The 72,089-nt window shown below is 42.5% G+C and overlaps 1 protein-coding gene and 3 pseudogenes across 2 annotated transcripts; all 4 read right to left on the reverse strand.

Annotated features, from left to right (window-relative positions):
• Nucleotides 1-9,904: 9,904 nt before the first annotated feature.
• On the reverse strand, nt 9,905-24,291 carry zpld1a (zona pellucida-like domain containing 1a). Of its 2 annotated transcripts, none has more exons than XM_085287912.1 (11): nt 24,043-24,291; nt 23,453-23,566; nt 22,924-23,045; nt 22,484-22,665; nt 21,861-21,933; nt 21,322-21,419; nt 14,640-14,720; nt 14,364-14,535; nt 12,940-13,042; nt 12,635-12,664; nt 9,905-10,703 (listed from the first exon to the last, which is right to left on the reverse strand). In XM_085287912.1, the coding sequence occupies exons 2-11, from the start codon at nt 23,556-23,558 to the stop codon at nt 10,528-10,530; spliced, it is 1,143 nt and encodes a 380-aa protein (XP_085144038.1). In that variant the 5' UTR covers nt 23,559-23,566; nt 24,043-24,291; the 3' UTR covers nt 9,905-10,527. The 2 variants fall into 2 exon arrangements, with proteins under 2 accessions (XP_085144038.1, XP_085144037.1); XM_085287911.1 differs by having other exon boundaries at nt 22,924-23,144.
• A 2,567-nt stretch (nt 24,292-26,858) lies between these two features.
• On the reverse strand, nt 26,859-26,977 carry LOC146565308 (5S ribosomal RNA; annotated as a pseudogene).
• Nucleotides 26,978-37,496: 10,519 nt separating this feature from the next.
• On the reverse strand, nt 37,497-37,615 carry LOC146565309 (5S ribosomal RNA; annotated as a pseudogene).
• A 21,138-nt stretch (nt 37,616-58,753) lies between these two features.
• On the reverse strand, nt 58,754-59,883 carry LOC146565310 (uncharacterized; annotated as a pseudogene).
• Nucleotides 59,884-72,089: the final 12,206 nt, after the last annotated feature.

The raw sequence follows: 72,089 nt of genomic DNA on the forward strand, positions 1-72,089 counted from the left end.
CAAAGGCGTGAGCTAGAGAAACTGAAGGCTGAAAAGGATTTAAAGGCTGCACGAGCTAGATTAAGGACCTATGACACTGAGATAAAGAGTGAAATCAGTGCCTCTGATGTTGACTATAGAAACACTGCTCAGAAAGCCTCAGTAAAGTCCCTGACAACAATGTAGTGTCTACCTCACTTCCACAAACAGATGTCCTCTACTTAGCACAAGCAGTACTGGATAGTGTTGCATTGAACAGACTGCCAGTGCCAGAGCCCTCCACGTTCACAGGTGACCCAATACAATTCATAGAGTGGAAAGCTTCCTTTACTGCTCTCATTGATAAAAGGAACATCTCACCTGCTGACAAACTGCACTACTTAAAGAAATACATAGGAGGTCCAGTTCGACAAACGCTTGATGGCATCTTCTATAGAAACGACAGTGAAGCATACAGAGATGCATGGGAGCGTCTCAACCACAGGTATGGACATCCATTTGTGGTACAGAGGGCTTTCAGAGAAAGACTGGCAAAATGGCCAAAGATCCAAACAAATGACTCCACAGGATTCAGGGCATTTGCTGATTTCATTCAAACATGTCACGAGGCCATGCCCCACATTGAAGGCTTAAGCATTCTCAACGATTGTGAGGAGAACCAAAAACTCGTTCAAAAGTTACCAAACTGGGTAGCTGCAAGGTGGAATCATCAGGCCACTCAGTTTATGAAAGAAAGTGGGAAGTTTCCAGGTTTAAAGGACTTTGCCAAGTTGATGTCTTCTGAAGCAGAGATCATGTGCAACCCGATTACATCATTTCAGGCTCTCCACTCTGGTAAGGGCTGCCAAAAGGACAAAAGGCCCACCTCTAGTGTTCTCCATATCCAGGCGATAACTGAGACTGAAAATAAAGGTCCAAATGTTAAGGCCCCATGCATGTTCTGTCAAAACAACGGACATAAACTTCACAGTTGTCCACAGTTCAATGGAATATTGCTTGAGGAACGAAGGAAATATATAAAGGAGAAAAAACTCTGTTATGGTTGTCTCAAACCCGGACACAGCGCAAAGAACTGTAATTACAGACTTGTATGTGAAGTGTGTAAGAAAAAACATCCTACCTGTCTGCACGACTTCAACTATAACAATGATAAATCAGCCTCAAACCAGCCACAAACTCAGATCAGCACAGAACAGGCTGCAACCACCCTGTCTCTGAATGCAGAAGCCAGTGAACAGTGCGTGAGCACCTCCATGATTGTACCAGTATGGGTTTCTTCAGAGCAACATCCAGGTACAGTGGGGCAAAAAAGTATTTAGTCAGCCACCAATTGCGCAAGTTCCCCCACTTAAAATGATGACAGAGGTCAGTAATTTGCACCAGAGGTACACTTCAACTGTGAGAGACAAAATGTGAAAAAAAAATCCATGAATCCACATGGTAGGATTTGTAAAGAATTTATTCGTAAATTAGGGTGGAAAATAAGTATTTGGTCACCTCAAACAAGGAAAATCTCTGGCTCTCACAGACCTGTAACGTCTTCTGTAAGAAGCTTTTCTGTCCCCCACTCGTTACCTGTATGAATGGCACCTGTTTGAACTCATCATCTGTATAAAAGACACCTGTCCACAGCCTCAAACAGTCAGACTCCAAACTCTGCCATGGCCAAGACCAAAGAGCTTTCGAAGGACACCAGGAAAAGTATTGTAGACCTGCACCAGACTGGGAAGAGTGAATCTACAATAGGCAAGCAGCTTGGTGTGAAAAAATCAACTGTGGGAGCAATCATCAGAAAATGGAAGACACTGATAAATTCCCTCGATCTGGGGCTCCACGCAAGATCTCATCCCGTGGGGTCAAAATGATCATGAGAACGGTGAGCAAAGATCCCAGAACCACACGGGGGGACCTGGTGAATGACCTGCAGAGAGCTGGGACCAAAGTAACAAAGGTCACCATCAGTAACACACTACAACGGCAGGGAATCAAATCCCGCAGTGCCAGACGTATTCCGCTGCTGAAGCCAGTGCATGTCCAGGCCCGTCTGAAGTTTGCCAGAGAGCACATGGATGATACAGCAGAGGATTGGGAGAATGTCATGTGGTCAGATGAAACCAAAGTAGAACTTTTTGGTATAAACTCAACTCGTCGTGTTTGGAGGAAGAAGAATACTGAGTTGCATCCCAAGAACACCATACCTACTGTGAAGCATGGGGTGGAAACATCATCATGAGAGCGGTTAACTGGTATACATTCTTTAGTGTAAGCAGGAGGGAGTTCAATCATTTCTGAGGAGTTATAGCCTCTTACCTTGAGACCTGAGATGCGTTCGCTTGGCACAACAACATCCTTACCAAGCAGTGTAGTGAGCTTCAACCTTATTGGGGTAGCCCTAGCTTGGAGGTTATTAGACACATCTTGGTCAATGAACACGGTGTCACTTTGCGTGTCTAGGAGGGCATAAACAAGCCTTTCTGTACTGTACCTCCACCTGCAGACATCGACATGAACATACCACTTGGAGACCCAGAGGTTAAGAAGGTACAGGCACTGAACACGCTCAAAACAGAGAAAAAAGGTTTATCAGACAAGTTAACAAAGTTTTCCTCATGGTACAAAGCCACCCAAGCCATAGCTCGACTCATTCGCTGTGCCAAGGGAGACAAAACAACAGGCCACAGTACAGTACAAGAAAGACAAAATGCACAATGTGTTATTCTAAGGGACACACAAGTAAGTGAATATGCAGAGGAGATAAGGTTGCTAAAGAACGGGAAACCACTTCCACACAAAAATAAACTGTTTCAAATGGACACCTTTCTTGATACTGATGGACTCCTTAAGGTGGGAGGAAGACTTAAAGATGCTTCATTCTCCTCCATACTGAAACACCCAGTGATAGTTCCAAAAGGTCACCATGTCACTCAACTAATAATAGATCATTTCCACAGTAAGGTGCAGCACCAAGGGAAAGGTTTTACAATCAATGAGATCAGAGTGAATGGATTTTGGATTCCAGGCATCAACAAGGCCGTAGCAAATTTTATACACCACTGTGTGAAGTGTCGCAAACTCAGAAGAGGCACAGAGGAACAAAAGATGTCTGATCTCCCAACGCAGTGCTTAGATCCATCTCCACCATTTACATTCTGTGGAATGGACTGTTTTGGTCCTTTTCTAACCAAACAAGCTCGCAAAGAGCACAAGCATTATGGACTTCTTTTTACATGCCTTTGCTGCAGAGCAGTGCACATAGAAATGTTGGACAACATGACTACAGACGCCTTTATCAATGCGCTCTGCTGTTTTATAGCCATAAGAGGAGCAGTCAGTGAGATTAGATACGATCAAGGAAGCAACTTTGTCGGAGCCAAAAATGAACTACAAGAAGCTTTAAAACAAGTGGACTCCAACCGCATTACCACATTTCTTGCAGAGAAGCAGTGTGACTTCAAAATGCACACTCCTCATTCAAGTCATACAGGAGGTGTATGGGAAAGACAAATCAGGACAGTTCGAAACATTCTGCGCTCCACAGTTTCACTTTCATCTGGCAGAATGGATGACGCATCGTTAAGGACATTCTTTTATGAGGCAATGGCGACTGTCAACAGCAGGCCTCTAACGGTGGACAACCTAAGTGACCCAAGCAGCCCAGAGCCCTTGACGCCAAATCACCTGCTTACTATGAAATCAAAGATACCCCTGCCCCCTCCAGGCACATTCATCAAAGAGGATATTTACGCACGTAAAAGGTGGCGGCAGGTGCAGTACTTATCAGAACAGTTTTGGTCACGTTGGAAAAGGGAGTATCTATCCAACATCGCAACAAGACAGAAATGGCACACTCCAAGGAGAAACTTGAAAGTTGGAGATGTTGTCATGGAGAAGATGGATGATCTACCCCGCAATGAATGGAGATTAGCACGTGTAATGGACACAGTAACTGACAAAGACGGACTTGTAAGTAAGGATTTGCTTCGGAGAAAGGAAGACTGAGAAGGGACAATGTTCAAGTAAACGTTCTATAGTGGAACGCCCAGTGCAGAAACTGGTTTTGCTATTAGAGACTGTTTAACTGCAGTGTTTTGTAAACTTATGAGTGGCTATTATATTGTTGGAGTGAATGCTTTTATTTTGAAAGTCACAGATCGACAAGGTGCCGTAAATCAAGTGGCGTAAACCATATGGCAGAAGCGCGAGTTTTAATGCACAGAGAGAAGGTGTGCTCTATGGTTAATGGACGGGAATGGGAAAAAGAACGGCTATTAAGGTGCAACAGCAGTTTCTTAGCACCTGGTTGATGAGGGAACAAGGTTTGTAACAAAGTTTGTCCTGTAGATATGTATTTTGTTGTTTTACGGAGCATATAGCTGCTGACCGCTACTAAGCATAAAGGCTAAGTTTTCACCCACTAGAGGGCGCTAATGTACCTCGTCATGTTTAGGCAGCGATGCAACGATTTCCCTGTTATATGCAATAATTTACAAGTTTTAGTGTTATTTGTTATGTAAGGTAAGGAGAATTAATTTGTGATTAATGAATAAGTCAAAAGGTTAAAGGTAACACACTGTTTGATTTACTAATAGTCTTTTATTCTGTATGTTGTAGCTCTTACGGTGTGTTCACATACACGGCTGTTTAATAAAAGGATTGTGAACCATCAGTTTGAGAGACCATCTTTTCAACCGGGGATGCTACAGCCGGGGACTGGTGAGTGTCAGCACCACAGTCCAGGATGAGACAAGGAACATCCACGAATACATCACAAAGATGGACCCAACTGACAGCGTGCTCAGTGAATACCTCAGGCAGCAGAAACCCAAGAAAGTGGAGGAAGGCAAGGAACCATCATGGAAGGACAGGCCCCTGCATAGTTGGTACCACCGGCAGATAGAGGAGGTGGCTGATATCCAGAAATCCTACCAGTGGCTGGACAAAGCTGGACTGAAAGACAGCACGGAAGCACTAATCATGGCAGCACAGGAACAAGCTCTGAGCACAAGATCCATTGAGGCTGGGGTCTATCACACCAGGCAAGACCCCAGGTGCAGGCTGTGTAAAGATGCTCCAGAGACACATAACAGCAGGGTGTAAGATGCTAGCAGGCAAGGCATACATAGAACGCCATAAACAAGTGGCCGGCATAGTGTACAGGAACATCTGTGCCGAGTATAACCTGGAAGTCCCGGGGTCAAAATGGGAGATGCCCCCAAGGATGATGGAGAATGACCGAGCTAAGATCCTGTGGGACTTCCAGATACAGACGGACAAAATGGTGGTGGCTAACCAACCGGACATAGTGGTGGTAGACAAACAGAAGAAGACGGCCATAGTGATCGATGTAGCGGTTCCGAATGACAGCAACATCAGGAAGAAGGAACACGAGAAGCTCAAGAAATACCAAGGGCTCAGAGAAGAGCTTGAGAAGATGTGGAGGGTGAAGGTAATGGTGGTCCCCGTGGTAATCGGAGCACTAGGTGCGGTGACTCCCAAGCTAGGCGAGTGGCTCCAGCAGATCCCGGGAACAACAGCGGAGATCTCTGTCCAGAAGAGCGCAGTCCTAGGAACAGCTAAGGTACTGCGCAGGACCCTCAAGCTCCCAGGACTCTGGTAGAGGACCCGAGCTTGAAGGATTGACCGCCCACAGGGGACGAGTGGGGAATTTAAAAAAAAAAAAAAAAATTTCTTACTCTAACCTCACTGTAGTTCTCACACATATTTTTGGTGATATTTTGGAAAATAAATGAAAAACTAGAAAGTACAGTAACAAAAATGTGTTTGTTTTGTAGGCACGTTTGTGCTGGTCGATTTGGCATGACAGCGGTGTCTGCAGGGCAAACGGTTTGGGAGAAAACCAGCCTAAAGGAAGGAGAGTCACAGCAGAAAAGAGAAAGACCGGTCTCTTTTACGTGGTCTTGGTCTTGTCTTGGTCTTGGATCCCTTGGTCTTGTCTTGGTCTCGCTGTCTCCGCCTTGCTGTCTCAGATCGACATAGTGGTCGGGAGATTTGGACTCAACAGTATACATGACACAGAACGTAATGTTTGATAATGTGTCATGCAAAAGCATCAGCTCTAAGAGCCGTGCTTAGAGAGTGCTTTGTAGTGAATCAGAAGAGTCGACTCCCATTGAACGAGAGCCGGTTCCTCACTTAATTTCCTTTCACTGGTCAGCTCTCACACAGTGGCTCAGCTATGCTCCAATCCCTCCATATTGTGGCCAATCACATGTGAGGATATAGGATAAAATCATTATGTGACAAACAGAGAGGGTGAGAGACGCGACAGTCAAGTGGAGCGTGCGTCTGTCCTCTCAGTAAGTGAGTGAGACAGTAGACAGCGGTGAGGAGGGCTGTGTGAGTGCATCGCAAAAACACATAAATATGTCTGACACCCGTAAATGAAGCAGCATCTGGCTGCAGTTTAGAGACTTTTTGTCTCGGTCTTGGTCTCGTCTCGACTTTTAGAGCATCCTCACACAGAACATGACATCGTGGTTTGGGAACAGCTGTGTGAAGGACCAAAAAGCTCTCCAGAGAGTGATCCGTACAGCAGAACGCTGCTGCAGGATTGCTCTCCCCCCGCTTCAGGACACCTACACCAGGAGATGCCGGACTAGAGCAGCGCAGATACTGAAGGACCCTTCCCATCCTGGCAACAAACTGTTCCAACTTCTGCAATCTGGTAGAAGGTTCCGCATCATCCGGGCAAGGACAGAGAGACTCAAGAGGAGCTTCTATCCCCAAGCCATCCAGGCCCTAAACACACACACACCCGCCCTCTCACATCATCTATAATTGACTGAGACAGGACTCTCTTCCAGACACTCTAAACCCAGGCACAATGTACATTTCAAATTCCTTTAATTTTAAATATGTTTATATTGTCTATTCTGTAAAATAGTCAGATTTCTATTCTTATTAATGTACAGAATTCACCTGCTTGCTGCTACTACTGCACATTCACTCAATGTATATACTACATATATATAATGTTCTTCCTCTACCCCCCTCCCCCCACCCCCACCCCCGGAGCCAACTAGACCCGGAGGCGGGACCAATGGGGAAGCTTGTGCAGCACTCCACCTTTGATAGATAAAACCGTCCTATTCCAGAAAGGAGGTCTAGCTAACATCTCTGAGTTTGTTAAAATTGAGACGGTGGAAACTCAGGTTTCTTGTTTCAGAAAGAGAGTTCACTTCAACTCTTAGTGAGTTACCAGGATAACAGACTCCATTTGGTTGTCAATACATAAGGACAGCGATTACATCACAGATTTATTATCAGCTCAGAATAAAATCTAAAAGACTCCATCTGATGTTGTCCCTTTGTACCGAAAATATTTACTGTATGTTACACATTGATCAATTGTTTATCTTATTATAATAAGTTACACTGACCTAAAAATGTCTGTCACAATTGGATCTTGGAGATGATGACTTTAAGAGTCTAACATTAAACAAAAACTAATGTTTTAAATGCAGCCTGCAGACAATCTGTGTTCCCAAAATTTCACTTTGAAATGTGTTCACAGATTTAGGTACAGTATTTGAATTTTAGAGTCTGAGCTTTGAGATATTTTTCACTGAAAATCATTGAAATCAGTCTGGGTGGTTCAAACCAGAACCAGATCAACTTGACGAAATCATAGGGTCTGTAACAGATCAATAAACTGTGTCTGGATCCAAAGTGGATCTTATTTTAAATCACAGATTTAGACCGCATCAATCCCAGATCAATTAGACTCCAGCCATTCCTCAGCTGATCACATCTGGATCTATTCATAGAAGGTTTTTTTTTAATGTTTATGATCTGTATTCCTATTTAAAATGTCTTGAAATATCTTGAAATCTTGAAATATCCAACTATACCATAAATTGAAATGCTCTGCTCTTTACCCGTTGCCATGGTGAATCCTAGTATCGGTTTTCCATGGAGAATGACTTTCTTTCACTCCTCATGCTCTAGCTTAAATCAGCTTGAACACACTCTGAGTTTGCTGTTCTAGAACAGCAGATCAGAGTATGTTCAAATAACTCAGGCTACGTCCACACGTACACGGGTATTTTTGAAAACGGAGATTTTCCGTTTTCGTTTTAAAAAAGAATCCCGTCCACACGTAAAGGCAGAAATGAAGGAAAACGCTGCTAGGAACATGCCAAAGCAACAGGTGGCGATATATTGCTAACCGTGCAGAAATGTTGGCCAATCAGAAGTCTAGAAGCCTCTGTGGGAAAAAGTAAACAAAGCTGGGGCATAGAAGCAGAACCCAGTCATATGTGTGGAGGGACAGTAACTGTGTGTGTATATGTAAGCATTTAAACACTGCAGAGAGTACAATTAACAGTAACAGTATTGTAGAAAATCATTTCACCAAAACAATAACGTGGCGCACAGTGTGACGTCAAAAAATGCGCACACCTTTGACGCTGCATTTTCTCCGTTTTTCTCGTCCACACGCAAAATGCAAAAATTGAGTTTTCAAAAATATCCACCCTGGCCGGAGTTTTTAAAAATCTCCGTTTTCAGTGACCAAAAATGCCGTTTACGTGTGGACGAAAGGTGCAAATGCATAGAAAAATCTGCGTTTTCAAAAATACCCGGGTACATGTGGACGTAACCTCAGAGTTGTCAATCTCACAGTTTATCAACTTAGAGTTTGCTTTCAAACTCAGAGTTTGATGAACATGCTTTCTGGAATAGCCCCCTACTATTAATGTAATAGGCATTATGAAAAGAAATACTGTGACCCTGAATTGGGTCACAGTTGGGATAGATCCTATCCCAGCTGTTATGGGGTGAAATTTAAGATACACCCTCAAAGGTCACCAGTATTTCACAGGCCTAAGGCCATGTCCACACTAATACGTTTTCGTTTGAAAACGCATATTTTTCTCTCTGTTTTGTCCTTCCGTGCACACTGAGATGGCTTCTTTGGTCAAGGAAAACTGATCTTTTTGAAATTGTAGATGAATTTAAAAACACTGTTTTCACACTGCAGTGTGGATTGCGAAAACGGAGGCTTTTGAAAACGATGACGCATTTTAGTCATATGATGCAGTCATGTAACCAATCAACTAAGATGGTGTATGGCATTGTACAGCAGTTTTGTTTTTCCCCCATTTTTCATAGCGCTATTAAAGATTAATATAAGTTTGTACATGCTCCACATTTTCACGTTTTTCTTCAAAGAAGACGGAATGTTAATTTCGGCATATTTGTTGTGGTACGTCTCCCAGTTTATATTCACGCTTGCTTTTCCAACTTTGTACTCTTGTGTTACTCGCAGCAACAATTCCACCTCATTGTTAGTCCATTTAAAAAACTTGGTGTTTTTCCTCGACATTTTGCCATGATGTTTCAAAGAGCTGGAAAGTAAATAAATGCAAGACGGAAATGACGCAGATCGAATCGTCCTACGTTTCATGGATGCACAGTACAGGAACATAAGCGTTTAAATAAAATTATCCATATATACAAAACAAAATGTTTTAATGAATTCTATTCTGTTATATTAGCTTTAGGTTTTCTATAAAAATTAAAAGAAACAGTAAAATGATAAATGATCCCAGAGGAAGTTAAGCCCCTCCATGAAGCAAAGAGGTCTTTGAGGTTATTAAGGACTATGATAAGGAATCAAACTGATTTTACATCAGGTTTGTATATTAGTAATGCAGAAATTTACATTTGCTTGCTCACCCCCAATCTCCACCTCACCTGATGTTCATGTGTCTGTGTGTGTTGGATAGTAGTGTTGTATGATCTGACCAAGCAGTGCATGTATGCGTGCATGAATGGATAAATGTGGATTGTAGTGTAAAAATACAAGCTATATCAATGCTAGTCATTTATCAATTCTTGTAATCCCACAGTAGTGTTTAAGAGGCAATGTATAGTTTATGTTTAGAAATATGCAAATGGGTATGTTTTAATAACAAGTCAAGGTGCAGTATTAGCAACATAGACGTTTGAAGACAATTTGTACATTTCGTGAACAAATCAAGTTGCATTTTAACCACATATCAGGAAAAGTTATACATAAGGTAGCACATGTACAAAATATCCTTAACAATCAAGTTTATTGCTAACACAGTAACTAAAAATATTTAAATCAAGCGATGGAAATACATATTTAGGGGAAAAAAACCTCCTAATAAATGATTAAGTAAATCTATCTCTCTAATATCTATCATTTCTCTCAGGAAATGCTATGTTTATTATACACTATATAATGCACTGCAAGCCATATAATTGATCCCGTACCCTGCAATGAAAACTGTATAGCTGAGGTATTGCAGTAAGTTTTTAGTATCCCCACTAATGGGTTAAAGCTGCATGAAAAATATGCAGGCTGAGGCTTAGCTTTTTGTGCGATAGGAACACAAAACCCAGTTTTACTTAACTCCTGCACTAATACTCATTGTACAGACCTGGTAACAGGTATTTTTTTTCAACAGTTAAATTCTTTGATGCCCACATGCACAGACAGCGTGTGTTCTGCATTCTTGGTTAGCATTGAACTGATGAGAAATGTGTGAGTTCAGGTACTCAGTTGAAGGTTAGGTTTCGGACTCCTGACAGGGTGCCGACTGGAGCGCTCTTGCCTTTCAGAAGGGTGAGGGACATGATGAAGAAGCATAGGCACATGACACCCAGAATGATCATGCCTGAGATGAGTGCGATGGTCATTGTATTTGTGTGAAACACTGGAGCTTTAAGATGGGCTAAGCAGCACAAACACAAAGAAACATTCCAAAATGTAAAAATGTCTTTCACATTCTCAATGCTTTTTCTTAAGTTCATGCAAAATGCCAAATAGCAGTGAGTGTTAAAACACTAATACCTTTTTTGCCATTCCAATGAGAAATGACACAACTTTTAATGTCAGATTGAGACATCCCGGCTCAGTATTTGATTTTCAATAACAACTAAAGCAATATACTGGCTGAACAATAAAATGAATCCTGAGGAATATAGTATGCGCAGGCATTGCATAGCCATATAGACTGACTTCTAACAGACCAAAATTTTTGAACATTGATGATCATTGCCGGCCGTAACTCACATAGTGTGTCATATATTGCTGCATATATTGCTATGTTCCTGTCTAGATTATTGTGGAATCATCCAGTTAAGGAAATCCCAAAGCTTGATTCTGTTCATCTGGACATAGTATTTTCAGTTGGGGAAACATTTCATCACTCATCCAGACTTCTTCAGTCTCAGCTGGCTGCAGGTTTCACCAGCTCATAATGCATTTGTAGCATTGTAAAATGGTAAAAGATGTACCATACAATGCTGTGATTCCAAACATGCTGGAAATCTTCTAATGGTACTCATGGCCAGCGATCAAGGGTCATGACTACGGATGGGTATTGATAAGATTTTCACGATTCCGATTCCATTTTCGATTCTGTTTAACGATTTGATTCTTTATCGATTCTCTTATTGATTCTTTTTTAGAAAGGAGAACACTAAGGTCGAATAGCTTAGAACTTTGTTTTATAGCTTCTCTTTGAACGAGATAGAAATTTAGGAGTAACATGGCCTTACAAACCCAACAGTGAGATCTTAAGAGATCCAGCCTATGGCTCTTCCATGGGGTATCACAGGGTCCCCAGGAAAAAAAATTGTAAATGTAAAATAATAAAATAAATATTCTTCTGTAGCAATAACAAAGTATAACATCAATTATTCTGTAGCAATTACACAAGAATATCCAGTAATGTTCCTGCCTACAATTAAACACATTCACTTACCATCTGCTGTGGCAAATGGGTGCAAGCCTTTTACCACAAACTTAGTCACTGCATGGTGACATTCGTCTATCCTGGCCTGAAAGGAGACGTTACCAGTAGACTGCAGCGAGAACTGCCAGCATCTGAGCCAGCCAGACTCTGTCTGTCTCTCTCATCATGATCACCTAAATGCAGCGCACAGTAATGGCAGGTTTTGTAATAAGGCAGATCGCACTAACATAATATGCACTGTTAGTTGATTATTTACCTGCCGCATTAACGGGAGAGGACGTGCAAACGTTACCGCTGCTGCTGGGTTGGATTTCACGAGTCCGGAGCGGAATTAAAAACACGACATTCATTTAAGGTCATCGTGTGTTTTGTGAGCAAATGCTTTTGCATATTCGTAGTGTTTCCTCCCTTAAATGAAATGTCTACTTTGCAAGTATTGCAAGTTGCCCTGTTGTCATCCGTTCTCGTAAAGTATAATCAAACTTTTGAGCATTTGAGCCGCCATGTTTCCTGCCAGGTAAATGACGCTCCGCAACGTGGTGACGTCATTCGGGGCAACTGGAATTGATAAGGGAATCGTTTGCAAAAATGGCAAACAATTCCAAGGAATTGAAACAGTGGGAACCGGTTCTCAACAAGAACCGGTTTTCGATACCCATCCCTAGTCATGACAATTTGCATGTTAATGATTATAAAATTGATATTACAGCCCATTGTTAGTTAGTAGTGCGTTAGTTAGTCCTTTTTATAAGGTAGGAAAATCTGCAGTCAGCTATGACTAAAGAAGTCACTTGGATGAGTGAAAATGTTTCTCCCAGTGAAAACACAAATATCTTATAACCTTTAAAAGTAGAACAACACACAAAAGCATCATACCACTTATTGAACAGAATGACAAGACTTACCCAGCTGAGAATTATTGGCTGGTATTTCATCTGTGAAAAACAAAGACATGGCATTTCAGCACACTGTAATCCATATGGTATATAGTTTCTTTCATTCGCGTGTATACAGTACGATAGACAAGGATGCCTTGTCTAACGTACTGTTTTGAAAATCCTAGGTCACCCAGACAAGCTTGCAACTTTAGTCAACATTTAGGTGTCAAATCTTGGATTTTGACATACATTAGTGTCTTGTAATACATTGGATAATCAGTAAAAATTATTCAGCTGTGGAAATGTTAGGCGAGAGTGTTATTAAACTATACCACTCCGAGTTATGATAGGCCCAGCAGTCAGGATGGCGTTTCCAGATGCAGCATTTGATCCCTTTCCATCAGAGACATCTCTCTTTTTCCTGCTGCCACAGATCTATGAAAATATTACACAGAAAGAATGAGTCCTCTCTCATGTGGTGTATGTTCTTATGATGAGGAATTCAGGACACAGACTACTAATATAACCCATCGATGTTGCCAAGATATGTGTCCAATTTGATATCGGAGGAATATCTAACCCCTTATTCTGCAGTGAGGGAAATAATGATTTGATCCCCTTTGCTCAAATGAACAGTCTCTAATATTTTTGGTAGTTTTATTATTGTATAATGGGGAGACACAGAACTAATCAATCATTCAGTTACAACTACTGTTGATCTCAGCTTGTCATCTGTATAAAGTAGACCTGTTTTCTTCCACTCTAGTCGCTCCACAATGCTCCATGATGATTCATGGTGAAACATGAAATCTAGATGCTCAGGTGTCTTTCAAGACATCGTACTGTCTGAAAAATGAGGAATGTAGGCTAATAACCTGTTATATCTTGTAACTGCTGTGCCCTCACCACTGTTCAATAACGGTACTGCTGTCTGTTAGACTCTATGGAAGGACCATTTGGAAATCTCAGTCTGTTTGGAAAGTCAGACAGTCACTTAGTCTGAAGAAATATGAATGTAATCTGGTCAACTAATTGCTTCTATGAGCAACTCTTTAGTGACAGTGGGAAGGAAAAACTCTCTTTTAATAGGAAGAAAGTTCCAGCAGAACCAGGCTCAGGGAGGGGCGGTCATCTGCTGCGATTGGTTGCGGTGAGAAGAGGTGGACATTCATCTAACACTGTATACTGAAGCATCAGATTAGCTCCAGCAAATTTATTACAATGAACTTTGCTTTGTAACGAATCCTTTATCACATACAGATGCTTTACGAAATGCCCATTGTGATTACAAGGAATGTTTCTATGAGCACCTAACTATACTTGAAGAACTGAATTTATGAATGCTGAAGTGAAGCTGATGTTTATATTCAAGAAATAAACTATTTCTATAATTAATATTAAATTAGATGCAATGATGCAGTATATGCTTTGTAGGAAAACATAATGGAACTAGTATTTATTAATTCAAATAAACGTATACTTACCCTTTGAATGTAGAGTGAATATAAAAAACTATGAGAGGTATAAACTGTAATGGAAAAGAATGTACAGTAGAAGTATTTCCCAATTGTTTTTAAGAATTTGTAAATGAGCTTACGTATTTTAACCTAAGTAATAATAATAATAATAATAATAATAATAATAATGTCAATGGAGTTTTCCATTTTGAAATGAAGGTGACTCTAACAAGATTATTGTGTTATATTTTATCTCAAGATTTTTTTTTATGTGTGAGTGTGTCAGTATCCAATCTCACTGGCATCAGCATTGCACAATCATCTGCTCGGCACAGCTTGGTGACACAGTGTAGGAAGACAGTGGACATCTTCTGGTTCTTGTGCTTTACAAAGCGGAATACTTCAAAGGCAAAACGACCCATCTGGCTCTTCCCATTCTCAAACACTGTGGTCTGGGGGTCTTTTTCACAACTAGTTCAGAAAAGCAACATTAGAAAAGACTATTAAAACATTGTCAAGGATAGTCGGAGTCAGAGTTTTACACAATCATGGGCCTGTTATTGTACTGGAGTTACCTAAAGAAAAGATCGTAACGCAGGTCATCATTAGGATTTCCAGAAGGTGTGGTGTAACAGTAGTCCATTAGAATGTTCCATCTAATTTGCACAAAAATGTGATTAAAAGCAGAACAAAGGAACAGAACATGGTACAACCTGTTTTAGGATAACTCTGTTTCAGTATGCAGCCTTATGTGGAAATGGTGCCTCCAGAGCAAAGTTGTGAAAAAAAAACATTTTTGGATAATAATGGATACTAAAACCCATTATTGAATTGGATGCTTATTTATAACAGTAGCAATACCAATAGTGCCTTCTTTACCTCCTCTAGGTGTGACACAACTTCATAGAGCAACATTGCAGATGGGCATTCCAACAACACAACACTAAAATACTAAACAGTTATGGTAACTGTTAACTTGGCCAGTGGATACATTAATGTTCTCAGTTTAACTTAAGTTATTATTCAGATAGCAACTAATGTTATTGGTCCTACCCATCAGTAACGTTAATAGACAGTGCTGATTTTGCAGTCTAACAAAAAAGAAGTGTCTAAAAAGTGCTACGTTCTTCTTAAAGCCTCAGACTGAAACTGGCTAAACCCACCTGCGATCAGATCAATATCCCAGAAGGGTCATTTAATTCATGATAAAGTCCATTTAAAAATTGTTTATGTATTTTTTAGTATTGTATAAAAACAAACAATCAAGCAAAAAAAAAAAAGAAACTCCCTCTCACCCCTGGTGCATACTTGCCAAACTTGAGACCTCAGAAAGTGGTATACATATACATTTATATACAAAAAACTGGTACTTTACAGTGTTAATTTATCGGATAAAAGAGCTCTCTCGGTGGTGTGAAACTCTGCCATCTACTCCTTGCTATCTAAAATAAACCAGACGCTGGCATAAATTCTCAACCATCTCACACTTCTGTTTATTACGTTTTCTGTTTGACGTTTATTCAGCTGTCTAAAAACCCCGGAGGAACCCTCCTGAGGGATTAATCTAATCTAATCTAATCTAATCTAATCTAATCTAATCTAATCTAATCTAATCTAATCTAATAATTTAAATCTCAGCCGAACTGATTCAATTTTGTTGTCCGGGTGGAAAATCAGGAGAAATTCAGGAGAATGGTTGCTCGGGAGATTTTCGGAAGGGTCACTGAAATTCGGGATTCTCCCGGAAAAAATTGGGAGGGTTGGCATGTATGTGGGTGGATTGTATTTATTACAAAGTTTTAGTACAAAAGCTCTTCAGGTCTCTGCACACTGGTAGGACAGAAAGAAGAAGAAGAAGAACAACAACAATCAAATATGCCCTTTTATTCCTTTGCTCTGAGCTGATTCAGCTAATTGCAGCGCAAGTTAAATAATTTCTTGTGCAGGAGGAAGAAAATTGTGGTTTGGTCTATAGCTAAATTGTGGACACTATTTATTTACTGATTGCAATGGTACAAAAGCACATGGTGAAATGCAAACTGTGTCCAGGAGAAAAATATGATTCAGTACTTGATAAATAAACCCTTGTTTACAAGCACAAAAGTAGGACATTTCTGTAGTTGGTCACCTGGTTTGCATACATCAAAGGAGGGATTGTGGCCTATTTCTCTATGCAGAAACTTGCACATGTTGCCTCTTGGCAACTCAAAGCTTCAACTTCCTCAGCTGATTCCTTTTCTCCCCTCCTTTGTTGTCATGATTCTGTGTTTTTGGTCATTGTCATGCTGGAAGACTCATCCATGGTAAATTGTAAATGGCCTGTATTTATATAGCGCTTTACTAGTCCCTGAGGACCCCAACGCGCTTTACATATCCAGTCATCCACCCATTCACACACTGGTGATGGCAAGCTACACTGTAGCCACAGCCACCCTGGGGCGCACTGACAGAGGCGAGGCTGTCGGACACTGGCGCCACCGGGCCCTCTGACCACCACCAGTAGGCAACAGGTGAAGTGTCTTGCCCAAGGACACAACGACCGAGACTGTCCAAGCCGGGGCTCGAACCAGCAACCTTCCGATTACAAGGCAAACTCCCAACTCTTGAGCCACGATCGCCCCGTGATCCATGATTCATTTTTAGTGTTCTGGTTGAGAGAAGGACGCTCTAATCCAAAATTTTACAGCCTATTGGCTTGTTAATATAGTGAAGTCATCCATTAGCATAAAAACAGCTCCACAGCATGACTACCAGATGATCCGACGCGATGTCTATGCCTGTCCTGTAGCTTGACTGTACCTTCTTTTGGTGATATTTAGTATTTTGCTTCCTCCAAACACGGTGTGACAAGTTGATGCCAAAGAGCTTGAGTTTGTTTTCATCCTACCACAGCACTTTGTCCTAAGTCTTCTCTGAAACATTTAGATGTTCAAGGCTGTCTTGAGCAGGGTGAGCAGGTGTAGGCAATGCCAGACCTGTCCAATATAGTGCAGTGTGTTACCAATTATGTTTTTGGTGACTGTGGTTCCAGCTGCCTTCACATCATTAACAAGTTCATAGTTTTGGGCTAATGTCCCATCTTTCTCATGATCCTCCTCACCCCATGAGACAACAACTTGTATGGAGCTCCAGATAGAGGGTGATTGATGGCCTTTCTTCCATATCTAATTAACTGCACCAGCTGTTGTCACCTTCTTATCTAACTTCTTGCTGATGGTCATTTGAGCCACATGCAGATCTACAGTCTTGCTCATGACAAACTCTGACAGCTCTTTGGTCTTCTCCATGGTAGTGGAAGAAGTTGGAATTAAAGATTTTTTATTCTGTGGGCAAGTGTGCTTTATAAACATAATAAGCTGACTATCTGTAATTGATTGGTGGTCTGTATCTGTTTCTGAAACTGATTAATTGATTGTAATCTAATCTCTGGGAGCCAGAATTTTATCTAGATTGTAGGGATTCAAATGCATACTTAACTCAATTATATGAAAATCCATTTATAATTTTATGTAATGTGGGGATTTTTTTCTGAATTTTTGGTTAAAATTGTGTCTCGCTTCATTGAACTTAAACTATAAACAGTGTTGGGAAGGTTACTTTTATCATGTATTCCACTACAGATTACAGAATACTTGCCCCAAAATGTATTTTGTAATGTATTCTGTTATGTTACTCAATGAAAGTAATGTATTCTGAATACTTTGGAGTACTTAATATATTATCATGCTTTTTACAACTACATGAATGTACTATTGCTTTGTGATTTAATAACTATTACTGAAGGTTACTCACCATAACAGTACCAACTAGATTTTTAAATCTTAATATAAAATGAGTAACAGTAGGATGGACATTAGATAAGGCTGCACTTTTTGCACCAATCTCATATAGGAAACTATTCTGTGTGTATCTCCAAAAGTTGGTTCTCTTAATCTGGACGTAGCTTTTAAAGTGGGAGAAACGTTTTGTCACTCATCCAAGTGACTTCTTCAGTCTCAGATGACTGCAGGTTTCCCCAATCTTATAAACCAGGGATAGGCAACCTTTCTGATGATGAGTGCCATCTAAAATTTCCTCAGAAGTCAATGTGCCATTTGATTGCATTAGCAATAAATTTAATAACGCTCTATATTAACAGTTACACACTATATAAAACAACTTTATAGAATTATATTTGTTCACAGATGTTTGCAACTATCAGCGAATAGTTATCAGCTATTTTGAAACAAAAAAAGAAACTTTTTATCCATAACAAGAACTTCATAACAGCAAATGAACTGTACAACAGAAAGTGCAAATGCTATTTGTGGTCTCCTCACAACAATGATAAGAAAAATAAACTGGGCCAATATGGCATGTTTGTTAATACAGGGATACACATATTAATGTGATCTCTGGTCTCCCACTCAGAGACACAGGTCTCCGAGTGTCCAGCATTCAGACCTGAGGACACTCTTCGTGTAGAGAAAATCTGCTCACACAGATATGTAGAACCAATTACTGTCAAGGCCTCTGCAATGTTCTGAAGACAGTTAACCTTGTCAGGTAGTGATGTCCAGCAGGTGAAAATGCAAGCTCCATGAACACGCACAGCTGTGGATTCCAGCTGCGTTCGTAGTTCTGCAAACTTTTCTGCAAAGAATAAACTCCACCTAAACTTGGTTTATATCTGACCCAGATAGACTGCAGTTCATAACTTCTTAGTGTCAGTCCAAGTGTCAGTTCACCTGACACTTGGACACAGCGGCCGCCTCGGGTCTCTCCTTCTCCTGCCTCCCCTTTCCACCTGCTGGCCTCTGTGAAAGCTCCGCCATAGCCACCACCAAACAACTGACTTATTTTTACACATCGGCCACCATCTGGCCAATCCACCACCTTTCATTGTTTATACCGTTACAAAAAAGAAAAAAACCTTCGGCCCATAGAAACTGATGTTTCTATGTTACACACAACGCGCTCTGTTTAGACCCAGACCAAACAGTATTGTTTGACTGATGGCCCTGGTCTTTAAGTCTGACGTCACTAGCCTTGTCTGGGCTCAACTCCAGTGTGGGTCCATAAATCAAACAATCACTGTGGCATCACCGAGAGTTGAAAAACTGTCTTAAGTCTTTCATCTGTAATAAAATGATCAGCGTTCTGCTCTACCAGGTGTAACAACTCATTTTAACATCCAGGCATCCATGAAAACGGAATTTATGACATTTAACGGAGTTAGAAATTAGCAGGAAGTTAGCTCACTAGCTTCCTTCTAAATATTAATAATGCCAGTAATATAGCATGTCCTGACTGAGGGATTTTGGAAACAAATTCAAACGTACAGCTCCGACATAAATGAAGACAGAAAACTAAACAGCATTGACGTTTGTAGGGTTACTTAAGTTTGGCTAGCTGGTATATAACGATGTGCTACGTGACCGCTAGCGACACGGCTATATGAGCATAATATAAACACGCTTTTTTCAACTCAATAAAAGTTAACGTGAGGATTCTTGGTGGTCAGGAACAAATGTAATCGCATGGCAGGATGCTGTAAACAGACCAAACTTCAGCCAGGAGAACAACTGAGATAATCCATCCACAATACCAGGTTAGTCATTCATATACTGCTGTATGGGCTGGGCTGTACTTACATCGTAAGGTTTTAAAAACTGAGCTTTAAAAAGATTAGTGTTAATAAAAGCCGAGAGAGGCTGACAGTGATCACTGATTGATCACCCAGTTTTGTTTTAAGTTATAAAGTTATTTTGTTATTTTCATATGGCTTAATAATTATCCTTATTGCTGTTTAAGAGAGGAGTGGTGCTTCAAAGGATAGTTGCAGATTTCTGTCAGAATCTGCAGATTATACAGTACAAATAAAATGTTCACGTTTGTCCAGCGTTGTCTTCTCAACAGTTTCACTAACATCTACACTGGATGGCCAGGAAGCGTTCACGTCTTCTGGGGTGCTTCACCGGCGCTGATAATTGGCGTCTGTCTTGTGTCAGCAACGTAAAAGACGGATTTAATGCAACATGACCATTCAAACAGCAGTCGCTTTCTCAAACATCAGTTGTGTATCGGATTCAGTACCACATACGAAAGTGACCCAGGTTGGATTTGAAAATATCGGATTTGTGCTGTTCACGCTGTCATACCATGGGTTGCATAGGGTCAGAAAAGTCGGATTTGATGCGATTTCACCTGCAGTGTGAACGTAGCCTTAGTTACTCTGTTCTGGGGGACCCCATCCTTGGGGTGGACCAATTTTTGGCGCAGCGTGTTTTGCGGTTTAAAAGCCACAGAGACGCAGTGTTTAGAAAATGCGTCTCAAGTATTTCGATACTCCTGACATGTATGGGATAACTACAGGCTTTCGCTTAGTCAGCAGTTGTCCTTCTCTCCTTGATCGGCTGGAGCTTTCTTTAGGCGCCTTCCCAGCTTTGACAAATGTCCAGCTGGGATAACCACATTTCCTCAGGGCCTTCTTGATGTGATGTTCTTCTGCTTCCCTGGCCACTGTGTCTGCGGGGATGGTGTTGGCTCTATGTTGTTTATGCTCCAGTGGACGATGAGAGTCAAACCTTAAATACTGATCCGTATGCGTAGGTTTACTCCTCAACACTGACTATAAACGAACATGAAAATTAGAAATTACATTTACATCTATGTTAGAAATAACATAAATGTAGCCTTTTATTTTATGCCGAGAGACCATTTTCTTAGCTGTTTATACAGTTAAGGGTCACAGGGTGCTGGAGCCTATCCTAGCTTTCAGAGCCCAAAACAGAATTATCAGTTAACCCAACATGCATGCGTGTGTGTGTGCGTGAGGGGGGGGGGGGGGGGGGGGGGGGGGGGGTCATGTATCTCATCTGAAGACAGAAGCTAAGCACAGGTGGGCCTGATTAGTACTTTGATATGAGAACACTTAAGAATACTAGGTAATGTAAGCTGGACGTCTGTTGCTCAGGAGGTAGAGAAGGTCATCTACCAATCAGAAGGCAGAACACTGAACCCCAAGTTGCTCTACAGTACAGTCATTGAAGTGTGAACATTAGACGGTGAATGAGGCATGTTGTATAAGGAGGTTTGAGCGCTAAACTAGAAAAATACTATATAAGAATCAGTTCATTTACAATGAATAATGTCAATGTATTATTTTAACATATTCAGTGCTTTTATGCACAGATGAAAGTCATCATGTATCATAGTTTAATGAGTCATCGTGTGGGTGGCATATTTAGGCTGAAAGGCTACATTGTGACTGAATACCTTCTATCCAGATTAGTGGCTTTTACAGCTGCAAATATGCGTGTCTTCAGGGTCAGTCCTGCCATTGGGATGGACAACTGCTGAATATATGATGAGTCCTGTATAAAAAGCAAATTGTCATTTAAGCATAGATGTGATATTACATGGCTCTTCGCGTCCACCCAACTGACAGTGATTTATTTGCTTTTTAGACATTTATTTTCTAAATAATTCGATGTAGCCCTAGTGTTTAATTCAAGTGGATTTAGGGTAAGAGTAAGAGTAAATTTAGTATACGTTTGTATAATTACAGTATTAGCAATAATTTGCTTTTTACATCAACTGTATAACAAGAATTTCTGGGAATCTGGCATCATTCTTCTTTTGTACATGGACAATTGATGCATACATCTGTAAGAGGTAGAGATCAACTTTACATAGATGCAGAGTTTCTTTATGTTCACTTTATGCATACAAGTATGGCTTTATCTTTGGTGCAACAGACTAAGATCACCTGTAAAACACAAATGAACATTTATAACTCACTGTTGTGAACTTACATTATAAAGCAGGAGATTCAATGTGCTAATGAAAGTGCCATTGCTTTCCTTCACTGAGATTGCAGCTGATGACCTACAGTCAAGATAAAGGAAAAAAGAAGTAAGTACCTAAAACATTATGAAAGTTAACAGTAATTATGGTAGCATCAGTATTTTAAAATTACATTTTTATATTAAAATTTACATAACATTGAGGAATCCTTGTCTTTAAAACCATGCCTATACGTCACTCTTTCAGGTTAACATATACACTTTCCTGACCAAACATTTCCAATATCTCCTTTTAGAAGTTAATATATGTAATCTGAATTGGACTTTTTGTGGGGTCGAGGACCTAAAATCTGAAAATATGTAACAAACTGTGTTTGGGTTGTATTTCATGAAAACAACAACAAAAAAAAATTCTGTTGTATTGTGTGGAACTTAATAACTTTATATTATAAATTTTCATTATTATTATTAGTATTGCTTTTATTAATATTGTTGTTATTTTTTTTTATTGTTATTATTAACTTATTATTAAACTGCTTCTTTTTTTGTCTGCCAATTGATATAATGATTGAAACTTACATGTATATAGGATCACGGTATCAAACAAGTTTAAAGGTATGAGTGAGACTTACGAGGCCAGCTGTGTATTGTTGACTAGGTATTCCAATGGGTAGCTGCAGCTAAACTTATACAGCAGACCTGGCAGGTAGCTGATGATGGTTGGAGGGTCTGGTGTATCAATATACCCTGATATGTTTCCAATCTGCACCAGGGACAGGTTCCCATAAGCATTGGGTCCTTGAGCAGTTAACACCTGTAAGCAACATCAGTGTGAGTAAAATTCCTGCTCCAGCTCTTTTACTAAGATAAGAAGGGTTGGACATTGTGCAGGATAAAAAGAAAAGTTCTCAAGATCAAGAAAAGCTTGATTGAAGTACATATCTCTCTCTCTCTCTCTCTCTCTCTCTCTATATATATATATATATATATATATATGTGTGTGTGTGTGTGTGTGTGTGTGTGTGTAATTTAGTAAGAGCAGTTAATACAAAAAAGAAAATGTTTTTCTTACCACCAAAGAATTACCACAGGACTCAAGTGTTGCCAGGCTGATGCTAAAGATTACAACAGTGGGGAAGGTGTTGTTATTGATAAAGCCTCTGCAGTGGGCATCTCCATGGCGACCATTAAGGGCTAGGTCGGTGTCAGTGTAGCCAGAGAAGAGAACAGGGCAAAAATTGATCTTGAGGGTAATGGTCTGGACCCCACAGTATACACTGATATCTCTCTCAGCTGGAAAAGAAGCCAAAAAATCTAATGATATGTACATAAATTGTGTATTTTACAATAGTACATTTCTCTCTCTCTCGCTCTCTCTCCCCCCCCCCCCCCCAAAAAAAAAAAGAAAAAAAAAAAGATTTAGCTTCTGGGATTACAGTCTGTAACATTTAGTTTTGTATGTCATAATACTGGTGTCCAAAAAACTTATCACCTCATCTTTGGAACATGTAGGTAGTCCAAAAGAATTTTTTTCACATTTTTAGAATGTTAACATAATTTCTATTCAGTTATTCACAAAACAAAAGTCTTTAAGTCCTCACCAGGGAAGCGGCTGTGAAAATTTGCATCACAGTTGTATCCATTGAATTGAGCTCCAACTGAAAAGGCCTTACTAAACATTAAAAAAATGACAAATATATGTTCCATTTCAGCACCTGAAACAGATCAATAATGTAATGTGAATAATCCAATCAACACCATTTGTTTTATATTGTGGGGTCTTTACCTTACAGTATAAAGTGCACCGAGGCAACTGTTGTTGTGAATTGCCACTATATAAATAAAACTTAATTAAAATTCATTTTTCACTTTAGAAAATACAACGTCTCATGTAGGAAGACAGAAAGTAAAATCTGTTTTACATGCACTAATGGCAGGAGAGAAGATTTACAGTTTTCCCTTAAGTTGAACATTTTTTATATTCCTACCAAATACATTCACTGAGCACCCACAGCTTTGGCAAGTTATAAGAAACTGATACAGTTTTAAATGAGGCCTCAGTGACAATTACAATGATTGAAAGTCCTCTGGAAACTGTTAAATTAAAACTAGTTTGTAGCAGATTATGTAGTTAATAAAACCCTCACCTACAAAAGCAAACAGTTGTTCTGTGAGAGGGAGAACTACTCACCCTGGTTCCTGGCAGCCAGCAAGTGAGCGGTTCTCCATAAGCCTGGGACAGACGATGGAGTGGTCTGCACAGCATCCCTACCTGACAACTAGAAACAGAACTCATGAGCAGGAGGGAAAAAGGGACCATACACATAACAGATTCATTATTTGAACGTGTCAACAAAAAGGGTTGTCTGGATTGAACATGGGAAAGTCCATCAAAACTGAATGTGTTATACAAATCCTTTCACATCCACAGAAATATGAGCAGGTTTTGAAGTTTCCCACTCATATCCTTTCGGCCCAATCTGGCTCTGTCACTGCTCACAAATGGTTTGACGCTGCATGAGGTCCAGGAGCTGGGGGGGTGGGGGTGGGTGGGGGTGGGGGTGTTGAATTATCTTTTCATCGCTTCAGTGGCCTTGGCTTGCTGACTGAGCCATTCCTTTCTCTCTAGGCCAGTCAGGGAGTGCAAAGCCCACTGTGCGGGCCTTTGGCCCAGGGAATCCATGCTTTTTCATTCTTTGTCTGCTGCAGTTCTCAGTCAACACAACAGCAGGCAATCTGGTAGGTGGGGCTGCAAGCTGCCTGTGACTGCATACCTGATCCCAAATTTTGACTCCTGGTCACAGGACCCTCACCACATGGCAAAGTAAAAGAAAGCTAAATTTGTGGAGTTTCATGGGATTAGCCAGTTGAAATATGAATATAAATGTATGTGGAACACGAGGACAGGACATTGCGGTTTGAATTTTTAGGAAACTTCTCACTCTAGGCCTATTGGGGGGAAAAAAGGACACATTTTTGGTGCTAAAGCTAAAAAGCATTCTTCTTTTGCACAAATTAATCTGTTTAATCAGGTGTAGTCTGCTGAGTTGTATCACCTTCATACTTCTCCAGTCCACAAAATATCTTGTTGAGGCTGTACATTAGGAAGTCTGCAGCTAAGAAAAAAAGTCTTTGTTCTTGTGATTCCTTGGGCTTTTTGAGAGGGACAGAAAAGGTTTGGTTACATCACAAAAATACACAGCCAGTGTGCACAGTCCACAACTTTAGACTATTAAAACAAGAATTTAAGAATATGAAAAAAGGCTCAACACAACAGGAACTCAGCGTAATTGTCAGTCCACAAATATAATCAAACAGTATATTGGAATATATCAGGAAACAATATCAGGAAATACCAAACAAAATATGCAAGACAAAACTAGAATTGAAATTATTAATAAAAAAGAAAAAATCATTTCCTAGTTCAAAGACTGCTTGCAGAACTTTGAACAGTAACAAATCCGGTTGATTTCTAGCTAACCAGTTAAAAATAAATAAAGAAAAAACAACTATATGTGCTGTTAAAGATTTATCTGGGAACACAATATATGAACCTGAAAGAATAAACAACATTTTTAGGGATTTCTATGAAACTTTATAGTCACCACAAATGAACCCGTCTAAAAATGAAATTGACCAGTTTCTTGGCAACGTAACTCTTCCAAAATTATTAGACCGTCAAGCAATGGCACTGGATTTGCTACTGACACCAGGGGAACTCCAGAAGCCCTGATAAGTATGCCCAATAATAACGCTCCAGGTCCAGACAGTTTTCCTGCAGAATTCTACAAAGAATTCTGGACAGTTCTGGCACCAGTATTCCACAGAATGTTGCAGGAAGTCAAGGAAAATGGCAGACTACCACCAAATATGAATTCTGCCAATATTAGTCTCCTGCTAAAACCAGGCAAAGACTCCTGATTTCCCTCAAGCTATCGTCCAAAATCCCTTATTAATGTAGACCTCAAAATAATCTGCGAAGCTCTCTCAGAAAGATTAGAGAAGATAACCCCCCTTTTAATTCTAACTGACCAGACTGGTTTCATAAAAGGCAGGCACTCGTCAACAAATATACGTAGATTGCTTGATTTAATAGACTACTCATGAAGTGAAAACATTGAAACTACAATATTGTCTCTAGATCCCGAAAAAGAGTTTGACAGAGTTAACTGGAAATTTTTATTTGAAACTTTACGCAAATTTGGTTTTGGAAACTCTTTCATAAACTGGCTAAAAATATTAGAATTATATAGAATTCCCCAACAGCTTGTGTCAGAACAAATGACCAAACATCCTCCAGCTTCTGTGTCCTGAGGGGCACCAGGCCCTGATGTTGTGTAATATGCCTCACCCAGCAACTAAGGCCCTGGTGTGGTGTAGATGGCCTCAGCCAGAGCCACAGGCCCTGGTGTGGTGTAGGTGGTCTCAGCCGGCAACTCAGGCCCTGGTGTGGTGTAGGTGACCTCAGCTGGCAACTCAGGCCCTAGGGTTGTGTAGATGGCCTCGGACAGAAATACAGGCCCTGGTGTGGTGTAGGTGGCCTCAGCTGGGAACTCAGGCCCTGGTGTGATGTAGATGGCCTCAGCCAGAGCCACAGGCCCTGGTGTTGTGTAGGTGGCCTAAGCCGGCAACTAAGGCCCAGGTGTGGTGTAGATGGCCTCAGCCAGAGCCACAGGCCCTGGTGTGGTGAAGAAGGCCTCGACCACCAGCACAGGCCCTGGTGTAGTGAAGATGGCCTCATGCACCAGCACAGGGCCTGGTGTGGTGTAGTTGGCCTCAGCCAGCAGTACAGGCCCTGGTTTGGTGTGGGTGACCTTAGCCGGCAAATCAGGCCCTGGGGTTGTATAGATGACCTCGGCCAGAAGCACAGGCCCTGGTGAGGTGTAGGTGGCCTCAGCCAGAGCCACAGGCCGTCGTTAATGTGCCCTCATTAATGGGCAGCTGCTTTGAGTCTTTCAATACGCCCCTTCTCTGGATCAAAAGCAGTTCAATGACATGAAAAGTAAAGGCTTACAGCACCTGGTATTCCCAGGCAGTCTCCCATCCAAGTACTAACCAAGACAAGCCCTGCGTAGCTTCCGAGGTCAGACGAAGTCAGGCGTGCTCAGGGTGGTATGGCTGTAAGCTGCTGGTGCCAGCACAATGTGTCAATTTATGGAATCAAGTGATGAGGTGGCCAGTACCTGAAGTTTCGAACACAACCCTACAATTGAACTACAGAGTTAACGGTACCTGCATACTTGCCTAATACCCTAACCCAAAGACTCAGATAAGCATTAAACCAGCAGCACAGGCTCTGGATTTTTGAAGATGGGCTCAGGCACCAGCACAGGGCCTGGTGTGGTGAAGTTGGGCTCGGCCAGAGCCACAGGCCCTGGTGTGGTGAAGATGGTGTTGAAATCTCCCAATTCTTTTGATCTTTGGGCTGAAGGAAGGACAATACTCGGTGTATAAATGCTCAATCAACAATCATTTATTTCCATACAATTCAACACAAAGAGCATTTAGAACCATCATGATGGGGAGACATGCCTGAAGAGGGTCACAGCAGTCTCAAAATGGTGACGGGTTACACAGCCTCTTATAGCTCCTAGCGGCCCCCACCTAGTTGTAAAAGCCTAAACATTCACATTCTTTTCTCCCTTACGGCGTCTAAGTTATGACCTCGGCAGTTGTTTCTCTGCTTTCTGTAAGGTGGGGGTATGGAATGTGGTCTATCTCCCCTGTCTTAGACACCAAGTCTCCTGCTTACAACCTTCTTTTTATGATTCAACAATAGAGCATGTCAAGAAAACAGTGTAACACATTCCCAGCAGATCAAGGATACAGAGTGATGCACATTTATCTAATGAACTAATATGTGAATATGTTCTGTTAACTCAAAAGTATAATGAGAACTAAACTACATACAGATCACACGCTCTATATTAAAGGGTATAATATGATCTACAGCAGTATTCTAATTCAACTACTTTGATTACATATATAAGGTAACCTATAATAACAGAATAATCTAATAATTCCCCCTTTTGATCTCTTAAAAAGAGATCACTTATAACGTACACTCCAGCATTGCAAGGTCCAGTTCTTCTTGGTCCTGAGGCCCTCTGTCCCCCTTTAACGGGTGGACCATATGTGGGATGACCTCTGTGTTCACGCAGTTCAGATGCAAGCAAAGTTAGATTTACAACCATAACAGCAGTTACAGATGACACTCCCATCACTCCCCAATTCTCCCACAACTTTATTTTGGTGCTCCAGTTTTCCACTCCCATTTTAATGCCACCTTATACCTTTCAAATGTACTTAGACTAGAACCTCTGTCTAAGGAGCTTTTAACCTTTATTTTTATTGCTGCAGCTACCAGTGTCTTCCAGTTGGGTGATTCTCAGCTTCTTTCTTCGACCTCCGGGGTTAGACCACCCTTTAGTCATTGCACAGTTCTGGGGATTATTCTGCCCCGATTTCAAACAAAGATCTGTGTGTTTTGGGATCACCGCCGTGTCCCCCTTTTTGCCAAGAGCCTCTCGAACCTCGTTGGTCTGGTGTTCCTGGTTTTCGCCAACCCCTTCATGGTTATTGCTGTGTTTCTGGGATCCATCTTCTCCAGGAGCCCAAACGCCATGACACTTGACCCCAGTTGATGTCTCGGCAGTCCCTACATCTGTCTCTGCTGTGAAGGGTCCGCATATCTCCATGTCCCCGTCTGGTGTCTGTTCCTTTATCTGCAAGAGACAGAAAACCAAAACACCTCTCTCCCTAGCCTTGATAATCTAATATTGTTATCTATTGTTGTTCTAATGATTCAAATTTGGTTTCAAATATTATGTTCAGGACTCTTTGACCCAGGGACTTATTCTAATCATAATCTATGTGTGTGTAAAAGAAATCAAAAATTAATAAACCATTTCTAAGTCTAACACATTATAAGCTTAAGTTTTACCATAGCTAAATTATTAAACACACAAATAACGTCATAAGATGTTCATAAAACCATTGTTTGATGTTTGGACTCAACTCCCCCTTTTTGACACACTCCCATGTGTCAATTCATTGGAGCTATAAAATTAAGAACTCTGTTCTGTCTCTAAGTTTTGGAAAATTTTATGCTTGTCAAAATTTGAAGAATTTTTATCATAAGTAAAAGTTATGGCGTTATCATCCCCTCAGGGCTTAGCTTTCCCTCTTTTAGTAATATTCCTCCCACAAATATTCGCAATTACCCTCCTTTGGTGTGAAAACTGTTGGTATGGTCAAGTGGGAACTATAGAAACAAAAGCTCAGGACAGAAGAGTTATCAGTCATGTACTTCATACCAATTTTGCATATGTTTTATTTCATCTTGATCCTCTGAGTGTAATGGTACATTTTAATTTGAATTTATCAAAACTAAACACAACAGGTTTTCTTTCTTTACTTTGCTCTTGTTCTTTTGCAGTACCACATCCTATCAAATGTCCCTGTCGATTATATTCTACTTTTAATAACTTACTATTTCAAGCGAGAACCTAAATCACGTGGACCAATGTTTGTTTTTGCATATCTCTATTTCGAATGTGGCAAGTCATTCATAGATATTGTTAAAGTTTTGGCGATTTTCCTCTATAAAATTTTATTGACTTTTTACAGTGGCCTGCTATGGTTAATAGATAAGATAAGATAAGATAACCTTTATTAGTCCCACACGCGGGAAATTTGTTTTGTCACAGCAGGAAGTGGACAGTGCAAAAGTTATGAGGCAAAAATTAGAATACATACAATACAATACAATAGTAACATATTCCAGTCATGAGTGATATCAAAAGTTTTCTCCACTGTAGCATTTGGCATTCCCAATAATATAACATGATACCTTAATCAAAACACAGCTAATATAGCACAGTTTTCTTAATGCAAACATCAGTAACTCAGAATTAGCAACCAAAGTGTCAAGTCTGCAGTTCATACTTATGTGAAGCTACAGTCTGCTCCTCCAGTCTCTCTTATCCTCCTGCTCCTGCAAAAACGAAACAAAGCGAAGCATCCACCCTTCTCTTGCCGGCTGGATGAATTGTGTATCGGCATTTACTAATCCTAAAGTTGGTACAGTCTTTGTCTCAGTATCAAATCAGTCAAAACTTTTAGTCGTCAGTCCATCACAGTCCATTCACATGCCTTCATCCACACACATTCATACCAGATGTTGCTGATAATGGAGTCTCACGCGCGACCTATTCGAGCCTCCATCACCAGCAAGATGACGTCATCATTTTAAAAGGAAACAACTCTTTGTTCTTTTGTTCTGGATTGACTCACTGCAATCCTTTTAAACTCAGGACTTCTCATATGATCAGTGTCACATACAGTGGGGCAAAAAAGTATTTAGTCAGCCACCGATTGTGCAAGTTCCCCCACTTAAAATGATGACAGAGGTCAGTAATTTGCACCAGAGGTACACTTCAACTGTGAGAGACAGAATGTGAAAAAAAAATCCATGAATCCACATGGTAGGATTTGTAAAGAATTTATTCGTAAATCAGGGTGGAAAATAAGTATTTGGTCAATAACAAAAATACAACTCAATACTTTGTAACATAACCTTTGTTGGCAATAACAGAGGTCAAACGTTTACTATAGGTCTTTACCAGGTTCGCACACACAGTAGCTGGTATTTTGGCCCATTCCTCCATGCAGATCTTCTCGAGAGCAGTGATGTTTTGGGGCTGTCGCCGAGCAACACGGACTTTCAACTCCCGCCACAGATTTTCTATGGGGTTGAGGTCTGGAGACTGGCTAGGCCACTCCAGGACTTTCAAATGCTTCTTACGGAGCCACTCCTTTGTTGCCCGGGCGGTGTGTTTTGGATCATTGTCATGTTGGAAGACCCAGCCTCGTTTCATCTTCAAAGTTCTCACTGATGGAAGGAGGTTTTGGCTCAAAATCTCACGATACATGGCCCCATTCATTCTGTCCTTAACACGGATCAGTCGTCCTGTCCCCTTGGCAGAAAAACAGCCCCATAGCATGATGTTTCCACCCCCATGCTTCACAGTAGGTATGGTGTTCTTGGGATGCAACTCAGTATTCTTCTTCCTCCAAACACGACGAGTTGAGTTTATACCAAAAAGTTCTACTTTGGTTTCATCTGACCACATGACATTCTCCCAATCCTCTGCTGTATCATCCATGTGCTCTCTGGCAAACTTCAGACGGGCCTGGACATGCACTGGCTTCAGCAGCGGAACACGTCTGGCACTGCGGGATTTGATTCCCTGCCGTTGTAGTGTGTTACTGATGGTGACCTTTGTTACTTTGGTCCCAGCTCTCTGCAGGTCATTCACCAGGTCCCCCCGTGTGGTTCTGGGATCTTTGCTCACCGTTCTCATGATCATTTTGACCCCACGGGATGAGATCTTGCGTGGAGCCCCAGATCGAGGGAGATTATCAGTGGTCTTGTATGTCTTCCATTTTCTGATGATTGCTCACACAGTTGGTTTTTTCACACCAAGCTGCTTGCCTATTGTAGATTCACTCTTCCCAGTCTGGTGCAGGTCTACAATACTTTTCCTGGTGTCCTTCGAAAGCTCTTTGGTCTTGGCCATGGCGGAGTTTGGAGTCTGACTGTTTGAGGCTGTGGACAGGTGTCTTTTATACAGATGATGAGTTCAAACAGGTGCCATTCATACAGGTAACGAGTGGGGGACAGAAAAGCTTCTTACAGAAGACGTTACAGGTCTGTGAGAGCCAGAGATCTTCCTTGTTTGAGGTGACCAAATACTTATTTTCCACCCTGATTTACGAATAAATTCTTTACAAATCCTACCATGTGAATTCATGGATTTTTTTTTCACATTCTGTCTCTCACAGTTGAAGTGTACCTCTGGTGCAAATTACTGACCTCTGTCATCATTTTAAGTGGGGGAACTTGCACAATCGGTGGCTGACTAAATACTTTTTTGCCCCACTGTATAAGTGAATTTCTCCCAAGCCAATTACAATCATGGAGAAGCACACTTTGCAACTGTTTACAGTAATAATATTTTATAGCGCTTTAAATCTCAATCTTTCAGGCCTGGTTTAAAGAGCTGATTGTTCAATCATGGACTCACAAAATATCAACATATCACCACCGGTGGATCACACCTCTCAGATTTTCTTATCTCAGTGCACTGTAACAAAAACGAAAACAGACGTAACCAACAAAATACTACTAAAATAACACAAACTAGGGCCCGTTGCAGACATGTCCAAGCATAAAACTATCCCTCTCTCACTTACGAGAAAGAACACAAGCCAAAGCTCACTGATAACATCAAGCTAGCGCTAAACAAAACCAAAAAATCAGCCAGAAATTCACAGGAACGTTTTGCTTCCTGCTGGGACAATATTGTGTGGGAATGAGAACCTCAGGTGCCGTAACACCCTTTGTTCCTCCTTGAATTAAATCTCAATCACAGAAAATGCCGTACTCCAAACTAAACTTACACTATTAATTCATCATTTTTCACTCTGCGCCACTGTTCCTCATCAGGGCTGTGTGAAGCACAGCAAAGAATTCAGTCAAGGCCTTGAGGCATAAACAGACATCACGCACAGACATTATTTTCATAACCAAACCGTTTTAGACCTTATTCCTAAAATCTACATAAATGCCCTCTGGGTGACATATAACACATTCTAAGTAATCAATGGTAATCAATGGCTCCTCGTAAAAATTATGCATTGGGATGTTTGTGTGCAGCATTTTGCATATCAGCATAAGCATTTGTTAGCAAAGCATTCTTCATTGCATCAGCGTGTGTGTGTGTGTGCGGATCACTTCTCAGTGAATCAGCATTCCAATATGTGTGTGTGTGTGTGTATGTGTGTATTTCACTTCATTCTGAATCTGTGTGTGTAGACGTGTGTGTTTGTGTGGGTGTTTATGTTCATCACTTTCCTGTTCTGGTGTTCTGGGTAAACCACGGCCTGAAGCATGCCCTGGGGTCCTGCCCTCCTCCTTTTCAGTCTGTTTGCGACCATTGCTGCTGCTGCTGCGGCTCAAAGTTCAGTCCGTCCTGGTTCTGACCCCAATTGGGGCGGTCCTTTCTCCAGTGTCCATGCTCACCGCAGGTGAAACCTGCATCTTCTCCTGTGTTTTTTGTCCATTCTGAGGTGCCTTCTGTCCTCAGTTACTCCTCCTGTCCCGGCCACGCCCTTTTTGCTGCCCGATCCTCCGTATTGGTCCATCACTGTCCTGCACAGTGTAAATGCAGAGTTATCAAGGTCAGCATTCTTTTGCTCGGCCTTACTTTTCCTTCGGGCTTGGCGGGCGTCTCGTCACAGCTCTGTCAGCTGACGCAGTCTGGGAATTTTCCCCCGTGTAGTGAAATGGGCCTTAGGTTTAGTGCTCTCCGTCTCTGCTGCATGAGATCGCATTCCTGCAGCACTGTTGACTTTTTCAGGTTGTTGTTGTGGGTCCAGCTGTTGCAGCATTTGGTCAGTGTCACGTATAGGGGAGAGCAGGAGTCCAGTCAGCCTCGGCTTTCAGGGCCGGCAAAGCAGCCTGTAATTAAATATACAGAGAAAAAAAAAAACAGACAAAAAACAAAAGCAAACAAACAGGAAAATGATGTTGTGTTGGCTGTATTACAACGAGAGGGGAGAACCACCGGGACCAGGCCCTGTGTCAGCCTTCTCTCCCCCCCTTTTTTTTTTTCTCTCCCGATATAATCATCTCCTAACCCACCAAGTTGACAGGACAACATGCACCTGTTCAAATTCGTAAGATCATGTTTAAACTCACAAAAGAGAATTTTCTTTCATTCAGTAATCACTTGTGTTAATCAATCAACAGAAAACGTGTCACAATTTGGATCTTTTTACCACTAGATTTGTCGTGTCTTCACTGGTTGGTCAGACCAGTGTCTTTTTTTCTTTGAAGTTAAATTATTGTCCTGCAACCCAGAGAGTTTATTTGTCAGTAATGTATTTATCCTTTAACAACAGGTGTCTGGTAAGTTTCGCTGCGTTAGCCTTGCTGGAAAATCTTCACGTGTTCATGAATGTAAGCTGTTTCTTCATTGCGTGTGTGTGCATTTGTAGGCAGGCAGGTTAATTTAAATTTTTTCTCAAAGTAGGCGTTACCTAAAAAGGAGCCTTTCTCTCACATTTCTCTGCTTGTGTGTGTTTTTGTTTCACCTTTTGTTGTGATGCTCCGGACGCCTTCCCAACCTCCACAAGTCTGTTGGCCCCAATTTTATGTGTTAAAAATTCTCTTAATTTCTCCTCTAATTCTCTCCTCTCTGCTGTCTATTTCACAGCTGCTGATTCGTGCTGGGTGTGGTTCCCATTACTTATAATTTTGCTTCGGCCGCTGTGCTTGTGGGGGCAGTTGGTCCAGGTCCGCAGCTTCCTGTATTGACACACTAAGAGATTTATTTAATTAAATTTTCATCACTGTTACACAGATAAGCAGGCAACACGCCTACCTTGACAGCATAAACTGCACGCCAGTCTCCCAACACATTCCTCTCTCTACTCCTCCATAAGTCTCCACTACACACCTCTTACTATCTCTCTTTTTTATTTTTATTTTTTATATTTATTACACCACAGAGTAATACACCCAATTATGCCCGTCTATCTCTATGTGGCTCCAAATTCCCTCTTTATTTAATTTCACACTCGTCAGGGGACAGGCACACAACAATTTCAACCACTGAAACGAGGAATTCAACCTTTTTATGTTTCACCTATGATAGAACTCAACCTTAGATGTAAAAGCATTCTCTTGTTCTATTCCAGAATAAATGTGAACCCGTGATTACACGGCCGTTCCAGTGTTATTCTGTAGCTATGCGGGAGTCCTCAGTTCCCAAGTTGCCACCTTAGCATCCAGACGCCGCTGGTCCTGGCCACGCGTCCACGACCAGGAGGGGCGCCACTCCTTGAACAAAATTAGTTTCCACAGGTACACTAGGCGTCAACCTTTGATCTTAAAGCATTTTCTTCGCACTAATGTCCTCCTATTCAAACACATCAACCGTCACTGTGACTGTGTTTCACGCTTCACACACAGACAACACACCCAAAGTGCGCCTCACACACACACCCAGAGCGCGCCTTACACACACACAGCACTCTTCATCAGCGGAACTTTACACAGAAAACTCTGAGCTCAACTGTTAGAACTCTTTGAAGCACAACTGCACCATAGACCAAAATACCCCTTTCTCTGCGCTTATGACCGCCACCACGGGGCAAAATCGCATCATAAAAGTGACACTCGTCCCCGAGGCTCAAAACCGACACCATAAGCCAGGTTCTGCTTTACATTTATTTCATGGCAAGTAAAATTTTACTTATTATTTATGACCGCAGCCCTCGAGGCAAAAACCGACACCACAAATCACCGTCAAACCTCTATTCAATGTACTGAAATCAGCACCAATCGCTGCTGTACCCACGGCCGCACCACCAGAACACGGCCATATCATAAACCAAAACCTACGGACGTGTTTCGCTTTTACACGTTGCCAGCGTTCAACCGCACCGTAAGCCAGCAGCTGCTTTTCCTTATTTCTATACTAATTTCATGGCCGCATCAACGAAGACTCAAACCGACATCATAACCAACTTCAAAACCTCTACTCAATGTACTGGACTTATGGCCGCGTCTCCAAGAGATTCTAATGTATTATTGCTACAGAAGCCAGTCTTAGACAAAGTTAAATGTGGAAGGTAAAGTGGGCTGCAACTAGTCCAACGTAGTATCTTATTAGTATCTCGGTAGAAGCAGTTTACTGCAACTAGTCCAACGTAGTGTCTTATTAGTATCTCGGTAGAAGCAGTTTACTTAACACACTGGAATTCAGCCTCAACTTATGTTGTTAGTATCTTGCGCCAAAAACCAGACACCGACAAATTTAATGTGAAAATACGTGTAACTCAGTGAACAGATTAATTTGGAAAGCCCAATATGCACATTTGGTATTTATAATACAACAGGCTGTGCTTACCTTTGTATATTTGGACCGGTCCTCTGTTCACCTCGCCCCAAGATCTCACCAAAGGCCAAATCTGCCCCTCCTCAGCACACCAAAGATCCGGGTCACCAGGCACCAAGTTGTTGAAATCTCCCAATTCTTTTGATATTTGGGCTGAAGGAAGGACAATACTCGGTGTATAAATGCTCAATCAACAATCATTTATTTCCATACAATTCAACACAAAGAGCATTTAGAACCATCATGATGGGGAGACATGCCTGAAGAGGGTCACAGCAGTCTCAAAATGGTGACGGGTTACACAGCCTCTTATAGCTCCTAGCGGCCCCCACCTAGTCGTAAAAGCCTAAACATTCACATTCTTTTCTCCCTTACGGCGCCTAAGTTATGACCTCGGCAGTTGTTTCTCTGCTTTCTGTAAGGTGGGGGTATGGAATGTGGTCTATCTCCCCTGTCTTAGACACCAAGTCTCCTGCTTACAACCTTCTTTTTATGATTCAACAATAGAGCATGTCAAGAAAACAGTGTAACACATTCCCAGCAGATCAAGGATACAGAGTGATGCACATTTATCTAATGAACTAATATGTGAATATGTTCTGTTAACTCAAAAGTATAATGAGAACTAAACTACATACAGATCACACGCTCTATATTAAAGGGTATAATATGATCTACAGCAGTATTCTAATTCAACTACTTTGATTACATATATAAGGTAACCTATAATAACAGAATAATCTAATACCTGAAGTTTCGAACACAACCCTACAATTGAACTACAGAGTTAACGGTACCTGCATACTTGCCTAATACCCTAACCCAAAGACTCAGATAAGCATTAAACCAGCAGCACAGGCTCTGGATTTTTGAAGATGGGCTCAGGCACCAGCACAGGGCCTGGTGTGGTGTAGGTGGCCTAAGCAAGAGGCACAGGCCCTGATGTTGTGTAATTTTCCTCACCCAACAACTAAGGCCGTGGTGTGGTGTAGATGGCCTCAGCCAGAGCCACAGGCCCTGGTGTGGTGAAGATGGCCTCATGCACCAGCACAGGGCCTGGTGTGGTGTAGTTGGCCTCATCCAGAGCCACAGGCCCTGGTGTGGTATAGATGACCTCGGCCAGAAGCACAGGCCCTGGTGTGGTGTAGGTGGCCTCAACCAACAGAACAGGGCCTGGTGTTGTATAGATGGCCTCATGCACCAGCACAGGGCCTGGTGTGGTGTAGTTCAACAAAGCCAGCAGCACAGGCCCTGGTGTGGTATAGGTGACCTTAGCCGGCAACTCAGGCCCTGGGGTTGTATAGATGACCTCGGCCAGAAGCAGAGGCCCTGGTGAGGTGTAGGTGGCCTCAGCCAGAGCCACAGGCCCTTATGTTGTGTAATTTGGCCTCACCCAGCAACTAAGGTCCTTGTTTCGTGTAGATGGCCTCGGCCAGAGCCACAGGCCCTGGTGTGGTGTAGGTGGCCTAAGCCAGAGCCACAGGCCCAAGCCAGAGCCACAGGCCCTGGTGTGGTGTAGGTGGCCTCATGCACCAGCACAGGCCCTGGTGAGGTGTAGGTGGCCTCAGCCAGAGCCACAGGCCGTTGTTAATGTGCCCTCATTAATGGGCAGCTGCTTTGGGTCTTTCAATACCCCCCTTCTCTGGATCAAAAGCAGTGCAATGACATGAAAAGCAAAGGCTTACAGCACCTGGTATTCCCTGGCAACCTCCCATCCAAGTACTAACTAAGACCAGCCCTGCTTAGCTTCCGAGGTCAAACGAAGTCGGGTGTGCTCAGGGTGGTATGGCCGTAAGCTGCTTGCACCAGCACAATGTGTCAATTTATGGAATCAAGTGATGAGGTGGCCAGTACCTGAAGTTCCGAACACAACCCTACAATTCAATATTGAATTGGTGTTCAATATTGAATCGGTGTGCAACTTTGCTAAAACAATGTCGGACTCTGTAGTTTTCTCTGGTCCCCTCCCCAATCAGACCAGGAGTGACATGTTTAGCCGCATGTTCTCCTTAAATTGCTGGCTGTCTGAGTGGTGTCCCAGAAACGATGTGGGCATCATAGATAATTGGCAAACCTTCTGGAGGAAACCTGGTCTTGTTAGGAGAGACGGCATCCATCCCACTTTGGATGGAGCAGCTCTCATTTCTAGAAATATCCTCCTCCTGTTTTGGCTTCCCTTCACTGGCTTCCTGTTAAGTCCAGAATTGAATTCAAAATCCTGCTCCTCACATACAAGGTCTTAAATAATCAGGCCCCATCTTATCTTAATGACCTTGTAGTACCATATCACCCTATTAGAGCACTTCGCTCTCGCTTTGTAGGCCTACTTGTCGTTCCTAGAGTATTTAAAAGTAGAATGGGAGGGAGAGCCTTCAGTTTTCAGGCCCCTCTTCTGTGGAACCAGCTTCCAGTTTGGATTCGGGAGACAGAAACTATCTCTACTTTTAAGATTAGGCTTAAAACTTTCCTTTTTGCTAAAGCATATAGTTAGGGCTGGACCAGGTGACCCTGAATCCTCCCTTAGTTATGCTGCAATAGACGTAGGCTGCCGGGGGATTCCCATGATGCGTTGAGTTTTTCCTTTCCAGTCACCTTTCTCACTCACTATGTATTAACAGACCTCTCTGCATTGAATCATATCTGTTATTAACCTCTGTCTCTCTTCCACAGCATGTCTTTTATCCTGTCTTCCTTCTCTCACCCCAACCGGTCGCAGCAGATGGCCCCGCCCCTCCCTGAGCCTGGTTCTGCCGGAGGTTTCTTCCTGTTAAAAGGGAGTTTTTCCTTCCCACTGTCGCCAAAGTGCTTGCTCATTGGGGGTCATATGATTGTTGGGCTTTTCTCTGTATCTATGAAGCGCCTTGATATAACAGATATGATTCAATGCAGAGAGGTCTGTTAATACATAGTGAGCGAGAAAGGTGACTGGAAAGGAAAAACTCAATGCATCATGGGAATCCCCCGCAAGCCTATGTCTATTGCAGCATAACTAAGGGAGGATTCAGGGTCACCTGGTCCAGCCCTAACTATATGCTTTAGCAAAAAGGAAAGTTTTAAGCCTAATCTTGAAAGTAGAGATAGTGTCTGTCTCCTGAATCCAAACTGGAAGCTGGTTCCACAGAAGAGGGGCCTGAAAACTGAAGGCTCTCCCTCCCATTCTACTTTTAAATACTCTAGGAACAACAAGTAGGCCTGCAGAGCGAGAGCGAAGTGCTCTAATAGGGTGATATGGTACTACAAGGTCATTTTGATAAGATGGGGCCTGATTATTTAAGACCTTGTATGTGAGGAGCAGGATTTTGAATTCAATTCTGGATTTAACAGGAAGCCAATGAAGGGAAGCCAAAACAGGAGAAATATGCTCTCTCTTTCTAGTCCCTGTCAGTACTCTTGCTGCAGCATTTTGGATTAGCTGAAGGCTTTTCAGTGAGTTTTTTGGACATCCTGATAATAATGAATTACAGTAGTCCAGCCTGGAAGTAATAAATGCATGAACTAGTTTTTCAGCGTCACTCTGAGACAGGATATTTCTAATTTTAGAGATGTTGCGCAAATGGAAGAACGCAGTCTTACATATTTGTTTAATATGTGCATTGAAGGACATGTCCTGGTCGAAAACGACTCCAAGGTTCCTCACAGCGTTACTGGAGGCCAAGGTAATGCCATCCAGAGTAAGAATCTGGTTAGATACCATATTTCTAAGCTTTTCAGGGCCGAGTACAATAACCTCAGTTTTATCTGAATTAAGAAGCAGAAAGTTAGCGGCCATCCAGGTCTTTATGTCTTTAAGACATTCCTGCAGTTTAACTAATTGGTGTGTGTTATCTGGCTTCATGGACAGATAGAGCTGGGTGTCATCTGCATAGCAGTGAAAATGTATGCTATGTCTTCTAATGATACTGCCTAAGGGAAGCATGTATAATGTAAACAGAATTGGTCCTAGCACTGAACCCTGTGGAACTCCATAATTAACCTCAGTGTGTGAAGAGGACTCTCCATTTACATAAACAAATTGCAGTCTATTAGATAGATATGATACAAACCACTGCAGTGCAGTACCTGTAATACCTACAGCATGTTCTAATCGCTCTAATAGGATATTATGGTCGACAGTATTGAATGCTGCACTAAGGTCTAGCAGGACAAGCACAGAGATGAGTCCACTGTCAGAGGCCATAAGAAGATCATTTGTAACCTTCACTAAAGCTTTTTCTGTGCTGTGATGAGCTCTGAAACCTGACTGAAACTCTTCAAATAAATATTTATGGCTTTATCTTATAGAATTCAATATTCCCGTGTTGAGGAAACAGGTTTTGCAGCTGTTTGAGCTAAGATTTTCAAGTTATTCACATAATGAAAACCTCTACTTTGTTTCGGGCCAGTTCCCCATTCAAATGCATGTAACAGTGAGAAACGCACTGTCTTGGCGAAAGAAAGCGTTTTTGTACAACTTCATATAAATTAGCTGTAACTTTTGATAGACGACTCAGACTCACATATTTATGGCTTTATCTTATAGAATTCAATATCCCCATGCTGGGCAAACAGGTTTTGCAGCTGTTTGAGCTAAAATTTTCCAGTTATTCACATAATGAAAACTGTTAGAGTTGAATTGTTAGATGTTTGTCATTTTTATGTTTACCATTTGTACAGTGTTTTAACTGATGAAACTCCACTGTCCTTCCCCCCAGATCCTCGAGGTTCTGGTGGGGGGCTGTAATGTTTTATTGCAGATACATCCTATCTGGAAGATCTGCTTCTTTTGATGTAGGCTTCCTGCGTTTACGACCCTTTAGTCAGCAGGAGGTCTAACACACACACACACACACACACACACACACACACACACACACACACACACACACACACACACACACACACACACACATTCTTAAGGAAGTTCACACATATACATAAAATGCTTTCTCTTAGAACCAAGGGGGCGTGGCTTTGTTCTGACGTGTTTTGTGTGAACTGTCTCTCAATAAAAGGTAGCAGGAGGAAGTCAGATCTGGGGGTCATTTTCGTGGTGGACACAGACGAGGCCTCCCTTGCGCAAATAATCGATCGATCGACTGTCTTGTTTTCTTCATGATGAATAAGTCTCTAGAATTAGCGGGGCTTGTGGAAACACAGACCCAACATTTATTTGGTCCTTCGGAGCCGGAGCCTAACATATTGCATCCACCGAGGAGAGGGAGAGGACGCCACCGCAATGTCTGGGGTGATTGACGTAAAGCCCTGGTGTTTCACTTTGCTTTGTTACCAGGCCGGGAAGTTTGCGCCTGACCTCCCCTCGGGATGGATGACAATTGATGGGATTCAGAGACTCTTCCCATGAACGTAAACAAACAGTGAGTACAGAAGGCCTTAGAGAGCGGCTACGTGCCCGTGCGTGAAAGCAGGTACGTGAGCGCGCAAGCTGTGCGTGTAGACGCAAGCTGCCTGGTTTCTCCGCCAGTGTTTTTGTTTTAATCTTTTTTGATTTATTTAAGGAGGGTTAAGTCGGTTTCTCCACCGAATAGAAGGAGGGCAAGGATGGTTTCTCCACCGAAAGAAGGATAGAGCTCTATAAAATAAAAAGGGACTCCACAGTTAAGGACGTTGAGTGAATGGTTTCTCCACCAATGTTAAGGAGGAAAGAGCTCGCCGCGGTAAGGGGGATTATAGGCCTTAAAAAGAGTGTGAATGAGCGTATGCGTGTGTGAGTGCCAGCAGCACAGAAGGAAACCTAAAGCGGTGTTAACGGAATTCTGTGACCTGTTGTGTACACGTAGCCTGGGTTTTGGAGTAAGGTGTTACCTGCCGTAAACTTAAAAGAATTGTCATAATGGGGAATAAAATGTGTAAGTCTGCCTTAGAAGGGGATGTAAAATTTATGGAGAAATTTTCACCGGGCAGCACGCAGTATGTAGGTTGTTGGCGTGAAAAATATGGATTTGAAGGGACATCAGTGGAAGTTAAAGGTAAAATGCTTGTAGAAAGAATAGCTGTAAGTGTAGCAGGTAAAACAGGGAAAGCGAAGCAGAGGAAGGAATTGCAGTTAGCAGTTGCTAAGTTGTGGCTGGAGCAGGCTCAAAAGAGAAGAGAAGCACAGAATGTTAAAAGAGCAATATTGCAAGCAGTAGTTGTGAAACCTGAGGATGAAACCACAGCTCAATCCACTGCAACTACTTTAGAACAACACCGTAGAAAAGCATTAGGAAGAGCAAGAATGTTAGCAGAAAGAAGAAGAGCCAGAGAAGAGCGTGAGAGAGCAGAGGCAGAGGTGGAGGAGAAATTAAAGGCTGAGTATGGAGAGACATTAGGAGCAGCATTGAGTCCAAGACAGATTAGGCAGGGCAGGAAACAGAAAGTAAGATTAGTGAACACAAACGTTACAACCACATATCCATCCCCGACACAACACAAAAAAAAAATATGGTGTTTCTGTCCCAGAGTGTGAAGATGAAGAAAGTTTTTCTCCTGATCCATTCCGTGAGTGTGAGCATGTTTGACGTCATGGTGTGTGTGAAAAGGTATCCAGCTGGGGCAGACGTGATTCTGCAGATCACCTGCCCAGTGGACAAAAAGAAATAAAATAGTTGTGTGGATGAATGATAGCATGAAGAGTGTTTGGTGTTTCTCAGCCTGAAACAGCTGTAATGCTATTTTCTGTTTTGGAGAAAAGTACAGTTAAAAAAAAAAAAACAGAGAGAGAGATGTGTGTTGTTTAAGCAGTGATGAGAATAATGAAAGTGTGATGAGAGAGGAACACAAAAACATACAGAAAATGCATTAACTATACTAACCCTACATGCACATACACAGTAAATGATACTCGTGAAGACCAGACAGCATCTTAAGCATGAGATTCTGTTTGTCATCTTGTCCAAGTCACTAGTAAGATGAAAGTGATACATAGACTAGTGGACTGAATATTATAGGAAGACAGATGGTTGCATCATAGAGGAGAAAACAGAATGCTGATGAGAGGTCTTAAATGAGTGAGCTGAGTGAGCTGATTTTGAGTTTCTGGTGTGTGAAGACGTTTTACCATGGCACACAATTAGTTACATGAGAAGAAACGTATTATGTGCTGAGACAGGAGGGTTATGCTGTGTGTTGTGTGTATGGCTGATTTGGATGAATGTTTGAGATTAAACTGGCTGTTGATTTGTCTTTTGTTATTAAGTTGAGCCTGCCAATTGGGTTGTTACGATTTATCCCCCTGGCATGAAGAACACGTGTCATGACTTAAACAAGGCCTTTCTTTCCTTTGCTTTCCTTTATTTTCTTTCTTTTATTTTGTTACTTTCATGGTGCACTGAAAGTTTTGTTTGATGATCCATGTTTGAGAAGATCTGGATGATTAGAACCAAAGCGTCGTCGAGAAAACTGTTGCAAAGTGAGCTTCTCCAAAATTAAAATGGGCTCAGGAGAAAGCCACTTATTGAGACAATTAGGAAACAAGTTCCTGTCCAAAAGGATTCAACGAGGAAATCCAGTCTAAATTATTTTTTCTTTTTGAAATGACGTCGTTTTGCTGAGTGTGGAAACGAATGCGACGATAATTTCCACAATTAGCAAAAGAAGAAATCACTGAGTGAATGAAGTAAGAATTTTAAAATAAATGGGGAACTGACTGACTGACAAAAGCTGACAAGACTGACTGACTTAACACCATTGTGTGAAGTTAACCCCCACCTGACAAAGGTGTGGATGTATCTCTGTGTGTGTCTCTGTTGCAGGAGCAGAAGGAGACCACAGGAGGAAACTTGGGTCACATGACTATGTGAACTTTGAAAATTTAACCTTTTTAGTTTAAATTTTCTGTGTCTGTGAATTTACCAGGTACCATTCACTACCTTGTGTTGCTCACAGAGATTACTGTGAGAAAGAGTGTATACACCTTGTTACACCCCGGCCTAGGCAACCGGCGTGCAACTCAGGAAAAATAGGAAAAAGGGAAAAAAAGGGCCCCCAAGCTCACTGCTCTTAGGGAGGGCGAACTCATAAAAAAAAACTAATACGAGCTACCACAAAAATAATCCCAAAACGAAAGTATCGACCACTATTGTCTTTAAAGCAAAATATGATATTTATTTACATCACAACACAAGGCGCCAAACTATTTACAAGGGGGGGGGAAGATCGCGACCATGACATACAGAAATACCGGGCTTAAATACATAGAGGGAGCAATTAGGGAATGGATCACAGGAGGGAAACACAGCTGGGGCAAATTAGACCTGACGAGACAAGGAAACGTAAACTGAACACACCAAGATAACACAGACTTTCAAAGTAAAACAGGAAACACATAACAGTCACGCCAAACCAAAACGCCTAAAACAATACACTGCCAACGCCGAACCATAACATACCCCCCCACCCAAAAAAAACAATCATTTAAAACATACAACCCCAACGAAAAATGTTCGTTCCATGTCCAGCCCATATGGCACCGGCCGCCGTCCCGCCGGCGACGCTGATGGCTGGACGGGTCCTCCAGTGGAAACGGAAAACTGGAGCGGGCCCTCGGATCCTCCAGCGAAGACAGACGAAAGGCTGGAGCGGTCCCACGGGTCCTCCAGCGAAGACAGACCAGCTGCAAACACGGACACGCAGCCCACCAGCTGCAAACACGGACACGCAGCCCACCAGCTGCAAACACGGACACGCAGCCCACCAGCTGCAGAAGGCTGGAGCGGTCCCACGGATCCTCCAGCGAAGACAAACGAAGGCTGGAGCGGTTCCCCGGACCCTCCAGCGACGGCAGATGAAGGCTGGAGCGGTCCCTCGGATCCTCCAGCGAAGACAAACGAAGGCTGGAGCGGTTCCCCGGACCCTCCAGCGACGGCGGATGAAGGCTGGAGCGGTCCCTCGGACCCTCCAGCGACGGCGGATGAAGGCTGGAGCAGTCCCCCGGATCCTCCAGCGAAGACAGACGGCTGAAGCGGTCCCTCCCTCGGACCCTCCAGCGACGGCGGATGGCTTAAGCGGTCCTCGGACCCCCCAGCGACTGGACGAGCCCCCATATGTTACACCCCGGCCTAGGCAACCGGCGTGCAACTCAGGAAAAATAGGAAAAAGGGAAAAAAAGGGCCCCCAAGCTCACTGCTCTTAGGGAGGGCGAACTCATAAAAAAAAACTAATACGAGCTACCACAAAAATAATCCCAAAACGAAAGTATCAACCACTATTGTCTTTAAAGCAAAATATGATATTTATTTACATCACAACACAAGGCGCCAAACTATTTACAAGGGGGGGGGGAGATCGCCGAACCGTAACAACCTGCGCAGCGCTAACATTTACATTTCTTTTTACAGCAGATGGCTAATCATGTGCTTTGATCATGTGATTTACAGCAGGACACAACTTAATGATGTTTTTCTACCACAGGATTACTGAGATTTTGTATGAAGAGAACTGTAGTTACAGGCTATATGTTGATGGTGAAATTACACTGTGTTGTTGAGAGAATGTTGGAGAAAATGTGAATGTTACAGGGGAGAAATTAATACCATTTCAGACATACTGTGATGAGACCATTGTTACTTTTCCACAGCGAGTGTTAACTTTACAACTTTTCATAGCTCCTCTGGAATCTGGATGGCTGACACCTGACAACCAGGATGAACCGCGTGTTTGGCTAATGTTTGTTTTTCTTTAAGAGTGCTTGTAAAGGATTCAGCACAGACAGACAAGTGATAATTGAACAGATGTGCAGTGGTTACAGAATAGTTACATGGAGCTCATTATCTGACCACACTGTTGGGCTCATGGTGAGTGACAAACTTAAGGGAAGTCACTGATTACAATGTGGAATGACATTGAGATGTTAAACAATTTGGAACAAATTATGGGAAAAAGTAGGAGTTTAATGAGTTTAGAATAAACCTGCAATGATACTTGTCTCTGTGACGCTGAATACTTTATTACTCTTATGATCTATAGTTAGTTGCAAATGTGAAGTTGTTTTAACTTTAAGACTTTGTCTTCTAGGATACAGGCTCAGGGTGGAGCTGGGAGCTAAACAAGCTAAACATTTAAGTGCTGACTAATGCTTTTACACAGGGTTACAGCTTGGAGTGAAGCTGCTCCAAGGGACAAACCCTGGAGATTGTTTTAGAGAGAATGTGCAACATTCTTGTGCATGTCTCATTGGGGAGTTGACACGTGGCGAAAGCCGTGTGGCGAGAGGAGTGTCATTTTTTAATTTGGAGAAGGAGTGACTGAGAGGATCGCCCACAAGATGGAAGCTGAGGCCTGGAGAGAGTCTTCAGGAGGATCGGAGATCACCTTCAGCACAGAGAGCTGTGCTACTGGGCTTCCAAAGGATTGTCACGAGGAGATCATCACGAGGAGACTTTGCACAGCAAAATCTTAAATAAGATGAAAGAGTTACGACGTTGACGTTAAGGAAGACAACTAAGGGGTACGACGTGCTCTGCCTTAAAATCTTCAGCAGCGTTGGAAAATGGAACATGAGGGAGCGTGCCAAGCTCCAAAAAGTGACAGCGCAGAGGAGGTCCAGCGATGAACTTGTGGTTCTGTGAACAGCACAAATGCCAGGTGACTGTAAAATAACTAACAGCACTTTTTCCACAAGTGAAGCCAGTAACTTACTATCCTAAAAGATTAGCTCTAGTTGCTCGTGCTTTACCTCCATGCGTGAGATCAGTATGTGCAGCAGCTTAAGCTGTACAATGTTTCAATAGTTTATTTCACCTTTTGACAGTGTTAGTTCCACACGAGGTAGATGTTTACTACTGCAGACTAAACTTACATTTCTGTCACCTACAAGACACTTGTCTTTAATGTTACTGTTTCTCTCACAACCATACATATTACCATAAAGTGGTGCACAATTCTGAATCTGTCAACCCTTTTTGCCAACGAAAGAAGAGGGCACTTCTCATGAGAGTAGAGAGCGCGAGGAGAAGAAGTGTAAGCCGAGGGATGACTTAATAGCTGTGCCACTCGTTGAGGGAAAGGTTTGGTTTGTTGATGATTTGAGTTTTACAACAGCAGAGGGACAGACTAGAACAGGTTTTACTGTAGCAGACAGTGAGAGAGTTGGCGGTGCTGGACCAAGGCCAGGAAGATCGTGAAGGACCTCAGCCATCCCAACAACAGACTGTTCTCTCTGTTGAGGTCAGGAAAGCGATTCTGCTCCCTGAAGACCAACACAGAGAGACTGAGGAGGAGCTTCTTCCCGCAGGCGATACGGTCTCTCAATCACACCACCACACAGTACTGACCCACACATATGGTTCTTACACACACACTGGACTTTCTGGACTTTGTTTTTGCACAACACTGGTCACTATATTCTTCATTTCCAGTTAATACTTGTACAGCTGCTGTTATTGTGTATATATTTATTTATATTTAGATTTCTTCATACATTCTTATATAGTTCTATATTGTGTATTGTGTATTTTGTTGTACAGTTATTTTATTTTCAACTTTAATTTATATATTTTATCTTATTCTTCCCAGTTAAATTTACCCTTCATTCTAATTTGTGTTGTACAGTTATTTCATTTTTAACCTTAATTTATATTTTATTCCTTCCTAGTTAAATTTACCCTTTTTAATTTTTCATATTTATTTCCTATCTTATTCATAGCCTTTTCCTTTTTTGTTTTCTTTAGGTCACGAGCAGTTGTCCAAGCATTTCACTACATATCGTACTGTGTATGACTGTGTACGTGACAAATAAAATTTGAATTTGAATTTGAATTTGAATTTGAGAGTTATCTATGTAGGACAACTAGCATGCTTCATATTTGCTTGAGCAGCAGAGATGCTAGCTTTAACGGAAGCGTGTCAAGCTGTAGAGAGACAATATACACTGAGAGCCAGTGTGTATTTGCTACTGTACATTTCCTTGTAGTGCAGTGAGTGAGACGAGGTGTGACAACCTCTACAGGGAAACCTGTAGAACGCACCAAACTCTTGCAAAATCTGCTGGAGGCAGTGTTATTAACCAGTGGAATTGCCGTTTGTAATTGTGCAGCACACATGCGAGGGCAAGATCAAGTTGCATTAGGGAAAGTTTCTGCAGATAAGATCGCAAAAGAGGCAGCTTTAGTTAAACATGGTGTTAACATTTTAGCAGTGCAACATCAGCAGACATGTAGGGCCACTCACCTACAGCAGGAAAACAGTTGTGACTTACAGAGGGAGAAAGCTAGCAGGATGGTGTTTATTATCTGTGTGATAAACCAATACTGCCTAATAATTTGTATAAGACAGGGGCAGGGATAGCTCAGTAGGTAAAGTGGTCGCCCCATGATCGGAAGGTCAGCGGTTCGAATCCACTTAACGGCTACCCTGAGGTACCCCTGAGCAAGGTACCGTCCCTACACACTGCTCCCCGGGCGCCTGCTTAGTGGGCTGCCCACTGCTTCACTGAGTGAATGGGTCAAATGCAGAGAAAAACAAGTAATTTCCCCATGGGGATCAATAAAGTATCCATTATTATTAAGACTGCTGCTATTTTGAGCCATGGGCCATGCCATGTCTCAACAGGAGGGAGATGAGCAGTCGTTATACTCACTCTAGAAGTAGTTTATACTTTAGGATTATTTAAATACTTTTTTAAAAAAAAAACTTTTTGCAGGCAGAGAGAACTAATAGAACAGTAAAGTTAAGACTTAGGAAGACAGACAGGACATGGTTAGACTGTATAGAATTACTTAAGATATACATGAGGATTCCTCCAACAGAGAATGGTCTGACTCTTTGAGATTACATATGTTAGAGCATTTAGAGTTCTTCTGTAGTGATGATAGAAAAGCAGAAGAGAGAGCATATTAGCAGATTAGATGCTTGAAATGTTTAAAAGTAAAGAAGTCATGAGAACAAATGATCTGCCAGATGATTCTGTTTCTCTGCAGGAGCAGAATCTGATGTCTGGAGATTGGATGTTGATAAGGCCATGGAGAGGAAGTGCTGGTCCAGTCCGCAGTGGAGAGGTCCCTATCGGGTGCTCCTGACAACGACCACAGCAGTGAAGATTGCTGGAAGAAACACTTGGATACATCAAGCGTACTGCAAGAAGGTGACACACATCCAGGCCAGCTCGGAGCAAGTGGCAGGAAGACCGGGTATAAAGGGGGGGAAAGCCTCCAGGGCCCCTCGTCTCAATCCGGTGAAGAAACCAACTGAGCCACAGGTACTCATCAGAATGGCTGGGAATGTGCTGTGCATCTTCTTGAGCCTGTGGACCCTGAGTGGGATGACAGGGAGCGCACTGGAACAGAGCAAACCACACCCAGTACCCGCATGGGTTTTCAACAACTACTGGTGGCAGTTTATGAACACAACCGCTCACATAAAGAACGAGACCAATGGTTATGCTTGTGCCACTGGCTACACATTCTTCTGGACTGTGGCCATATAGCATCACTGAGAGCGAGACAGTTTGTTTGGTTGCTTTAGCAACACATCCAGGGACACTGCTGACTTTTCAACTGCTCGGAACCTGAATGGAAGGTTGATTCACCAGTAGCTGGTAAGGTGAACTGCTCTGGTACGACAGACAGTACTGACTCAAAGAATATGACTTGTTGCAGGACATTGAACAGTTAAACGAACTGGAAACAGGCCAATTGCCTATGTGTATGAAGGACAATGGATTAGTCCAAGTTGGAGATTTATCATGGAATTTGTGCAACATCACCTATTCTTTTGTCTTCTGTAAGAAGGATGTAAACAGAGAAGCCTTTTGTCTACATTTACATCATAAACACTTGAGGTTTTGAGCCAAGAAGATCAAAACAGCTTGATCCAATTTCCTTTACAAAGCTTTTTCTCTGGTGACAACAGGACAGGAGAAGAGTTGTAAATGCAGATAATTCACCAGTTGACTCTAACCCCCACAGGATGCCTACAGTGAGAAGATTTGGGGGGTTGATAGGAGTCATAAAGAAGGGTGTTGACCAGGCTGCAGCTTTGAAGCTAGCTGAGAGCCACACGGACAAACAATGAAGTCAACTGATGCGTTTAAATGCCTATGTCTGTATACAGTTGGATTGTAGTGACACATGATTTTTGAGAATGATGATTCTTCTTGTTCGACTGTTGACATTCAGTTGTTTACTTGCAGAAATACATAATGAATTGCACCAGGAGTAGATGAGCCACAAGGCTGGATAGCTTGGTTAATGTCTGGTCCTTGGTGGCATCTTCTTTTGAAAATATTAACTCCTGTTTTTGTATTGTTGATACTGATTTTCTTATGTATAGGATGCATTTTACCTTGTATGAGATCAATGCTGACTAAGATGATTTCCAATACATTTGTTAATTATGTACTTTTATAACAACATGATATGACTGAAATTACTGACATGACAGAAGCCTGTGTATAAATGATGCCTGCTCTGAAAATGTCAAGCAAGAGGTGCATGGCTAGAATGTACTACATAGGAATAACTGGAGCATAAAAATAACATAACAGGAGGGAATGTTAGAGTTGAATTGTTAGATGTTTGTCATTTTTATGTTTACCATTTGTACAGTGTTTTAACTGATGAAACTCCACTGTCCTTCCCCCCAGATCCTCGAGGTTCTGGTGGGGGGCTGTAATGTTTTATTGCAGATACATCCTATCTGGGAGATCTAACACACTTGTCTGAATTTCTACGAACATTATTGCTAAGGATTGTCTTATTGCATTGGAGTCACACTGGGTTAAATATGTACACTTGGGTTTTAAGGGGTATTTATTATTTTCTTCTTTTTTTTGGGTTGTATGGAAGCCCCAAACGCAATTTCATTGTTCTTGACAATGACAATAAATAAATAAATACTAAAATACTAAACACACACACACACACACACACACACACACATTCTTACAGAAGTTCACACATATGCATAAAATGCTTTGTCTTAGAACCAAGGGGGCGTGGCTTTGTTCTGACGTGTTTTGTGTGAACTGTCTCTCAATAAAAGGTAGCAGGAGGAGGTCAGATCTGGGGGTCATTTTCGTGGTGGACACAGACAAGGCCTCCCTTGCGCAAATAATCGATCGATCGACTGTCTTGTTTTCTTCATGATGAATAAGTCTCTAGAATTAGCGGGGCTTGTGGAAACACAGACCCAACAAAAACCTATACTTTGTTTCGTGCGAGAACTCCATTCAAATACATGTAATAGTCAGAAACGCACTGTCTTGGCGAAATAAAGTGTTTTTGTACAACTTCATGAAGTTAGCTGTAACTTTTGATAGAAGGCTCAGACACACATATTTACGGCTTTATCTTATAGAATTCAATATTCCCGTGTTGAGAAAACAGGTTTTGCAGCTGTTTGAGCTACGATTTTCAAGTTATTCACATAATGAAAACTTATACTTTGTGTAGCACCCTCAAGGATTGACGTACGCACGATGTAGTTATAAAACAGGGTTTATTCTGGTCTTGGCAACCCTTGAGAACTGCTCACGGACAAAACAATAAAACAAAAACATCACATCAAAATGCGCTCTTGTACTTAGTGCCAATCAATCAAAAATCCTTAATTACAGAAAATAAACATTTATTTTATTTTATTTTATTTTTATTTTATTTTACTGAATACAGTGTTCCAAGCTGGAACAGATTAATGCCAATTAAAGTTGAACACTGTGTACATGCGCTTAAAAAAAGAGTCGACTGCCCGACTGCACAAATTCCATTAATTTGTATTTGCTGATATTGCTCTAGGCTGATAGCACTATATTGCATCCAATGACGTATTGTAATCATTTCAAGATTCGTTATTTTGTTGTTTTTGTTTTTAATTAGTGCGTCACAGTCTTGTATCCTTTGCTCTTATTTCCTTTTCAATATACTGAAAAGTCAGGCGCAGTGAATCAGATGATTTGTTATTAGGAGACTTCCACTGGATGCAAAGGGCTGCACTGAATGTGGGAGCTTGTAGTGTGGCCGTAGACATAGCTGTAGAAACAGAAAATAAACATTTAAAATACACAAACCTCATGAGCTGACATCCAGGAGGTGCTAAATAGTCCTTTATGGCCTTATTGCCTTATCTTCCATCTTCTTTGTCAATTATTTCCACTCTTTAAACGATATTTTCTCCATGTGTGGAGCTAACTGTGAGTTGCAGCATGCAAAGGAGGGCGCAAAGGAATAAAATCCAGACATACAGCTTAACAAATATCAAATGCAACAAACATCAAATGCAAAAGACCGTTACACTCCCACCAATCACTTGTGATTAAAAAGAATAAAGTATTGCCTATGAACTAATGAACGGCTTTTGAATGAACTATCATGAATTATCCTTTAAGCAGAGTGCGGTGGAGAATCTTCTTCCGCTTCCATCAGAATGACTGTCTTCTGAATGGGTCTTTCCAGGTGAACAGGTTTGGAGGTACGTTTTCCTGCCCTATCCAGGGTTGGATCACTCAGCAGCAATTTCACCTTCCTCACTTTTCCATCCTTTCCAGGATACACTTCAATGATCCTTGCCAACTTCCACTGGTTGCGTGGAGTTATCTCATCCTTCAGGAGGACAACATCATTGATCTTAGCATTTCTGTGCTCTTTGGTCCACTTCTGTCTGCCTTGAAGATTTAACAAATACTCCTTTTTCCACCTTGTCCATAAAGTGTTGGCAAGTAGTTGAACACGACGCCACCTCTTACGGAGATAAAGATCTTCTTTCACAAACCTTCCTGGAGGTGGAGAGATGATTGTGGACTTCATGGTTAGTATGTGATTCGGTGTCAAAGGTTCTGGGTTTGATGGATCACATAGTTGGTCAGTAGTCAATGGTCTGCTATTAATCATTGCCATGACTTCATACAGGAATGTCCTCAGAGTGGAGCTGTCGAGTTGTTTGGCTGATTGTTCCAGAATGGACATGAGAACACTTCTTATGGTGCGAATTTGTCTTTCCCAGACACCACCCATATGACTAGATGCTGGGGTGTTCATGAGAAACTCACAGTCCAGTTTCCGTAGCTTGGCTTGATCCATTTCCTTAAATGCTCCAATAAACTCATTTCTAGCGCTGACAAAATTCGTGCCTTGATCGCATCTTATCTGGTGAACTGTACCTCTGATGGCCATGAATGCACGTAAGGAGTTAATGAGGGAATCTGTAGAGAGATCGTCAAGCATTTCAAGATGCACTGCTCTGGAGCGCATGCAAGTGATTAGCAAGCCATAACACTTTAGCTCCTTGCGGCCTTCTTTGACATAAAAAGGACCAAAGCAGTCCATCCCACAGTAGGTGAATGGCGGTGTGGTCTCCATCCGATCCTCTGGGAGGTCTGCCATCTTCTGCTGCTCTGTGCGCCTTCTGAACCTTCTGCATTTTACACATTTATAGATGTAAGATGACACAATCTTGCTGCATCCAAGAATCCAGAATCCGTTAGCTCGAAGTTCATTCATGGTGATCCCTTGTCCTTGATGGTATGTCTTCTCGTGATAATGTTTGACCGTGACTGTCTCTTGGCAGGATCGCAGGATGCTTGACATTGGGGTGCAAAGCTGCATGTGTTAAGCGTCCGCCTACCCGAAGAATGTCTTGGTCATCAAGAAATGGACATAACTTGTGTAACTTGCTAACCTTGTCGTTCATCTGCATCACATCATGATGTTGCAAGGTTTTTATTTGCTGAGCAAAGGCTGTTTCTTGAACCATCTTTATGATTGTTAACTCTGCTTCCTTTCTCTCTTGTAGGCTCCTGATGTCGTGTGATCTAATCTTGTGATCCTTCGCTTCTTTCACATAGCACTTGAGTCTAGCAACTGCCTTAATAATCCTCGACCAGTCGGAAAACTTGTGTAAGCAATCTAACAGTGACCTTTGTTCCTCCACTTGTATCTTGTGGACTTGAACCTTCTTAACCTCCGGGTCACTGGTCGATAACTCTCCCACCTTAATTTCCCCACTGGGTATGACCTTCTGCCAAAGGAGGTCTGGGCCTTTGAACCAGTTTGATGCTACAAGTTGTTCTGCTGTGAGACCTCTTGAGGCGTGGTCCGCCGGATTATCTTCGGAAGTTACATACCTCCATTGGGTTGAATCTGTGCTTTGTTTGATGTGTTCCACTCGGTTTGCAACAAACACATGAAATCTTCTGGCTTCATTGCTGAGGTATCCGAGTACCACCTTCGAGTCAGTCCAATACCTTTCTTCTGAAATTTCCACTTCCAATTCCTTTTTCAGCATGTCACCAGTGCGCACAGCAACAACGGCCGCCGACAACTCAAGCCGAGGTATAGTTGTGACTTTGGTTGGTGGAACTTTTGATCTTCCCATCACCAATGAGCAGTGGACTTCACCAGTTGTGCTTACTGCTCTGAGGTAAGTGCACATTCCATATCCAGATGCACTTGCATCAGAAAAATGATGAAGTTCGTAGTGCTGTGCCTTGAAGTTCAAAGGAATGTAGCATCTGTGAACCTTTACGTCTGCAAGGTTTCCCAGGTCACGCAACCAATACTCCCACTGAGGTCGAAGTCTGTCAGGTAAGTTATCATCCCAGCTGAGTTTATCTCGACACATTTGTTGCAAGATCTGCTTTCCCAGCAGAATGAAAGGTGACACAAACCCAAGTGGATCGAACACTGAGGCGACTATGGCCAATACTCCTCTTCTACTACTCTGAACTGAAATTGATCTGATGCCACACACCATTGTACGCCAAGTGCTCTTTCCATGTGTACTTCACCGAATGCCATATCTAGCTCTTTGGGAGCTGCAGCGCATTTTTCTTTCGGAAGCGAAGCTAGAACTTTGGTGCTGTTTGAGATGAACTTGTGTTTGCCCATGCTGCAGAGTTTGCGTGCTTCATTAACCAGCTGTATTGCCTGATCTTCAGTGTCAACACTTGCTAGTCCGTCATCAACATAGAAGTTGGTTTTGATGAACTTGATGGTTTCTTCATTAAAACTTCCTTCCCCTTCAGCTGCAAGATGCTTGAGGCCATAGTTGGCGCAACATGGAGAAGATGCCTCTCCAAATAGGTGTACCTTCATCCTGTAGACAGTGAATGGAGTTTCAAGGTCACCGTTCTCCCACCACAAGAACTGTAGGTAATCTTGGTCACAAGCATCCACATGGAATTGGTGGAACATACGTTCGATGTCACACATGAAAGCCACTGGGCCTCTTCGGAAGCGACACAAGACTCCGAGCAAGGTGTTTGTTAGCTCTGGACCAGTGAGGAGATGGTCATTTAAGGAAGCGCCTTGGAACTTGGCAGAGGCATCAAAGACGACACGAATCTTTCCGGGTTTTTGTGGATGATACACACCATGGTGTGGGATGTACCAAACTGGTGTCTTGTCAATGTCTTGCTCTGGGACCTTTTCAGCATCTCAATGGGCTAGGATCTCATCCATGAATTTCTTATAGTCCATGTAGTACTGCTTGTTACTCTTGAGCCTTTTTTCTAAACATTTGAGGCGATGAATAGTAGGGGTGCAACGATATTCGTATCGATATTGAACCGTTCGATACAGTGCTTTCGGTTCGGTACGCATATGTATCGAACAATACAAAATTTGTAATTTATTTGATCAACTTTCCTTCTGACGATGCTGTCTGTGTTGAGCGCTCAGTGAATCTGCGTTCGACTGCTCCGCCTAGGGTCGACAGTGCAGCCTAGGCGGAGTAGTCGAACGCAGATTCACTGAGCGCTCAACACAGACAGCATCGTCAGAAGGAAGAGCGCAGGGCAAGCTAGCGAGACAGAAGTTAAGCTCTCCTTACAACATGGACCTCCCCCACCCTCATTCAGATCTGGCGTTTGGAATTATTTTGGTTTTCATGTGACGTATGACCCTGAAGGTAAGCGAGTCATGGACTAAAGTAAAACAGTATGTTGGATGTGCCATGCAATGCTCAATTACATGGGTGGGAACTAGTGTGTTAGCGCAGTTAGCTCGTTAACGTGTTGGCTGTCTAGCCCCATGCACGGGGCGATCGGCGGTAGCTCGTTAACGGAGATTTGCCGTGTTGTGGCGTTAAGGTCATTTCAACGAGATTAACCTGAAAGCACTAGTGGGAACACAACGAATATGACTGCACATTTACGCTGACATCATCCTAGTGCAAAGATAAGTGGAAGCAGAAAAAAAACAAGCAAGCATGCTACTAACTTTAGCCAAGTCATTTAGACAGCTGTTTAATATGCTGCTGAGAATATAGCCCAGAAGAAGCGGATAGTATAGCTTTTATTTTGGAAAGAGACATTTCTCTGTAATAAACTCTCTTTTCCAAAGATGAGTGATTCCTCAATCAGATACAGGGCTCGCAATATCGCTAGCCCGACGTCCCGGGGCTAGCGATTTTTTCAGTCGGGGTACCAAAATCTATCTCTGCCCTGCCCGTCGGGCTTTTGTAGGAAGGAAAAATATATGTCAATGCTTTTGCATTCTTTCGGAATTGTAGCTGGGTAATTATGTCATTGGCATCGGTGAGCCACTGTCAATATGTGACATATTGAAATCACGTTTGAATTTGCGCTTGTTTTTTTGCTTTCACTTTGCAATCACGTGAACTGTGTATAGAGAGCGACAGCACTGATCTGTGAGTGATGATAATTTGTGCACCAATTCCTCTGACATCGTCTTATTAATTGTTAGCTTACTATGCAAACATGACAAGTGAAATCTCCTGCAGTAAGCTTAAACATGTGAGAGGTTGATCGCGCAGAGAATCGCTGAGCTTATGTGAGTCCGTGTGTAAAAGCAGCAGGATTTATATTTGACTACGATGACCTGGATGACTGAGAACCTTCACAGACAGATATATATTTTAGTTCTGCTGAGCCAAATAAGACAGGTCAGGGTGAAGAAGTGACAGCCAAAGAAAAGCTTACCACAAAACGGAGAAGTTATGACAAATCAGACTATAAGGCAAAAAGAAAGTACAGCTTTATGGTTTCATGGACAAAAGAATTTCTGTGGCTGCAATATGACGAGCTAAATAACCAGGGCTGCACATAAGTGGTCCGCAGGTGCGTATTCGCTGTCAAAATAAAAAACACGCACAAGGGTTAGGGTTAAATTTAAAAACTGTACTTTTGAGTTAAAATATATATTTATAATTTTAATAAATGACAAATTAAAAAGGCATGAACATTTTTTTGTATCGAAAAAACTATCGAACTGTGACACCAAAGTATCGAACCGAACCGAACCGTGAATTTTGTGTATCGTTGCACCCCTAATGAATAGCACATGCCTTGTTGTTTGGCAGGTTCGGCCTTTCACTCTTAAATGGGAGTGGCATTTCAAAATGACCATCCTCTTTGTGCCTAATGCCGGCCTTCATCTTTGTTAAAAATTTGAGATCTTCTTGAGAGACCTTTGTGTCTTCTGGTGCTTTCTCAACAAAGTCAGACTCCAACATCTTTAGGACCTCTGTGGGAGAGATCATTTCCTTTATTTGAGTTCTGTAGACATAGTGAACCTTGTTGGTGAGATTTGAAGAGGGATTAATGTCAGGCACCACTTCCTTCACAATGACTTGGTGACTTATTCCGAAGGCGTCTCCATAATCGAGACATGGATTGCCATAACCCACAATACTCCATCCCAGATCAGTTCTTTGCGCAAACGGCTGATTTTCCTTTCCAGACACAACCTCCCAAGGAACAAGTGCTTGGGGGCAGTTGTACCCAATCAGCAGATCAACATCACAGCTTTGTAGTGGAGTGATCTCACTTGCAATGCATTCAAGATGAGACCATGCCTTAGCTGTTGCAGGCGATGGAATGTGATCTCGGTTTGCGGGAATAAAGTCTCTGGCATACGTCACTGGTAGGGAAATGGTCTTATTTGAGTAGAACCCTCTGACTTGTAGACCTGAGAGCTTGCGACAGGACACAACTGTGTTTCTTGAAGACATGGTAGTGAGCTTTAGCTGAGTCGATTCACCTTTGATATGCAGAGCTTGTGCCGTTTCTTCAAGAATAAAGGCCGTATCGCTCTGTGTATCAAGGAGCGTGTACACAAGAATTTCATGCTCTGGCTCACCTTTGGTTGACACCCATACTGGAATAATGGAAGATGTGTGAGTGTCGTGAACATTCTGTTAGAAGTTGCTTCACTTGTTGTTCGTGTGACACTGTTGTCTTGTGAGACATCTGCGTTCATTTGTCTTGTCCTGTCACTGTTCTTGTGTGGATTTCTCCTTTTTCTGTCTTCCTTCGTGCGATTGTCATGAAAACATGTTGGATGTCTTTTATTGCATGTGTCACAGGTTTCTCTCCCTTCGCAATCTTTGGAGCGATGACCAGAGTTCAGACAGCCAAAACATAACTTCTTGTCTTGAACAAACTTTAGTCTCTCAACAATGCTCTCATTTATGAACCTTCTACACTTAAGTAGGCTGTGACCCGACCTTTCACAGTACACACAACTAGCACTAACAGTCCTTTCATTTGAGTTAGTTGCTAGCACCTTTGCTCCATTGCCTCTGCAATTGCAATTTTGGCTTCTCGTGAGATGAAATCTACAAATTGGCTGAAGCATGGAAAGGTGTGAGTCTCTTCTTGCACTTCTGTAACCTTTCTGTTCCACCTTGAAGTAAGCCAATCTGGAAGTTTTGCGAGCATTTTTTGGTTTTCATTGCAGTCATTGAGCACTTCAAGCCCCTTCATTTGCGACATGGCTGTCTTACAGCAGCAAAGGAAGTCAGCAAATGCTTGAAGTTCCATACTGCCTTTAGAGCTTGCGTGCGTCAAGTTTGTCTCTGAAGGCCTTTGCTACGAGGAAGGGATTGCCATACCTCTCTTCGAGAACTGTCCATGCTGCATAGTATGCAGACTCTGTGCCAAGCGGGAAGTAGCCTTCTATTGCCTTCCTTGCAGGTTCACTTACATATTTCCTCAGATAATAAGTCTTCTCTTCAGTTGGTATATTTTTCCTGTCAATCAGAGTCTGAAAGGAAATTTTCCAATCATTATATCTGATAGGGTCGCCACTGAATATTGTTGGCTCTGGTACCGGAAGACGACTTGCATTAAGAGACACTGCAAATGCTTTGACCAGATCTTCTGTGTTCACCTCTCGGTGCGGTGTCACATTTCGTGGCGAGGAACACCGTTTCATATGCTGGTCATTGTTTTCAGACTTGACTTCATTTTTCTTATCAGATCTGTGGTGAAGTAGGTTGTATATTTCTTCATCTGAACATTCACTTTGTTCATACACCCGCTGTCGAGCCTTTGCTGCATTCAGCTTTTTTACAGTCTCAAGTCGCTCTACTTCTCTGCGCTTAGCTTCTAGAGCCTTTTGTCTTTGTGCTATTTCTGCTTCTTGCCTTTCAATTTCCTTCATATGGATTTCTTGTTCAAGCAGAACTTGGAGAGCAGCCTCATTTGCTGCAACTTCAGCAGCTGCATCTTGTCTTTTAGCTGAGAGCCGGCTGGAGTGTCTAGAGGAAACCCTCGAATGCGAAGAGAGCTTAGTGTGGTGTGACTTAACACTCATCCTGTCTGAGGCTTCTAACTTAGGCATAGACTCAGTCTCCTTCCATTTTTCATCCCTTTGACTTTTCACATCTGAGGCTACGGATTTAGATGAAGACTCAGTGTCCTTCCAAAGTTCTTCATCTCTTTGAACCTCCGCACTACTTGGGCTTGGACACTTTCTTACAGATTCGATAATTGTCTTTGTCATGGCTTCACACGTATCCATCCTTCGTCTTGTGTCACTATCTGGAGATTCAATACGTCTCAAGTCATCATAGGCTGCATTCACATCCTTAGAAGCACTCAAAACCTTGGAAACATGTTCTTGTAGCAGATCCTTTCAGCATTGACCATCTATAGCTCCTTTGGCATCCTTAATGACAACCTTCCACTTCTCATAGCGCACACTGAAACGATATGCAGCCTTCTTTATGTGCTCACCGTACAGTTCTTTGCCCTTTTCTGTCAATGTACGGACTCGTTGGCTCTGTCGTGCTCTTTGTGAGGTAGTAGAAACATCATCAGCTGTGCCTTCAACTGCTTGTAGTTGCTCATCTGCAGAGAGTTGTTCCACATCACCCTTTTCACTGACTTCTGGATTAGCCTCAAACTCTGCCATTGTTGGAGGGGTTTGGGTTTTTTTGTGTATCTTACTTAGCCTTAATGTAAAGGTGCAGCAGCTTAAATTTGATTTGGTAGTTGAGGAGCAAATGAATATTAATCTACGTTTACTGTTACAACTTTAAAGCACAGTAATTACTATTACTCCTTAACATCACTTAACATGTATACTTAAGTCACATTACATATCTTGTCCAAGCCAGTAATACTGTTTCTTACAGCAACTGCTGAAGCCCACCATATGCACAATGCACAGGTTACTCATCACAACATTAACTTAACACTGTATGAATATCAGTCACTTAAACAGCAGAAATGTAAACAATGAGAAATAAAGAAAAAAGAAGAAATATTCCAGTCCTTTGTTCCTTTATAAAAGGAAACTTATCTTAATTAATTTTACAGTCCATTTTTTTCTTTTTATTTCTCTTTCTTGAGGATAATTATATTGAGTCCTTCAACTGAGGAAACACTTATTTTCGGGGCACCTGACTTTCCTGCGGGGCTGCGTCCGTCATCTACCCGTGCAGAGCGGAGTTCTCACTGTAGCACCCTCAAGGATTGACGTACGCACGATGTAGTTATAAAACAGGGTTTATTCTGGTCTTGGCAACCCGTGAGAACTGCTCACGGACAAAACAATAAAACAAAAACATCACATCAAAATGTGCTCTTGTAATAAGTGCCAATCAATCAAAAATCCTTAATTACAGAAAATAAACATTTAAAATACACAAACCTCGTGAGCTGACATCCAGGAGGTGCTTAATAGTCCTTTATGGCCTTATTGCCTTATCTTCCATCTTCTTTGTCAATTATTTCCACTCTTTAAACAATATTTTCTCCATGTGTGGAGCTAACTGTCAGTTGCAGCATGCAGACACCATGTGCGCTAGCAAAAAAAGGTGGCTGGGTGGAGACCCAAACAGCAAAGCTGTACCCTACACAGTTCACCACCAGAGGGCGTAAAGGAACAAAATCCAGACATACAGCTTAACAAATATCAAATGCAACAAACATCAAATGCAACAAACATCAAATGCAAAAGACCGTTACACTTTGTTTCGTGTGAGTTCCCCATTCAAATGCATGTAATAGTCAGAAACGCACTGTCTTGACGAAATAAAGCCCTTTTGTACAACTTCATATAAATAGCTGTAACTTTTGATAGGCGACTCAGACTCACATATTTATGGCTTTAGCTTTCTTATACAATTCAATATCCCCGTGCTGGGCAAACAGTTTTTGCAGCAGTTTGAGCTAAGATTTTCAAGTTATTCACATAATGAAAACCTATACTTTGTTTCGGGCGAGTTCCCCATTCAAATGCATGTAACAGTGAGAAACGCACTGTCTTGGAGAAAGAAAGCGTTTTTGTACAACTTCATAGAAATAGCTGTAACTTTTGATAGAAGACTCGGATACACATGTTTATGGCTTTATCTTATAGAACTCAAGGTCCCCGTGCTGGGCAAACAGGTTTTGCAGCTGTTTGAGCTAAGATTTCCAAGTTATTCACATAATGAAAACATATACTTTGTTTCGGTCGAGTTCCCCATTCAAATGCATGTAACAGTGAGAAACGCACTGTCTTGGCGAAAGAAAGCGTTTTTGTACAACTTCATATAAATAGCTGTAACTCTTGATAGAAGACTCAGACAAACATGTTTATGGCTTTATCTTATAGAACTCAAGGTCTCCGTGCTGGGAAAACAGGTTTTGCAGCTGTTTGAGCTAAGATTTCCAAGTTATTCACATAATGAAAACATATACTTTGTTTCGGTCGAGTTCCCCATTCAAATGCATGTAATCGTCAGAAACGCACTGTCTTGGCGAAATAAAGCGTTTTTGCACAACTTCATATGAATCGGTGTAACTTTTGATAGAAGATTCAGATATACGTATTCATGGCTTTATCTTATAGAATTCAATATCCCCGTGTTGGGTGAAAAGGTTTTGCAGCTGTTTGAGCTAAGATTTTCAAGTTATTCACATAATGAAGACCTATACTTTGTTTCGTGCGAGTTCCCCATTCAAATGCATGTAATCGTCAGAAACGCACTGTCTTGGCGAAATAAAGCGTTTTTGCACAACTTCATATAAATCGGTGTAACTTTTGATAGAAGATTCAGATATACGTATTCATGGCTTTATCTTATAGAATTCAATATCCCCGTGCTGGGCAAACAGGTTTTGCAGCTGTTTGAGCTAAGATTTCCAAGTTATTCACATAATGAAAACGTATACTTTGTTTTGGTCGAGTTCCCCATTCAAATGCATGTAACAGTGAGAAGCGCACTGTCTTGGCGAAAGAAAGCTATTTTGTACAACTTCATATAAATAGCTGTAACTTTTGATAGAAGACTCGGATACACATGTTTATGGCTTTATCTTATAGAACTCACGTTCCCCGTGCTGGGAAAACAGGTTTTGCAGCTGTTTGAGCTAAGATTTCCAAGTTATTCACATAATGAAAACCTATACTTTGTTTCGGTCGAGTTCCCCATTCAAATGCATGTAACAGTGAGAAACGCACTGTCTTGGCGAAAGAAAGCGTTTTTGTACAACTTCATATAAATAGCTGTAACTTTTGATAGAAGACTCAGACAAACATGTTTATGGCTTTATCTTATAGAACTCAAGGTCTCCGTGCTGGGAAAACAGGTTTTGCAGCTGTTTGAGCTAAGATTTCCAAGTTATTCACATAATGAAAACATATACTTTGTTTCGGTCGAGTTCCCCATTCAAATGCATGTAACAGTGAGAAACGCACTGTCTTGGCGAAAGAAAGCGTTTTTGTACAACTTCATATGAATAGCTGTAACTTTTGATAGAAGACTCGGATACACATGTTTATGGCTTTATCTTATAGAACTCAAGGTTCCTGTGCTGGGCAAACAGGTTTTGCAGCTGTTTGAGCTAAGATTTCCAAGTTATTCACATAATGAAAACCTATACTTTGTTTCGGTCGAGTTCCCCATTCAAATGCATGTAACAGTGAGAAACGAACTGTCTTGGCGAAAGAAAGCGTTTTTGTACAACTTCATATAAATAGCTGTAACTCTTGATAGAAGATTCAGATATACGTATTCATGGCTTTATCTTATAGAATTCAATATCCCCGTGTTGGGTGAAAAGGTTTTGCAGCTGTTTGAGCTAAGATTTTCAAGTTATTCACATAATGAAGACCTATACTTTGTTTCGTGCGAGTTCCCCATTCAAATGCATGTAATCGTCAGAAACGCACTGTCTTGGCGAAATAAAGCGTTTTTGCACAACTTCATATAAATCGGTGTAACTTTTGATAGAAGATTCAGATATACGTATTCATGGCTTTATCTTATAGAATTCAATATCCCCGTGCTGGGCAAAAAGGTTTTGCAGCTGTTTGAGCTAAGATTTCCAAGTTATTCACATAATGACAACTTATACTTTGTTTCGTGCGAGTTCCCCATTCAAATGCATGTAATCGTCAGAAACGCACTGTCTTGGCGAAATAAAGCGTTTTTGCACAACTTCATCTAAATCGGTGTAACTTTTGATAGAAGACTAAGAAATACATATTCGTGGCTTTATCTTATAGAACTCAATATCCCCGTGCTATGCAAACAGGTTTTGCAGCTGTTTGAGCTAAGATTTTCAAGTTATACACATAATGAAAACCTATACTTTGTGTCGGTCGAGTTCCCCATTCAAATGCATGTAACAGTGAGAAACGCACTGTCTTGGCGAAAGAAAGCGTTTTTGTACAACTTCATATGAATAGCTGTAACTTTTGATAGAAGACTCGGATACACATGTTTATGGCTTTATCTTATAGAACTCAAGGTTCCTGTGCTGGGCAAACAGGTTTTGCAGCTGTTTGAGCTAAGATTTCCAAGTTATTCACATAATGAAAACCTATACTTTGTTTCGGTCGAGTTCCCCATTCAAATGCATGTAACAGTGAGAAACGAACTGTCTTGGCGAAAGAAAGCGTTTTTGTACAACTTCATATAAATAGCTGTAACTCTTGATAGAAGATTCAGATATACGTATTCATGGCTTTATCTTATAGAATTCAATATCCCCGTGTTGGGTGAAAAGGTTTTGCAGCTGTTTGAGCTAAGATTTTCAAGTTATTCACATAATGAAGACCTATACTTTGTTTCGTGCGAGTTCCCCATTCAAATGCATGTAATCGTCAGAAACGCACTGTCTTGGCGAAATAAAGCGTTTTTGCACAACTTCATATAAATCGGTGTAACTTTTGATAGAAGATTCAGATATACGTATTCATGGCTTTATCTTATAGAATTCAATATCCCCGTGCTGGGCAAAAAGGTTTTGCAGCTGTTTGAGCTAAGATTTCCAAGTTATTCACATAATGACAACTTATACTTTGTTTCGTGCGAGTTCCCCATTCAAATGCATGTAATCGTCAGAAACGCACTGTCTTGGCGAAATAAAGCGTTTTTGCACAACTTCATCTAAATCGGTGTAACTTTTGATAGAAGACTAAGAAATACATATTCGTGGCTTTATCTTATAGAACTCAATATCCCCGTGCTATGCAAACAGGTTTTGCAGCTGTTTGAGCTAAGATTTTCAAGTTATACACATAATGAAAACCTATACTTTGTGTCGGGCGAGTTCCCCATTCAAATGCATGTAATCGTCAGAAACGCACTGTCTTGGCGAAATAAAGCGTTTTTGCACAACTTCATATAAATCGGTGTAACTTTTGATAGAAGATTCAGATATACGTATTCATGGCTTTATCTTATAGAATTCAATATCCCCGTGCTTGGCAAAAAGGTTTTGCAGCTGTTTGAGCTAAGATTTTCAAGTTATACACATAATGAAAACCTATACTTTGTGTCGGGCGAGAACTCCATTCAAATGCATGTAATAGCGAGAAACGCACTAACGTGGTGAAATAAAGCGTTTTTCATGGTCTTCATAAAGACAGCTGTAACTTTTGACAGAAGATTCAGATATACGTATTCATGACTTTATCTTATAGAATTCAATATCCCCGTGCTTGGCAAAAAGGTTTTGCAGCTGTTTGAGCTAAGATTTTCAAGTTATTCACATAATGAAAACCTATACTTTGTGTCGGGCGAGAACTCCATTCAAATGCATGTAATAGCGAGAAACGCACTAACGTGGTGAAATAAAACGTTTTTCATGGTCTTCATAAAGACAGCTGTAACTTTCGATAGAAGACTCAGAAATACATATTTATGGCTTTATTTTATAGAATTCAATATCCCCGTGCTGGGCAAAAAGTTTTTGCGGCTATTTGAGCTAAGATTTTCAAGTTATTCACATAATGAAAACCTATACTTTGTTTCGTGCAAGTTCCACATTCAAATGCATGTAATCGTCAGAAACGCACTGTCTTGGCGAAATAAAGCGTTTTTGCACAACTTCATATAAATCGGTGTAACTTTTGATAGAAGATTCAGATATACGTATTCATGGCTTTATCTTATAGAATTCAATATCCCCGGGCTGGGGAAACAGGCTTTGCAGCTGTTTGAGCTAAGATTTTCAAGTTATTCACATAATGAAAACCTATACTTTGTGTCGGGCGAGAACTCCATTCAAATGCATGTAATAGCGAGAAACGCACTAACGTGGTGAAATAAAACGTTTTTCATGGTCTTCATAAAGACAGCTGTAACTTTCGATAGAAGACTCAGAAATACATATTTATGGCTTTATCTTATAGAATTCGATATCCCCGTGCTGGGCAAACAGGTTTTGCAGCTGTTTGATATAAGATTTTCAAGTTATTCACATTATGAAAACCTACTTTGTTTCGTGCGACTTCCCCATTCAAATGCATGTAATCGTCAGAAACGCACTGTCTTGGCGAAATAAAGCGTTTTTGCAAACCTTCATATAAATCGGTGTAACTTTTGATAGAAGATTCAGATATACGTATTCATGGCTTTATCTCATAGAATTCAATATCCCCGTGCTGGGCAAACAGGTTTTGCAGCTGTGTGAGTTAAGATTTTCAAGTTATTCACATAATGAAAACCTATAATTTGTTTCGTGCGAGTTCCCCATTCAAATGCATGTAATCGTCAGAAACGCACTGTCTTGGCGAAATAAAGCGTTTTTGCACAACTTCATATAAATCGGTGTATCTTTTGATAGAAGACTCAGACACACATATTCATGGATTTATCTTATAGAATTCGATATCCCCATGCTGGGCAAAAAGGTTTTGCAGCTGTTTGAGCTAAGATTTTCAAGTTATTCACATAATGAAAACCTATACTTTGTTTCGTGCGAGTTCCCCATTCAAATGCATAATGTGGATGGCCTCAGCATGTAGCACAGGCCCTGTTGTAATGTGGATGGACTCATCTACCAACACTGGCCCAGGTGCAATGTGGATGGTAATGGCCAGCACCACAGACCTTGGTGTAATGTGGATGGCCTCAGCCAACACCACTGGCCCTGGTGAAATGTGGATGACATCGGCAAGGACCAATGGCCCTGATGTAATGTGGATGGTTTCAGTCAACAGCACAGTCCCTGGTGTTGTGAAGATGGCCTCACGGGAAGCACTGTCCCTGGTGTAATGTGGATGGTATTGGCCACCACCTGGTGTAATGTGAATGGCCTCATCCAACAACACTGGCCCTGGTGAAATGTGGATGGTATTGGCCAACACAACAGGCCCTGGCGTAATGTGAATGTCCTCAGCCAACACCACTGGCCCTGGTTTAATGTAGATGGCATCAAAAAGTAGCACAGGCCCTTGTGTAATGTGGATCACATCAGCCAGCAACACAGGCTCTGGTGAAATGTAGATGACCTCAGACAGCAGAACAGGCCTTGCTGTCGTGAAGTTGGCCTCAGAGGGACCACTAGCCCTGGTGCAATGTGGATAGCCTAAGCCAGCAATACAGGCCCTGGTGTGGTGACGATAGCCTCGCAGGGAGCACATGCTCCCTGTATATTGTGGATGGCCTCAGCCAGTAGCACAGGCCGTGTTGCAATGTGGATGGCTTCATCTAACAACACTGGCCCTTGTGAAATATGGATGGTATTGGTAAAGCACCACACACCCTGGTGTAATGTGGATGGCCTTAACTTACACCACTGGCCCTGGTGTAATGTGCATGATATCGGCCAGCATCACAGGCCCAAATGTGGATGGCATCAACGAGCATCAAAGGCCCTGGAGGGGTAAAGATGGCCTCACAGGAATCACAGGCCCTGGTGTAATGTGGATGGTAGAAGCCGGAATCACAGTCTCTGGTGTAATGTTGATGGCCTAAGCCAACAACAGTGGCCCTGGTGTAATTTGAATGGCTTAGGCCACCAGCACAGGCCCTCGTGTGGTGAAGATGGCCTCACAGGAAGCACTGTCCCTGGTGTAATGTGGATGGCCTCAGCAAACAACACTGGCCTTGGTAAAATGTCGATGGTATTGGCCAGCACCACAGGCCCTGCTGTAATGTAGATGGCATCAGCCAGTAGAACAGGCCCTTGAGTATTGTGAATGGCATCAGCCAGCAACACAAGTCCTTGGGTAATATGGAAGGCTAGCAGCACAGGCCCTTGTGTAATGTGGATGGCATTGGCTAGCACCACAGGCCCTGGTGTAATGTGAATGTCCTCAGCCATGACCACAGGCCCTGATGAAATGTAGTTGGCCTCAGCCAAGACCACAGGCCCTGGTGAAATGTAAATGTCCTCAGCCAGTAGCACAGGCCCTGTTGTAATGTGGATGGCCTCATCTAACAACTCTGTCGCTGGTGAAATATGGATGGGATTGGTCAGCACCACACACCCTGGTTAAATGTGCATGATATCGGTCAGCACCACAGGCCCAGGTGTAATCTGGATGGCATCAACGAGCAGCAGAGGCCCTGGTGTGGTGAATATGGCCTCACAGGAAGCACTGTCCCTTGTGTAATGTGTATGGCCTTTGCCAAAAACAGTGGCCCTGGTGAAATGTGGATTATATTGGCCAGCACCACAGGCCCTGGTGTAATGTGAATATCCTCAGCCAGTAGTAAAGGCCCTTGTGTTTTGTGGAACGCATCAGCCAGCAACACAATCCCTGGTGAAATGTGGATGGCCTCATCCAGCACCACAGGCCCTGGTTTGGTGATGATTGCCACACAGGAAGAACTGTACCTGGTGTAATGTGGATGGCCTCATCCAACAGTACAGGCCCTGGTTTGGTGAAGATGGCCTCACAGGAAGCACAGGCCTTGGTGTAATGTGAATGGCCTCAGACAGCAGACAGGCCCTGGTGAAATGTAGATGGCCTCAGCCGGCAACATGCGCTCTGGTGAAAGGTAGTCTGCCTCAGCCAGTGGCACAGGCCCTGTTGTGGTGAAGCCAGTAGTAAAGGCCCTTGTGTTTTCTGGAACGCATCAGCCGGCAACACAATCCCTGGTGAAATGTGGATGGTATCATCGAGTAGCACGGGCCCTGGTGTAATGTGGATGGCCTCATCCAACAGTACAGGCCCTGGTGTGGTGAAGATGGCCTCACAGGAAGCACAGGCCTTGGTGTAATGTGAATGGCCTCAGACAGCAGCCAAGCCCTGGTGAAATGTAGATGGCCTCAGCCGGCAACATGCGCTCTGGTGAAAGGTAGTCTGCCTCAGCCAGTAGCACAGGCCCTGTTGTGGTGAAGATGGCCTCACAGGAAACACTGTCCCTGGTGTAATGTGTATGTCCTCAGCCAACAAAACTGGCCCTCTTTAAATGTGGATGGTATTGGCCAACACCACAGGCCCTGGCGTATTGTGAATGGCCTCATCCAACAACACTGGCCCTGGTGAAATGGGGATGGTATTGGCCAGCACCACAGGCCCTGGTGTAATGTGAATGTCCTCAGCTAAAACCATTGGCCCTGGTGTTATGTGGATGGTATTGGCCAGCACCACAGGCCCTGGTGTAATGTGAATGTCCTCAGCCAGTAACACAGGCCCTTGTGTAATGTGGATGGCCTCATACAGCAACACCACAGGCCCTGGTGAAATGTGGTTGTTTTCGGCCAGCACCACAGGCCCTGGTGTAATGTGAATGTCCTCAGCTAAAACCATTGGCCCTGGTGTTATGTGGATGGTATTGGCCAGCACCACAGGCCCTGGTGTATTGTGAATGTCCTCAGCCAGTAACACAGGCCCTTGTGTAATGTGGATGGCCTCATACAGCAACACCACAGGCCCTGGTGAAATGTGGTTGTTTTCGGCCAGCACCACAGGCCCTTCCACATTTCACCAGGGCCAGTGTTGTTGGATGAGGCCATCCACATTACACAGGGGCCAGTGCTGATAGCCTTCCACATTACCCAAGGGCCTGTATTGCTGCACGAAACCATCCACATTTCACAAGTGCCAGTGGTGTTGCTGGCTGATAACATTCACAATACTCAAGGGCCTGTGCTACTGGCTGATGCCATCTACATTAAACCTGGGCCTGTGGTGCTGGCCAATACCACCGACATTTCACCAGGCCAGTGTTGTTCGCTGAAACCATCCACATTACATTAGGGCCATTGGTCCTTGCCGATGTCATCCACATTTCACCAGGGCCAGTGGTGTTGGCTAAGGTCATCCACATTACACCAAGGTCTGTGCTACTGGCTGAGGCCATCCACATTATACCACGGCATGTGCTCCCTGTGAAGCCAACTTCACGAAAGCAGGGCCTGCGCTGCTGTCTGAGGTCATCTACATTTCACCAGAGCCTGTGTTGCTGGCTGATGTGATCCACATTACACAAGGGCCTGTGCTACTCGTTGATGCCATCCACATTAAACCAGGGCCTGTGGTGCAGGCCGAAACCATCCACATTTCACCAGGGCTTGTGTTGCTGGCTGATGCGATCCACAATACACAAGGGCCTGTGCTACTGGCTGATGCCATCCCCATTACACCAGGGCCAGTGGTGTTGGCTGAGGACATTCACATCACACCAGGGCCTGTGGTGTTGGCCAATACCATCCACATTTAAAGAGGGCCAGTGTTGTTGCCTGAGGACATACACATTACACCAGGGACAGTGCTTCCTGTGAGGCCATCTTCACCACAACAGGGCCTGTGCTACTGGCTGAGGCAGACTACCTTTCACCAGGGCCTGGCTGCTGTCTGAGGCCATCCACATTACACCAAGGCCTGTGCTTCCTCTGAGGACATCTTCACCACACCAGGGCCTGTACTGTTGGATCAGACCATCCACATTACACAAGGTACAATTCTTCCTGTGTTGCAATCATCACCAAACCAGGGCCTGTGGTGCTGGATGAGGCCATCCAGTTTTCACCAGGGATTGTTGTGCTGGCTGATGCGTTCCACGAAACACAAGGGCCTTTACTACTGGCTGAGGATATTCACATTACACCAGGGCCTGTGGTGCTGGCCAATATAATCCACATTTCACCAGGGCCACTGTTGTTGGCTGAGGCCATCCACATTTCAGGAAGCACAAGGGACAGTGCTGTGAGGTCATCTTCACCACACCAGGGCCTCTGCTGCTTGTTGATGCCATCCACATTACACCTGGGCCTGTGGTGCTGACCGATATCATGCACATTTCACCAGGGTGTGTGGTGCTGACCAATACCATCCATATTTCACCAACGACAGAGTTGTTAGATGAGGCCATCCACATTACACCAGGGCCTGTGCTACTGGCTGAGGACATTCACATTACACCAGGGCCTGTGGTGCTGGCCAATACCATCCACATTACACCAGAGCCAGTGTTGTTGGATGAGGCCATTCACGTTACACAAGGGCCTGTGGTGCTAGCCAATACCATCCACATTACACATTACGCTGAGGCCATACAATTTACATCAGGGACAGTGCTTCCTGTAAGGCCATCATCAGCACACCAGGGCCTTTGGTGCTGGCCAATACCATCCACATTTCAACAGGGCAGTGTTGTTGGCTCAGGCCATCCACATTACACCACTGCCAGTGCTTCCTGTGATGCCATCATCACCAAACCAGGGCTTGTTTTGCTGGCTGATGCGATCCACAATACACAAGAGCCTGTGCTTCTGGCTGAGGCCATCCACATTACACCAGGGCCTGTGCTACTCGATGATACCATCCACATTTCACCAGGGATTGTGTTGCCGGCTGATGCGTTCCAGAAAACACAAGGGCCTTTACTACTGGCTTCACCACAACAGGGCCTGTGCCACTGGCTGAGGCAGACTACCTTTCACCAGAGCGCATGTTGCCGGCTGAGGCCATCTACATTTCACCAAGGCCTGTCTGCTGTCTGAGGCCATTCACATTACACCAAGGCCTGTGCTTCCTGTGAGGCCATCTTCACCACACCAGGGCCTGTACTGTTGGATGAGGCCATCCACATTACACCAGGCACAATTCTTCCTGTGTGGCAATCATCACCAAACCAGGGCCTGTGGTGCTGGATGAGGCCATCCACATTTCACCAGGGATTGTGTTGCTGGCTGATGCGTTCCACAAAACACAAGGGCCTTTACTACTGGCTGAGGATATTAACATTATGCCAGGGCCTGTGGTGCTGGCCAATATAATCCACATTTCACCAGGGCCACTGTTTTTGGCAAAGGCCATACACATTACACAAGGGACAGTGCTTCCTGTGAGGCCATCTTCACCACACCAGGTCCTCTGCTGCTCGTTGATGCCATCCAGATTACACCTGGGCCTGTGCTGCTGACCGATATCATGCACATTTCACCAGGGTGTGTGGTGCTGACCAATCCCATCCATATTTCACCAGCGACAGAGTTGTTAGATGAGGCCATCCACATTACAACAGGGCCTCTGCTACTGGCTGAGGACATTTACATTTCACCAGGGCCTGTGGTCATGGCTGAGGCCAACTACATTTCATCAGGGCCTGTGGTCATGGCTGAGGACATTCACATTACACCAGGGCCTGTGGTGCTAGCCAATACCATCCACATTACACTAGGGCCAATGTTGTTGGCTGAGGCCATCCAAATTACACCAGGAACAGTACTTCCTGTGAGGCCATCATCACCACACCAGGGCCTTTGATGCTGGCTGATACCATCCACATTACACAAGGGCCTGTGCTGCTAGCCTTCCATATTACCCAAGGGCCTGTGTTGCTGGCTGATGCCATTCACAATACTCAAGGGCCTGTTCTACTGGCTGATGCCATCTACATTACAGCAGGGCCTGTGGTGCTGGCTAATACCATCGACATTTTT

The sequence above is a fragment of the Mchenga conophoros genome, linkage group LG10 (genome assembly GCF_057382185.1).
Source record: "Mchenga conophoros isolate Kocher_MC1m ecotype Shallow Benthic linkage group LG10, M_conophoros_male_GT1.1, whole genome shotgun sequence".
In the NCBI taxonomy this organism is placed as follows: domain Eukaryota; kingdom Metazoa; phylum Chordata; class Actinopteri; order Cichliformes; family Cichlidae; genus Mchenga; species Mchenga conophoros.

Excerpts from the sequence above, each read along its gene's own strand:
- zpld1a (XM_085287911.1), bottom strand. The coding sequence starts at position 23,558 with ATGGAACATATATTTGTCATTTTTTTAATGTTTAGTAAGGCCTTTTCA. Across the intron at positions 21,934-22,483 it reads AACAATACACAGCTGGCCTC|GTCATCAGCTGCAATCTCAG; the intron begins GTAAGTCTCACT and ends TCTTGACTGTAG. Across the intron at positions 12,665-12,939 it reads GCCTATCATAACTCGGAGTG|ATGAAATACCAGCCAATAAT; the intron begins GTATAGTTTAAT and ends TGTTTTTCACAG.